At 41.2% G+C, this 71,764-nt stretch overlaps 2 protein-coding genes across 5 annotated transcripts; one reads left to right on the top strand and one right to left on the bottom strand.

Annotated features, from left to right (window-relative positions):
• Window positions 1-20,368: 20,368 nt before the first annotated feature.
• Window positions 20,369-46,957, bottom strand: ECT2 (epithelial cell transforming 2). 4 transcript variants are annotated; one of them, XM_053986633.1, is made up of 25 exons: window positions 46,910-46,957; window positions 44,429-44,586; window positions 43,352-43,434; window positions 43,158-43,250; window positions 42,069-42,251; window positions 41,441-41,530; window positions 40,408-40,515; window positions 39,225-39,298; window positions 38,971-39,101; window positions 38,718-38,833; window positions 38,497-38,559; window positions 37,893-38,115; window positions 36,247-36,383; window positions 35,386-35,505; window positions 34,312-34,380; window positions 33,267-33,377; window positions 32,227-32,323; window positions 31,443-31,524; window positions 30,445-30,523; window positions 30,139-30,258; window positions 28,739-28,877; window positions 27,636-27,790; window positions 25,633-25,740; window positions 24,883-25,026; window positions 20,369-21,720 (listed from the first exon to the last, which is right to left on the bottom strand). In XM_053986633.1, exons 2-25 carry the CDS (start codon window positions 44,556-44,558, stop codon window positions 21,631-21,633), a joined length of 2,745 nt encoding a protein of 914 aa, XP_053842608.1. In that variant the 5' UTR covers window positions 44,559-44,586; window positions 46,910-46,957; the 3' UTR covers window positions 20,369-21,630. The 4 variants fall into 4 exon arrangements, with proteins under 4 accessions (XP_053842608.1, XP_053842609.1, XP_053842610.1 ...); XM_053986634.1 differs by having other exon boundaries at window positions 43,352-43,431; XM_053986635.1 differs by lacking the exon at window positions 43,158-43,250.
• A 4,360-nt stretch (window positions 46,958-51,317) lies between these two features.
• NCEH1 (neutral cholesterol ester hydrolase 1) lies at window positions 51,318-70,325 on the top strand. The gene is made up of 5 exons (XM_053986482.1): window positions 51,318-51,513; window positions 59,934-60,162; window positions 62,044-62,113; window positions 64,036-64,207; window positions 65,593-70,325. Exons 1-5 carry the CDS (start codon window positions 51,376-51,378, stop codon window positions 66,208-66,210), a joined length of 1,227 nt encoding a protein of 408 aa, XP_053842457.1. The 5' UTR covers window positions 51,318-51,375; the 3' UTR covers window positions 66,211-70,325.
• The last annotated feature ends 1,439 nt before the right edge of the window (window positions 70,326-71,764 follow it).

Raw genomic sequence — 71,764 nt, 5'->3', positions numbered from 1 at the left:
CGGGGGAAAGGAGTTTGTTGGATTTTTTGGTGGTTTGTGGTTGTTGTTTTTAAAATCAGCTCTAATTAAGAATGCTACATTGGGTTAAAGATCTCTAACACATTACCAAGGAGGAGGATTAAATCTGGTGATTAGGAATTTCTGTGGTGTGGATTACCACATCACTAAAGCTAGAACCATTTCCAAAAGTTCAGAATTTCTCAGCTCACTCATCACATGACACTGATTGTAGGAGCCTACAAAGAACCTTCACACACATCTAGTTTCAAGGTAGTTATTTGTATTTTTGCTATTGAATTAATTTACATATATTGGAAAGCAAAAAACAGAACATAAAGGAGTTTATACAATCAGCTATAAATGCAAAGCTCTGGAAAGCTGACAGCTATGCTCCCACCAGTGAAGTTTGGCTTTTGCAATAGAAACAGCTGTTGCACCTAATGAAAGCACTCAACAGTTTTCTCTAATGCAGCAGGGTTATAGCAGTGCCTGTTTTCCAAATGGTTAAAGGGTCTGTCAGAATTGCCATTACAAACCATTGTTTTCAGGGTTTTATATTCTAGAGTCAGCCATAAAAAATTCATTCAGGCTGAAATCTGACATCAAAGGGCACAAAGCCTGACACCCTAACACTTTTCCTCTTGTCATAGTGGAGGGTTTATGAAATTAGTTTGGAATTAATCTGAATGATTTTGAATTTACAAGGACTGACAAAGTAGCAATAGATATGTAGCTTCAAGTGTATTGGGTGCTGCACTGCTCATCCAATTCACTGACAGATTTACGTTTTTAAGCCAACTAATTTATCAAATGGGCTAATTATTTTGTGAGCTTAAACACCAAGAAATGAAAGATTACTTCATAATTAGCTGGAAAAAAGAGAACATCAGTGCATGGAAGGTGCTTCTCTCAGTATTCCCAGGCTGTGACTGCAGCCACGAGGAGAGCTAACCTAGGAAAGCCCAGATTACCTTGGAAGAGTAAGAAACATCCTCCCACAGAGCCTTTACACACGTCCTAGGTATTTTTGCTCACAGTCCCCCGGATAAAATTTGACCTTGATACTTTTGCTCAGAGTCCCCTGGATAAAATTTGACCAGCAAATGGGTGAAACAGACACCCTCAAACCTTTCCAGCATTAATGGACTGTGTCACAGCCTACTTCAGGAATACGAACATTCCTAAGACAAATTTACCCACTTCCTTCTTTTCATAGTTGTCAGAAATTCCCAAACTCAACTTGCTTGTGGCCAGACCACTGGGCTCACAGAGGATTTGAAGCAACATACTAAGGCTTAGGACTATTTTTTTGGTTACTGGCTCTGTCCAAAATGTGTTATAAATTGAGCCTTGAGGGTATTTAAATATCACAACTTCAGCATTGCATGAGAATGAACCTCTCTGAAGCTCTCCCTTATGCATGGGAGCCCCATCTAAAGTTGTCAATAGGAAACATTAAGGAAAAGAGAATCAAACCCTCTTTCTAAAAGGGGCTTAAGACAGGTGGAAATGTATTTTTGCTTACTGGATTTTAAAGTGTAAATTCTCTTCTTAATTCAAATTATAGTTGAATTTATTATTTTACCAAGACTTATTTAGCCCAGTGGTTTAAGTGATGATCTCTGATGCATGAGGCTCAGCAGTAATGAACAGGAAAGTCCAAGAGATATTGAGGGAAATTAGGATGATAACTCAGCTCTGTCCCACAAAACTCCAGACACTGAGAATAAAGCAGAGGGGGACACTTCCCAGATAGCCAGATCTGGCTGTTGTTGGTGAGCTTCTTTGGTGACATCTGATGTGCACATCAGTGCTGGGACTGGCAGTAAAGCTTGGCCCTGAATAACACAAGGAATCTTGACTCTGCACGGTCAGTGAAGGACTTTACAGCAGCCACAGGCAGGCAGAGGGGGTTAGAGTATCTCAGCTAAAGAAAACAGCCCCCTCTTTCCTCTACAGAGCCTTTGCCCCTCTGCAGCGTTGTAGGAGAAAAAAAAAAAAAAGAAAGAAGAAGGAGATTACTTTCCTATCTCATAACCATAAATTCATTAATAAAGCCTCACAATATTGTTACAGTGAGAGACATTTCATTAAATAAATAGATACTTTAGAGCCTGCCAAGCAGAAACTTTTGACATCCAAAGAGGGAAGAGCCGTGTAAGTGGAAGTGCCAGGATGGCTCTTCTTTCTCTACCACGATAATAATGCAGCTCTACTTCTCCTCTCCATTTAGCCCCTAGGCTTTTGTAGCAGTTTCACAGGATCCTCTTAACATCATTTGAACAGCCAAAGGAGAGACAGGAGTTGGCAAATAAACACTTTCCTCCACTTCCACATGTGAGACACTTCATAAAACCTTCACAACTGAGTTTACCTCAAGGGCATCACATACTTTGCAATTTAGATAAGTTATTATGCCCATCATTTGCTGAGCTCAGTGGAATGCCTGTTTCATAAATCTGAAAGCAGAGCAAACATGGATGAGTGAATAAAAGAACAGATGTAACTTACATAAGGATAAGAATATAACAAAAGCTGCACTAATATATGTGAATATAAAATGAAGTAAAATTAGCCTAACATATTATACAATATTTTAGCCAAGCATGTAGATTTTGAGCAGTTGACCTCTGCTCACCACATCTCTGCCTTCTGCAACAACACTGTCTGATGAACTGTGCTCTTCCACTGACATTATCTCTTAATTGAAAATCAAACCATGGAAAAGGGCCACAGACTTGCTGGGCTCTCAGTCAGCCAAAGGAGCAAGGAGGGAGATTCATGGGATGTTGATGGGAAGCGGACATGCTGCTGAATAGGATTTGCTGGCTACTCCAGCAGCTTTTGATGGATATGACTTTGTAACACCTGATAAAGTCGTTCAAACCCACACCACAGCCACTGGGAGCTGCACACAGTTTTCAGAAGTCACTGAGTTCTAGTGCACTTTCTTGGCTCAAACTTGGATATTCCTAAATTAATAGAAGGAAAACAGTTCCTGGTTTATTCAATTCTGGGGCTGTGGTGCAGCCAAATGTTTTATGAGTGTGGATTCACTGTGAAAAGGGAAAGCAAAGGGTGGGAAAGGGTAGGAAAATGATGTTTTTTGAAACAGGAGTAGAAGTCTAATGTGCAATGAAGTCAGAAAAGTGCAAATGCAAAAGAAAAACAATGTTAGTGGCACCCATTCAGGTAGACTAGGAGTGAAGGAAACCACGAGCAGAGCAACCAGGTTAAAATGCAAGAATTTTCCTTGGAGTTGACTGAAGAGTGGCTTCATATCAAGATTGCAGGAAACATTGAGACATTCTGGAAAGGATTAACTTAGAATCAGCAACAGCCTCAAGAGAGAAAAAAAAATAACTGTGGCAGAGGTTCTAACCTCATGCTGAGTGAAGTTTTTAGATCAAGCAGAGGGAGTGGGGATAGTACATGAGCAGAAAATGAGATTTGCCCCCCAGAATCTCAGGTGATATAAAAGAATTGTAGGCAACCAAAGAGTCCCATTAATAAATTCAGCCCCAGCACAGGGACAACTAAAGCACGACAGCATTCACAGAATTTTCTGAGTAAGAGAGAGGTAACAGTGGGATTTCAGCTGTTATCAATACTCCTGTTCCCAAAAATCAATGTCTGCCCCAGTGAGTCTCTGGTTCTTTTTGCCTTGCATGCAAGAGAAGAAAAGAGGCCCCAGCAAGATGCCTACATGGTCCTTGGCTACTCTGGAAGAAGCAATTTCATCCTGCCCATTTCCCACCCTCCAGACACCAGTGTCCCACATAAAGCTGAGCTGCTGTGTGGTCAGACACCAAACAGCTCTGCCATGTAAAAACAGCAGCTGTGGCTGCTAACAGGGAACTTAGGAGCACACAAGGTTTTATTCAGGTCTGAAGGAGACATGGGAAGTTTTAAGTTTTCTGCTCCACACCAGAAGGAAATGAAATTTCTGTACATAAAAGCACAGTTTTTTCCCAGCTAAATCAATCAGTCTAATTACACATATCATCTATATTCATAATGCTTGGGCTATGACAGCTCCAACAGAATACTGCCAATGCTGTCAGGAAGGAGTTTTGTGCTGAGAAGGCCTTTGGTCTATTCCACCAAGCTCTAAGGTGTGATAAGTCACTGGAATCATTTTAAATAGCAGCAAATCTGGCAACTAGGCAGTCAGTGTCCTAAAGTTGGAATAATGTAGGTGCTTCTAGCTGCCTGGCAGTTAAATCACAGGCAATTCTGGGCATTGCCAGTCCCAACATAAGGATTTAGGTAAACATTTCCCCAGCCCTTGCTAATGGTGCTGTCAGTTATAAACGGGCAGCGTGCTCACCTGCTGCCCTCGACCACAGAAGGTCTCCAGCCCTATAAACACTTGTTAACAGGAATTGCTACTGCTCTGAGAAATGGTGTGAGTCAACAAGGCTGCTGATAGTAAACACTGTGCTGGACAGGGTGTTCAGGAGAGCTTCTGAAGTACTAAAGGATTGTCTGAGTTCTAAGGTAGTTATTGAGTGTAATTCATTAGCAGGATCAATGTTATTTTTTTTCCTTTCTTCATCAACAAAGACTCTTTCCACCATCTGCTTTTAGCACTGGGGCTTTGGGCTGTGCTAAGGACCTCCAGGCAAACACTGGTTTTCCATGTTTCACTGAGCTCATCCCTGCACAGTGGGAAGGCACACCAGAGCTGTCTGTCAGAATTCCCTCTTTAGAGCAAGGCTGTGCATGCAAACGAGGCGTGGGGAAGTACAGCAATGGAGCATGAGGGACAGCAGATTGATCTTTGGGATCTGCATCTGAGCTATGAACACTTCCAGCAGCAGCTCCAAGGTGAGACCTGGGTGCTCAAACCAAAACAGGGAAGAGGCTTTGCCCTGCCCAGGGCAGCTCAGATCCTGGGCAGAACTCCTCCCTTGGAAAGCAACCATAACAGAACAAATGTGCTTCACTTAGCACACAAACAGTAAATCAGGAGTTTATTTTCCCCCTAGTACTTAGCAACCTCTGTTCTAATTGACTTTAATGGAGGGTATAGATTGGGATTTAATCTTCATTGAAATATCAGTAGCTTTTCTCCAGCTGTTCCTCCACACCCTGTGTAGCCATCCCTACTTACTCAGAGACCCTTCAAGTACTGCTCCTTTGGTTATAGTCACTCCAAGGAGTGCTTTAGCAAGTACCTATGGGAGACAAAGGAAAACACTGAGGGGTGTTTCACGTTTGAGAGCAGCTCATTTGCCTTCTATTACTTAAAGCTCCCAAGCAATAAAAATAGAGCCTGTATGCCAGAAGACCCTTTTTGCCATTACCTGTTATTTATAGCTCCTGCAGACACCTTCAAAAACACCTGTCTCTTCCTTGAGCATGACTCCTCAGAGTTGTGTAGGGATTTGGGAAGTTTGGATGTTCAGGCACCACACCACAGAGGATGCATACACATGCAGCCATGCGAGACACGCTTTAATGATATAACAATTTACAGGGTCTGCTTGCTGCTTATCCAAGTAAATTTTGTTCTAAACGAAGTTATTTCCCTAGAGGAGTTTTTCCTTATTGGATTCTGCCTCTTTCTCATTTTATTTCAAACTCTTTAGCACACTCTAAAACTGATATTATGCATTTGTACTCAAATAAATTCACGTTGGTCTGTTAAAAGTTGTATGTGCTTTCGAGCCAGCTTGTGACGAGAACAGCTCCCTCATTTTTGGATGAAAGCTTCCTTTGGACAGTCAGCAACACAGACATCTGTTCCTTGGAAGGGCCCCTCACAGCAAAGGTTGACAAGTCCTGTGACATCTGTGGCCCATCAGGAGTTGGACAAAAGCAGTGGGATGATGGATGGTCTCACAGCACTCCCCTGTTGCAGTCAGTGCCTGTCACGGGGTTAGGAACCATCTGTGGGATGTCTTATCCCGAGGAATGCCCAGGAAGGGGAAGGATGTACTGGCATTGGGGCATTCCAGGGCACAACCACGTGCACCCAGGAAATTTCAGAAGGGGCTGATAGGGGTGTCACCAGAAATGCAGTGAGTTTTTCAGAAATGGAGAATAAAGTCCCCACCAAGCCCCGCTTTGAAGAGGAGGCTGGTGCAGGTGACCTCCAGAGTCCCTTACAGTGAAATCTTGCCATGATTGTAATTCAGCTGCAGCCAGCAAGTGCTGCCTCCACCTCCCTGCACAGCACAAGCAAATCAATCAGGATGGCATCCAGAGAGCAGGGCTCTGCACTCACAGCAGCCAGGCACTCCCCCTTATCCATCACTGGCCAGCAGGTACAAAAGGGCAGGATCAGAATTATTTTCATATGCTCCAAACAGGGCCTGTGTGATCCTTATCTGTGTATGGATCTATAGGATGTCATTTTCAAGAACACCTGTAGGTTCAAATCAAACCCTAAGCCAAAGGGACACCACATTTTGTCTCACCTGATAAGACCCTCTGCAGTTCATCCCTCCAGCTAATGCTGTGCCTGTTACCCAAAGAGCCCCTTGTTTTCACTGCAGACAGAAACTGCATTAGACATCTACCAAAACCAGAAGTATTTACAGACTCTGCCCAGCCTTAGAGACCCATGGAAAACCATTTCAGTGAAGAATGAGCTGATCAGCTTGGTATCCACACAGAACACAGATCATTTTCTTCTCCCAGCAAACTCAGAACTGAGATTCAGAGCAGACTAATTGACTTACAGTCCATCCAGCTACTTCTGGTGCACTAATTATGCTTTTCACCTTCTCACTCCATCGGAATAGAAACGCCTTGATGTGTGGCACTGAGGAGAGGCAGACACAACCTTGCTCATTCAGCTGATTTTCCCCAAGAATAAAAGAGCAGAAACACCCTTGAGACATGACTCGTCAGTGCTGCAGGTCTGTGCTGATGCCTTGGCAGCACAGCAAAAGCTGTGCCATCGCCGCAGCAGCTTCTGGCTCCAAGGGCACACACAGAGGCCTTGTCCTTCCCATGCTTTCCTCTGGCCTAAAAAAAATAGTGTAATTTCCTTCAGGTGAGCCTGACAAGTTTGCTTTTCTTGTCCTGATTCACGTTTTCACTCAGCCACCATCCTGGAGATCTGTCTCTCCTAATTCCCCTAAGCCTTAGGCCCCGGATACCTCATGGGTGTAAAACTGAAGGCAGAGAGTTGAAAACACCAATACACTTATCTATGCTCTTGCAGACACCCAGATGCTTTAATTCACTTGATTTTTGTTCTGCCCCTCCCCAAATCAACAATTTCCAATGTTGATATCTTCCATGACATATGATTGCTGCAAGAATTTGAAACACAAATGATCTGGGGGCAGTGTAAAATAAATACAATATTAACATAAAGAGCACAAAATAAACCCTGAGGACCTGGTTAATTTTCAGATTTCTGTCCCCAGACCCCTACATTTCTCTGCTTGGCTTGATCCCAAAGCACCTACAGGATGTGCTGTGGAGCAAAGATGTAATTAGCTTAAAAGGCATCTTTTATTTTTATTTCTTTCCTCTTTCCATTTGATCTTCATTCTGTTCATTTCCTTCTCCTGCTCCCTCCAGCTAATCACAGAGGACAGACTAAAGACAGAGAGAAAAATCCAGTGAGAGAAATAGGGTCAGGAGCAGCCTGAAATCAGGAGCTAATGAGGAAGAAATGTGAGGAACTTGAGTAGATGGAGCAGTTGTGCACTGAGGAGCCTCCAGATGGACCACAGCTGCAGACACTGATCCAAAGTAGAAATGCTGTGAGTAACTGGGGTGGGGGAATACTCAGAATATCTTGAAAGAAAGACATCATAGCAGCAGAGGATTAGAAATGGGTGAAGCCCAGTTTGTCTTCAGAAGTTCTCAGGTCACCAGGCACTTGAGGACGAGACCATGAAGCCACAGAAGAGCAGATGGGAAAAGCGTGGTTTTGTACATTCAGGAGAGGATTGAAGGGACTTCACTCTGAGGAAGTCAGGCAGCAAGTTCAGCTACAGAGAGCTGAGCACAGCCCTGCAGATGGGCTGTGATGCCCCTGCCCACCTGCCCAGCACTGCCTGTGGCACATGTGGGCACTCCTGGGGACCAAGGCACGACAGGTGAGCACCATAATCCAAATCCAAATCGTGCAAAGGACTGACCTGGTGTTACTGGTCTCTGTGTGGGCTGGGATTGTGCCCAAAATGAGCCTCATGTGAATCACTGCTAGCACCAGCAGTGAATGCTGTGCTGTGAGCCAAGCCCAGCAGAGCTCTTCACCAGGGGTTCAGTGCTGCTTTGGCCTGAAGGCAGCTGCAGGATTCAGCCATATATCCCTGGGATTCTGTCTCAGCATCAGTCTGCAGCCGGTTATTGCTCTGCTTGGGAATAAATCTTTTCCAAAATCCATTTTCCTTCAGCTGCTGTTCTAACACTCATCATGTTTGGGCTGGCTACAAACGGTGTCCTACCTACTCCCACCCACAGGTATTCTTATTTAAACTTCTACTTGGGAGGGGGGAAGAAAAAAAAAAAGAAAATAAAAGAGTGAAGCTATTGATTCAAGAAATTTGCATTTCCCAGGGAGAGCCCCAAAGGTGCCTCACCACAGCCAGGCAGCAGAGGAGCAGGCACAGGCAGGTTTTAAATCAAGGCAAAAAGGCAGAACATAATGCTTCCAATTTACTTTCTTAAAATGAAATGTGCAAAGTAAAAAGACATGAATTAGCACTAGTGAACGCCACAGCGACCAAAAAGAGATTTTTAAGCCATTCTCCACCGCTCCCCCCACCTTTATCTTGTCAAGAGACTGTATTTTCATTGTGTTCCCCTGGTAATTTAAATCCTGTTCGGGCTCAGCACGCACCGTGTAATTGTGAGTCGGCAAAGGTTTGAATGTCATCACTGCTGTGCAAATAACATCATCAGCTCATCAGCTGTGTCAGTAACATTGCAATTATGTAAGCCACTATTATTTCCACCCCTGATATGCCATATTAGAACTTATTTTGGGGGCTGGAGCTGACAGGTATTCTATCAATATGAAAAGCAGACAACAGCAGCCGAGCTACAGCTCCAGGTAGGAGCATCATTCCCCTGGGACTTTCTGGTGACATTACCAGTGGTGCCAGAGCTCATGGATGGTCCTAAAGGAGCTGCTGTAAAGCCTGTTGCTGTTCTGGTGCCACCATTGCCCTCACCCCACACCCTACCCATCACTAAGGACCTGTTTTTTTCCTCTCACTCTTTGTGCTCACCCAAACGCAGAAACTACCCCCAAAACAGAAGCAGTGACTTTTAACTGCAGAAGAAAGTTAGGTAGATATTTTCATTTGATCTCTTGGAGAAGTCTTGGGGTAACTGTTTGTAAGGTGGCTAAGCCCCTGGACTGCAGCTCAGCACTAAGTGGAAGCACTCAGTCTTTCTGAAGCTTCCCATGTGCTTTTGGCCAGATCAGTGATTTCCTAAGCTTTTATTTTCAGTTTCTTAAAAATGAGGCTGGCATAATAATTCCTTCCTCTAATCCTCCACATGATTACACAGTGAGCACACCCCAGCAAAACCAGCCCCTGAGGCTCCTCAGAGCCCCAACTCTCTGTGCTCCTGTTCCAATGGATCTGTTGGCAACAAGGGAGCAGAAGCCCAGGCACAAGTGGCCAGCAAGCACAACAGCACAACAGAAGCTCTTTTCCTGTAGCAACATGTTTGATGCTGAGCACAGCTGGACCCCTGGAAATGCTCCATGGAGCAGGCAGAACTCTCCCAGAGCCATTCCTGGTGCCCTCAGCAGCCCATGGGGCAGGCGGAGTAGTCCATAAACATTCCTGCTTGCCTTGACCTCTCTCTCACACACTCACAGCCCTCACCAGCACAAAGCACAGCCAGAGCACAGGCACAGCTCCAGCTCGGGCTGAGGAGCCCTTTGGTAACAGCTCAACACATGAATAATCACAATGGGAAACCACGCTCGGATTAATTCCCAGTCAGCTGCTCTGGGTTGTGCCTAAAGAAACAACGCTCCACTGGACGTGTGTCAGGATGATCAATTCAGACTTTTTTTTTTTTCCCCAAGATTATTTCAGCTTCAAATGCAATTGGAAGATTGATTCTTTAGATCCTCACATTATATAGGGTGTGGGTCTAGAGTATAACTCAGTGTGAAGGGAGATGATTCTCATCTTCGCCTTCCAGAAATACTGCATGTTGCCAAAGCTGAAGGAGGGAATGAATAAAGGGAGGGGGAGAGAGAGACAGAAAGTTATGAATGCTTGGTGTTTACAGAATATCTGTACACAGTACTATTATTCCTTTTTTTTTTTTTTGGAAATCACCTCTGCAAGGAAGATGAATACCTGAATATGCTCTTTATTAAGTTAATTACTGTTTTATTTGGGGGGGATACTGAGGTCATTATTCTTTTACTGTATTCTCTAGTGTATTACATTCATGGGAAAACATATTTATTCAGAACTTCATTTTGATTTAATAGAAAAATGTTTCTTGCCACAGCAATGTGGAATACTCATTTTTCTCCATGTGTTGATTTTTGGCATATAAATGCCAGAAGCCTCTGTTCTGTTTCCTTATCAAGAAAAACTTGCCTGAGATTAATTTCCTCATCATCCTTTCCTTTTAAAGTGGCTGTTTTTCAATGCCATTTAAAGGCAGAGTTGTGATAAATTCCTGGTTTCAATGAACAGATTTCAATGAAAGAATCTATTCCACAGCAGTAAAGTCATTGAATCCAAATAGAAAGAGAGAAAAAAATAAAATTATGAAGTTGGGTTCTGCTACAGCAGCCAATTGTATGAGAGGTGCCTCTATGGGTTTTGCTTTCTAATGACAATTAGTTTTGAAATAAACTGATCACAAAAGTTTTTAAGATTTTTTTATAGAGGGAAAGGGACATTCTTCTGACACAACTTCTTTGTAATTACATATTGGACTAATCGAAAACTACTTAAACACAGCAGAAGATAATTTCTTAAGGAACAAAAGGATGAGAACAGCTGAGATAGAAAACATGAATTTGACTCCAAACATGTCCATTTCTGACCCTAACATTTAGCCATAGAGCCAAAGAGAAGATTTATAGATTTTATAGGTATTGGGTAGATAGGCCAACAAAAGTCATCTTTCTACTTAATGATCCTTCCCCTTTCTATAGATTATCTTTAGCAAGACTTTATCCTGTACTTCATTAGTCTGAGCTGTCTGTGAAAGGCTTATTTTAAATTGAGTTAACTTTAAGTTGTATTAATTAAAATTTAAATTGCATTAATTTTTATTAAATTTCAATTGCATTCAATTGTATTGCATTTTAAATTGTAAGTAACACCCAGGCAAAAAATTTCCTGCTGTCAGAATATTCTGCATCCAAAACTATAAACCCCTGCTGGCTTCTCACCCAAGCAGCATGGAAAAGAGGGATCCTCAGCCAGGAACACACCAGAGGTCACCTGAGCAGGTGATGCTTGCCCAGGTGAAGTTCACAGGCTCTGCTAAGGCTGGCAGTGCCTTTCGGTGCACCGTGTTTACTCTGCAAGAAAATAACCTCACCCTTATAAAGCCAGCATTCAGTTCACTGCTTTTTCTTATTCAAGGGTGATTTTAAAACAAAAGCATAGAAAAAAAGGGGGAAAAAATCTAGCCCCTAGCCCTAAGATTTAATTAAAAATCCATGACCTCAAAAGATATTTAGCCATTTAATTCCCATTATCTTTATCACAGCAGTCTAAGGTCTACAAGTCTTTAGCTGCTAAAGACTGCCTTCCTAGGCTCTCAAAAAAAATTTCTGAAAAATAAGAAACACTGGCAAAAGCTTTGATGGTCCTTTGTTCATTGTTAACAGAATAAAGAAATCTTTTTGAGAAAAATCGGAGCTCCTTAAATATGTAGGACAGAGAAAGGAAGAGTTATTGCCCTTTGGAGACGGCATTATTTTGCCATGGAGTTGGTTTTGTCAGATGAAGTTTTATGACACATAGTGGCAATCATCCATCTTTGATGAGCAGACATGCACTAAATCAGAGAGACTGCTCTCCACGGATCACCGAGTCACAGCACACACTTTGGTAAATCATGAGGCTCTTAAATAAATACTCTTAATGTGTTTCAAGCTGGCTTAGAATTCTGTAATATTTAATGAAAATCAGGTATTTTTACCTGGAATGTTGGAAAAAAAAATAAAGTGCACTGAAAGCAGGTGATCCTTGGGAAGAAAAAAGCAGCATTGCCAAGAAAAAACAGTTGTGTCTGCAACGTGACCAAGTGGACCTGAGCACACAGAGAAATGTTCCAGTCTCATGGCAAAGCTTTGTGAGAGACCCAGATCCGAGGCAAGATGTGACATTTCACTTTTCAGATATCAAGTAGGGCGGAAAAGCTGTCTTACACAGCAGATCAATACATCACTTAGAGAGGGAGAGAGAGGCCATAGCCCAAATCAATCTGCAAGGTGTCAGAAACATCTAGGCCGACACCTGGCTACTGTGCCCTTTAGCCCCCAGAGAGCCTCAGACGAAAGCAGTTGTCAGGAGATGAGGTCAGCCAGGAAACAACACAAAGCAAACATGAAAGAAGCCTCTTGTCATGGAGAAGGGCATTGCTGTTTTCAAAAAAATACCCATCTGTAATGCACAGACCCCCAGGCCCCAATGTGCTTAGGATTTTACTCAGGACTATTCAAGTTGTGGAAAAAAAAAAAAAAGGCAATTATTTATTCCATTAATATACTACATTTTGGCTGGACAATGAGGAAGTTGATGGAGGGGGAAGTAGATAAGCTTCCTTTTTAATAAACTGCAGACTGGGTTATAACAATCCTCTGGCCACTTAGCTAGCAATTGCTATGGGGTGAAGACATAAACCACAATCTCTCTCATTCAGGAAATTTTATTACAAGCTGGGCTTGATTCCTCATGCTAATCTTTTTGCTAAGGGCACATTAAAAAGCCTGGCCCGTGGTTTCTGTGGCTATTTTAGTCCCATGCACAAGGACACATCTGAGACCACTCCCCACAAGTTCCACTTTCAGGTCACTTCTCTTTCAAAGACCTGTTCCCACATGAATGATGGGGGCTTGTTTCCCTTCATCACAGATTTTTTTTTGTCACAGAAATGATTTATTTGTTGACAGTCAGGTTCACTGCCCCCAGGCAACTCGATGGCACCCACTCAATGAAAAGCCAAGAACACTATTACCAGTTTTTAGAAAGGGCAGGAAAAGAAAAGGTATAGGTAGTCCTTTCCTCTAAGACTGCCTTGTAACTCTTCCCTGCAAGAGACACAAGCAAAGTGAACTCCTCCAGGTGCTAGGTGTGGTATACTCTTGGGTTACAACACCAATTACAATTGGAGAAGGTAGACCAGGCAGTGCTTGCTCTTAAAAAAGATATTCCGCTGTTTGGGAAGTCTCTCCTGTCAAAGGGGTGTGGTAAAAGCACTTGAAAGATACAAAGTTATGATTCCAAGTGGGTCTACTCCTAAAGTATTGCATGAGACACAACACCAGAGGAGCAAGATGAGGAGAACTCGTGACATCCAATTGTAGGGACTGAACAAGGACATGTAGTAAAGAGATCCACTGGCAGTGGATGAAAGCAGTGCTCTGCTTGTGGCTGAGCTCTGTGGGGTCACTGAGAGGGACTGCACTCAATTTGAAGCACCTCAGGCACAGTGCAAGTATCTCCTTCTGATTCACATCCAAGATAAAGGAAAATATAATGGTTACATCAAGTTTTCCTTCAAATTTGACTCTACAGATTGCAAAGTCTTGAGAAAAAGGACTGGCTAATGGTCCACTCCTGAGGGCCTCTTGGGAGTTAGCACACTAATACTTCAAAACAAAATATCACATAACAGAAAAAGAGTCTGATATAAAGATATCTATAAGCTAGTCATGAGTTTATAGACACAGAAGATATAAGAGGGATATTAGGCACCACACAGTATTTCTAGAACAAAGTCCATGCCTGAAATGAGAAGAACCAGGATACATGGTATTAAACTTACCACCCAGCCAAGGGGCCATACAAATGTAACCTGCTGCTCACTCAGTGGCTAGATGTGATCACACCCCCTCAATCTCAAGAACCAGAACAGCAGCAGGCCACAGTTTTACATTTCTCCATTTGAACTACAATTATTGCCACAAGAGCCAATTTCATGTTGGGCCGTTTCTTGTTCTTGTTGTAATTCATCATGAGAAGACGTGAAATCTGAGATGCCTCAGCAAGGCACAGTCCATGAATATTACAGCACATGGCTCTGACCTTTTCAGTTTGCTTTGTGGTGTGATTGGCCAACTGTTCCTGTCCTCCCCTGTTAACCACCCCATTAACCTGGGACGAAAAGGTGGAATGGACAGACAATTAGCCAGCAGAATGCTAAAAAGGTTAATGCAGGAGCTCACAGCCTTGGCTTTCTTGAGCTTCAATGGGTATTAAGATTCTGCAATTTCTTTCCTCTTTCAAAGTCTGCAGGGAAGAAACAAGAATTCACACAAGATGAACTTTGTTCTCATTTCAGATCATAATCATGTAGCTCCTCTCAGATATCGCACTTGGATGATTCCAGCGTATGCGTGAATAAACCAAGAAGAATGTTTATTTTTACTGCTCTCAATATGGAGAATATTCAATTAAAGTGGTGAACCTTTTCTCTGAAGCTGGCCATTCTTGAGCAAAGGAAAACTGGGGAGAGTATGGCAGAGCAGCTCCAAACCACAGCCTTCTTTCAAAGGTTGCTCTTGCTACGCGAACTACTCAAGCTGTTATTCCAGTGATTTCCTACTCAGAGAGAGCAAATGCTGGGATTTTGACATCCTGTGGGCTGTGAGCTGCAGAAAATTTCATCTCAGTACTCATCAAGACTATGAGGACAGGTAGAGCTCACATATTCAAGCACATGGAGAATGTGAGGCACAGTGGGTCAAGTGAAAATGCCCGTTGAAAGCAACTGCCCCATTTCTCTGGATAGCTACACATTTTAAGATCTCCCAATATCTTTTTTTCTTGAAACATAAAACCATTATGAATGACACAGAGTTACAGGTAAGTATCAGAAACTGTTTTCTGAAGCCTTGTAGTCAAAAGTCCTAATTTCACAATTTCACATGAGCTTCTTTTGCTCGGAAAGGTTCTCTAACCAACACTCCAGTAGTTTGTTTATGACGACCTGGGATAGTTTGTTTTTCAGACACTGCCATATTCTTGTCTTTGTAGAAATGTGTTGCTCCGAGTTACTATTGCTAGCAATGCTACAAAATACTTTAGATGGAAGCAAAGAAAAAAGGACCTTTTTGACACCCTTTGGAAGACCAAATTTTACATTTATTACGGGTAGTGACCGCAATAACACAGAGTCCTTTTTATTACCTTCCACTAATAATATATTCTCTATTTTGCTTAAGGTGAACAATGATATTCAGACAGGAAAAATTACTAACAAGGAAAAGATAAAGCTTTAAATTATAAAAATGACTTGATAGTTTCTCTCTGTAATACATTTTAAGTCCAGAAGGGACCATTAAGATCACCTATATGCCAAGGATTTTTACACTGTGCTTTTTGATATATGGGATCTCAAGTATCATACCATTCCTTTTGACCCTTGTTCTTGAGCACTATCTCTGATGGATTTTTATAAACTGCATATTGAAATATTCACATGCTTAGGGGCCTGCTCACAAACTGAAAGATATTAGAGAAGCATAATTTCTTTTCAGAAGAGCAGTCTTTTTTTTTTTTAAGAAAAAAGTTTTGCTGTATTTCTGTAAAAGGTGAAAGAAAAGTTTGTCAGGCAACAATGTCTTGGATTTTAAAAGACAGGTGGCAATTTTAATGAGTTCTAATTCTATGTCTGGGATAAAACTGAATATTTTTGGGCATTCAGCAAGAGTTATAACAGTTATGCCATTTACAGGCTCTCCATTACTCTACCCATTGCCATTCAGCAGCAGACAGATACCATCATGAGAAGAATTGCCAACCTCAACAGCTGATCTCTACCACAAATTAAAACATATCACAAGTTAGGAGAGTACTGATCTTGTCAAGAATCAGATTAAATTCTGGGTATGTTGAATAGAAAAGGAAAATAAAGAGAAAGGAAATCAATCCATTCCTGCATTTGTTCAACTGTGTGAGTGACGTGGGGAGTCACTGTGGCAGTGAATGAATCGTCCCTCCCTGCAGATAAAGGATTAAAACTCTCTTTGTTCTGTGTGCTCATTTAAGGAGGGCTGAGGTGATCCATAAGGGAATGGGAGTGGCAGGAACCACGGAGTCCTTGTGCTGCTGTCGTGGTTGAACTCAGCCCCACGCAGCCGCTCGCTCTCCCAGGTGGGAGGGAGAGCGAATCAGAAGAGCAAAAGTGTGAAAACTTGTGGGCTGAGATGAAGACAGTTTAGTAAGGGAAGGAAAAGCCATGCACACAAGCAAAGCCAAACAAGGAATTCATTCCCCACTTCCCATGGGCGGGCAGGTGTTCAGCCATCCCCAGGAAAGTTGTAACAGTGACTTTCCATCACACACAACGGTGACTTGGGAAGACAAAAGCCATTGCTCTGAACATTCCCACTTCCTTCTTCTTCCTCAGTTTTATGCTGAGCACGACATCACATAGACTGGAATATCCCTTGGGTCATTGGGGTCAGCTGGCCTGGCTCTGTCCCCTCCCAAATCCTTGTGCCCCCCTCTCGCTGGTGGGGTGAAAGTGAAGAGCAGAAAAGGCCTTGGCTCTGTGGGCTCAGTGTAAGCCCTGCTCAGCCATAACCAAAACATCCCTGAGTTATCCACAGTGCTCCCAGCACAAATCCAAAGCACAGTAACACATCAGCTACTGTGAAAAGAATTAACCCTACCCCAGCCAAAACCAGCACAGCTGCCTTGAACACTTTCTCCCCAAAGCCTCGTTTATTGCAGCATAGCAGCAACTTTACTTTTGAAATATATTTATCAACCACTATTGTTAAATGTGCCCAAAGAACTTTTATTTTCCAAAGGGAGGATAAATAACATCAGCTTTCACATATCAACAAACAAGGAGAGAAAAAGCTTTTTTTGTTAAGACATGGAATGTCACTTTTTGTGGGAGTAATAGCTGGAGGTGCATAAAACCAAATTCTGCCATTTAATTAGTAATCAGCAGTGATCTGTTACTCAGAGTTACTGTAATTCATGAACTGTTAAGGCAAAGCAAAAATGGCAAGTAATTAGACTGCATCCATTAGAGCTTCCCCAGCACACACTTATACAGCCAGGGTTTCAATCGGAGGCAGAAGTGGAAGTGTGAAACTCCTTAATATATTCCACTTTTTAATTAGCAATCAGTGCTGATTTGTCAGCCATACTAACTCTAATGCATGAGCCATTGAAACACAGAAAAAAGGCACACTTTCAAAACCATTTATGCTTATATTTATATTCCCTCCAGGCTGAAACATTGGAGAAACCACTGAAATGCCATCAGAGAGCAGTGCAAAGTGTGTAGGAGTTCACAATCCAGCACAACCACTGCATCACTGATGGTTTGGGTGAAGACACAAGTTGAGTATTTACAAGAGGCAGTTGGCATGTCCATGCACTCACCAATAAACATTAATAAGCATTACCTTTGTTAACGGTACACAACTCAAAATCTCCATGAGCTCAAGTATTACTGTTTATATTCCACTCAACTCCATTTTAAAGACTCCATTAATAAATTGATAGCCTGCTTACCAGGTTGTTACATTTTGGATGGAGAAGGGGGTGAGAGAAGTGTAAAAAGTCCTCCTTTGCCTGATCTTCAGAGCTGCCAAAGAAACCTGAGCAGGAGCAGCAGAACACAGCCTGCTCCTGGGCTTTGGTAGGTGCAAGATTTTACTTCCCCCAAGCCAGGATGGGCTCTACAGCACTCCTGAGACTGAGCAGCAAAACTGGGTACTCCAGCATTAGGCCAAGAGCCTCTTCTTCTTCAGCCCTTAAAGAAATTGAGGAGCTGGGGGGAAGAGGGGGAATGAGGTGTAGACATTCTCCTCTTTTTACCCATGTCAGTATAAATATCAGAAGTTTAATTCCTTAATTTCACTCATATAAAGTACATGCACTAGGCTTCCCTACAGGGGGCAAAAATAAAAGGCTGCTTCATATACATTTGTAAGAACCTTTTGTTTATCTAAATACACAAACACATGCATATTTTTATATATAATAGCTTACTTCAAAAACAGAGGGTAGCTCCCACAATAGTCAGGCTGTTCTTGAAGTCAGTGTCAGTGTATGGATCAGCTGATAAAGGCATCAACACAGCTTAAACTAATTACAATTTGCAGGTAGGGTGGTAATTGCACTTCTAACTGCCTAAATTAAGTATACAAAGGCCTGATTGCATTTGTATAGAGGCTGACAGGATATCCTGTGCCAGCTGAAAATTCTGCCCTCACTAGTGGTAATGTTCTTAACAAAAAATTGCTGTTGTTTGCCTAACATCTGACAAAGTGACATCTATTTCACTACATGTTTAATTAGTTTGTTTTCATGGTGCTCCTGTTTCCATTTCAGCTTTCCTTACTGCTGGGAGCCGGCAGGTTTCTGGCTCTGCACTTAAAACAGGTCCCAAGGCAAAGAATGTGGCACCAGCTTGCCTTCACCCTCAGCCAGCATTTTCAGCTTTCAACAGCTTTTGTGTTTTTAAAGAACATTCTAGCTGCCCCTCTTTGTCTCTGAGGACTGGCTTTCAGGGGCTGTAAACATCCACCTCGCAGAGGAGTTTGCAGCTCCTGCGTTTGAAACAGCAACTACTTCTCTGCAAAGCACAGGTCAAGCTGTCCTGTTGAATCTACCACAAATTTGGAAACCGGTGCTCTCGAGCAGCTGTTAGATGTCCGCCTTTTCCCTTTGAACAAGAACCTATAAAAGATTAACCATGTTAGGCCATTAATGCTTTAATAGTTTGTGAGTGTACATTTATGAATTCTAGGCTCCAACCTCTGTTCCAGACTTTCTCCAGTCTCTTCTTGGGGCTCTTCTAATTTTTTTAAGCAACAAACAAGCCCTTGCTTCCTTAAACATCACACCACCAAACACCCACCTAAAAGAAGACCTTTTTCTTTGGCAGCTGTCCTTCAATTACCAATTTAGAGCACTGGTTAAGAGGATTCTTGTAGCACTGAGAGCAGCTCACTAAGCTGTTTTTGTACAGCCCACAAGAAAAGGTTGTGTTTTAAACAAAGACCATCTTTTGAACTCCTCTTCAGAATTCCAGTTTTTCTGAATGACAAAACTCTGTATGTTGAACATGTGTTGATGCTGTAGCAGAGATGTTAGAAAGAAATGTCCTTTTTATCCCAGTATTTTTTCCTTAAGAGTTGCAGAACAGATCTTATAGTTTTACAGTTCAGAAATCTCAACAGAAAGACTTAGAAAATTATACTGAATTCTACTAAACTGTCCAAATTTGAAGTTTAAAAAATTATTCAGGAGATGTGAATTGTCTGTATCATGGCTGAGGCTAGGTGTTGTACACAACCAGATCCTTAATGCTACTCAGTAAGTCACATCCCATGGGGTGAGATGGTAAAAGTAACATTGTTTACAATTCTGGTTTGGGGAAGCAGTCTCACTTCAGATTTCAAAGAACACCAGCCAAAATACCCTCCAAAATTATGTACTTATTCCAATGATACAAGTACATCTAACACTGGAAATATAAAAAATTCTGAAAAATTTTGTAAAAATTCCTTATTTTGACTTGTTTCTGTTACTCTGGATCACCTTTTTAACTCAGCAAGTTCATTTCCACCTCCCAACCTGTTCTGTCATCTTACTTAAGATTTTGCTGCTGTGTTTCAGCTGTAAAACACACTCCCATTCCCTTCCCACTCCATCGAGAGAAATACTGAGCAGACCATAACATTTGTTAACAGTCCACTTATTTTTTCATAGAAGTAGGAGCAGCTCTTGCTGAAACTTGACATAACAGGCTGAGATAAAGCATCTACAATGTAAGAGTGGATAAAGTCACACCAGAAGCTGGTATAGCCTTCCTCCTTCTCCAGGAGTCAGCAAGTCTGGGCAGAACTGGCTCCTCCATCACAATGTGCAACAACTGAAGAGCAGGACTCAGCACCATGACAGCTTGAGGGTGCTGTAAGTTTGCACACAAGTTATCAGGTTGAAGATGCCCTTGCAAAAATAACAAAAAAAAAAAAACAAACAAAAAACCAGAAACCAAGAACTGTTGTTGGATTTTTAACATAGTATTTATTGAATAGTTTCTCTTCTAGAGCCACTTTATGATAGAAGCATCAGTGCACATTCAGCTCAGATGCTCATTCTGAATGGACAATGAAAAAAAACCCCCACAAACCATGGACTGGACATGTAGATCCAGGGGAGATTCATGAATATATTAAGAAATAGAAAAAAAGATTCAGGCCTATCAAGTGGTATACTTTATTAGGAATAACTACATAGATAATCAGAGTACAGTTGTAGGCTGGAGCCCAACAATGCTTTTTTTTTCCCACATAAAAAAGTAAACTTTCATAAAAGCTTGTTTACCAAAGCCAGAAGCAGTGTTATTTTAAACAGTTTATTTACATTGCTCAGATTGGCAAAAAGAGATATAAAAAACAGTGCAGTCTGACACATTCAAAAGCATCACTAGTTACATATAGATACAAGACAAAACACAGGTGGTTAAAAAGAAACCAGAAGTTGTGAACTCCTGCTAATACCAACAGTTGAACTGTTAATGAAATGCAGAAATTTTACATATTCAGATAGTTTGTGAGAGTATATTGCAGGGTACAAACTGTTCAGAGATGACAGAAGTGAACATAGTTTTAAAGGAAGACATAAATACATGAGAAAGCCTAAAAGCCTTAGGAGTTGTACACTGAAATTTGACACGCCAAAATTGGACCCTGAAGTTCCAATGTCACACCAATAATCCCATGCATTAAATAATGATTTGTTAACCAAGTATGGGGAATGTGTGGGGGTTTGGTTTTTCAACAACCCTACTAAAGAGGAGTGTAATTCTTTTCCTCAGACTTCCACTTCAAAGCAAGACAAAGAATTCAATTGATCATTTTTGATGGTCAAAGCTCCTCATACCACTGTGTATACAGTGAGGCTGCAGGAGATCATAATCACAAAACTCAATTCTATTTAATTATAAATAACTACATTTATAAAATATCTGGAATAAGCAGCTGTACAACAGGTTAACTGTCATACTTGAAAGGTCAGGTACTTCATAATGTATCTCCATTTAAGAAATCCACAATTCAAATATTAGAGTGCTCTGCCAGTAGATGAAGTTAGGCAAGCATAATAGTTATCCAAACTACAGTAAATTATGTGATCATCATCTTCATTTCAAGATCTAACAAACCAGTTTATTGCCTGGAGGGGACAGTTTCCATAGAAGAAAATGTTTCAGTTATGCTGGTAAGGAAATAAATGTGTACAAGGGAATACTGTGTTTCAATGAAGGCCAAGTTACTTATTCCACTGATTGGCTGGTCTGCTTCAACACAACTAAACCCCCTTGTGATTAACTTAGTGTCATCTAACATTTTGCTAATCATTGCTAAGTGCTAATGACTAAGGTACCATTAATGTCAGTCACAGGTCACTGCCCAGCCACCTGCCTGTCAGTCACTCCCACAGAGCAGAGTCTTCCCCACCTGCCTCATATCAAGTGGGTTGTTGATCGGCTTAATGTGTGACTCCTCCTTTCAAAGATCGAGGGAAGGCTGACCAAGGAAGGAGAAGGAACACCCTGTTGGACAAAAAAAAAAAAGTTATTGATCATTTATGAGCCAATCTCAATTGTGTAGCAGTCATTTCTCAACCTTCACATATCATACAAGGAATGTGTGAGTGAAGAAGACCTCGAAGATTGGCAGCTTTTGAAATTAATGATTCAGCATTTCTAGAGTTTGAACAGGAAACTTAACACATTTTTAAAACTGCAGAAGAGAGATTTTTTTTCCTTGTTACCAGCCTTGAGAGATTTGGAATGCAAGAACATGTTTTTGAAGAGTAACCGTTAACAAGTATTAGTATACATCTTGCATCACTTTTTGCCATAACAATCTCCCTCCAAAATGAAGGCAAGATACACTATGATAATCTCTTAGAGAAACAGAGCTCCCCCTCCAATCCTACAACTTTCTGTATTATCGTCAGCTCTGAGCCCCAAATGAGATGCTGAACACATGTCTCCTTGGCTGCAGGAGGCAACAGACATCCCAATGATTTGTCAGAGCTTGCTTTAGCTGTGCCTGGATGGGCACACACTAGGCAAGAAGCTGACTTTTCTGATGCTTGGAGAATAAGCTGCTTCTGAGACTTAATTACTGTGAAACCAACACATCAATATGTAGCACTAAAAGTAAACCTCTTTGGATTAGCTGAGATTTTATATTCTTTTCACATTAGACCTCAAGATACTTGCACAAGCAATCCTCTGTTGCTCTTAAACAGCCAGCCAAGCTTCTCAGCACATCAACAGGTCACGGTAGTTGGGCAGCTTGTGCACCTACATGCTTCGAGAATCTTTTAAATAGGGATATTTTGGGCAACTAAGGGAATACACACTTCACTATGAACAAGCCCTATGCTTGATTATGGCATGTCCTCCATTTGCAGTCATTGGCAATATCTGAAAATTTAACCCTAAACTCCTCTTTATAGATCAGCTCTTATTAGACTCGAGTATTTTATACCAGATAGAGAATAAAAAGCTAAAACCACAGGTAAAATGAGCTGCTCAAGACTTCCTTGCAACCGAGTCATTAAAGTTCTCAGAACTCTGGCCAGTGAGTTACATGGTCATTTGGACATGAAACAGTGAGGAATTCAACTGTACATCAACTATAAAAAAAAACTCCAAAAAATTACATTTAAAAGTTTGTGAAAAGATCAGTTTGCACCCAGAACCACATGTGATTGCTGACTCCAATCCTGTGCATTAGAGGACATTAAAGAAGAACCCAGCACCATTTGAAGCCCCCTTTGTGCATTAGAGCTGTACCACGCTCTCTTAGCTTACAGAACTCAGGACTTCTTGCTCACTTCAGTCAGGATCTGATGCACAGAATTTCCCAGAGTCACGCTGGTTATCATCTCCAGCATCAGCACAAGTGGCAGTAATAACAGGGAAAGCATGTGGTCTCTCCAAGGCATGACCATTTAAGCTCTCCAAGCTGGAAGAAGCTTTTGCTTCTACAGCATTTGAAAGATGAGTATTTGGAGAGCCAGGACACAGCACAGGTCGAGGCTTGGAACTTTGAGAGCTCCAATCAACAGAACTGGAGCGATGGACATTAACAGCACATTTGGCAGATCCACTCAGGCTGCACGTGGAAGAGGAACGAGCAATCTACAATTAGGAAGGGTTTAAGAGTTAGTTCAAATAAGGAAAAAAAAGAACAAGCATCCAAGCTTTATTGATATTTTTATGCTATGTTTTTTTTTTCTGCACCAAAAAAACTCCTATATGAGCATAGGCCAAGATTTAATTTAAATAAAACAATATGTCTGAATAACAGCTTTGACTCTTAATGGACTCAGGTTTCCTGCAGTTTTAGTTTCCTATCAACAACTGCATGGTATTCCAACTTGAGGGGCTGGAATCCAAACCTCTTTTCCCCTCAACTTTATAATTGAGCCAAAAAGGTTTTATGCAAGTTCAGTGGTGTGTGGCATTGGTTAAAAAAACACAACACATGATCTGCTGCCAAACTTATTTACATAAACTTATTTCAGTTTATTACCACAAGTGCAAGAGGTCTGGGAAGAATGTGAAACATGGTTTTGCAAGTTTAAGATTTTGTGGAAAACAAGTATTTTTGTCTGAGGTAGATATGCACAAAAAGTACATGACTTGCAAGTTCATGAGAAATGAGATACAGTGCTGTATCAAAATGAAGACAATTAGAATGCAAAAACAATTGTTGCCATAATCATAACAAAAGGAAAGAATCTCTCTACAGAAAACTAGGCTATATGCCCATTGGTAGATTTTAAAAAATTTCCTCTAAAGCAAAGGAGTCTGCTGCGATACTTCCTCCCTTACTGCTTCATATTTTTCTCATGTGGGAGAGCAAGGCTATATCTTTATGTTGTACAATTTAATGGCCACTCAAACATACTGAATTACCTCAATATTGAAGTACTGACACATCAGTCAGTAATAGAAAGATGAACAGGACTCTCTTTTCTTGGCCTTCTGTCCCATACACTACAGACTAGAAAGTAGGTGTTTACTCATCAAATTTACTCAAACACTATAATAAAAAGCAAAGATGATGAAAAGATTCCTCCAAATCTAGTCTGCTTTACTAGACTGTATTAGGAAATTGAGTTTGGCCTAATGGAGCAGGAGAAAGCTGTAACAGGCAGCCAGGCATAGCAGAAGAGTTGAAATTGAATTGAAACACTATTTTATTTTACCCAATTTTCTTAAACATTTACAAGGAGATAATTCCCCTGCTGTTTAGAAACTTGCAGGCTGCAGCATCTATGTTTCTCTACCTTTCCTTCCCAGTTTGTTTCACAGGATGTCTGTCATCTCACTACTTTGACTTAAACATTCACCATACTAACCAAAAGCATGAACCAATATAAGACTTGTGCTGAAACTTTCTCACTCTCTCAGAAGATGAATCATATTGCATCCCAAGCAAAAGAGATTGGTGGGGTTTTTCTACTTAAATGTGTAAGGTAACTCCCAGTTTCTAGTGCATCAAGATTTTTCTGCATTTTCAACAAGGAAGGCTTCTTATTAAACAGGTCTTGAAAATAATATCCCTATAAATGCAGTTAAAAATATTTTTTCCCCACTGTGATGTTGGAATTGCTAAAGTGAGAGCAGCAGCAGACATGAAAGGAGTGTGATGTCGAGAAGGTGCCTTCCTTGGCGGCACAGCTCACTCACCGCGAGGGAGGAGGAGCTGGTCAGGCGGCTGCCGATGTAACTCTCGTTCGAGCTGGGGCTCCGCCCTTCCGTGGCACTGTGAGACATCAGAGCCCTGCGGAGAGCTCGCTTGGGTGTTTTGGAGAAAGAAAAGGCTCTTGTGACCTGAGGAGTTTGACAAGTGGTTAAACACTGACTAAAACCAAGCTGTAATAACTGCTACTATACAGGCTACCATTCTGAAAATCTCTAGGATGTGTATCAAGTGTTGGTGGTTGGATCACAACCAGCCAAACACCCCCACCTAAAGTGATCTGACTCTTAAAGGCTTCCCATAATCCTTGCTCTTCTAATTCTGTCCAAATATGAGGACAACACAGAAGGGAGAGAGGAGGGCAGAGATTCAGAGAGAAGCCAAAGCAACGTCTGGTCACCAAGGCTTCCCCACATCCCTCAGTCCTGCAGAGTCAGGCCCCCTCTCCTTTAAGTTGCTTCTCAATTTTCCATTGTATTTAAAAGACTCAAAGTATTAAACAGCATAAGTTCCATAACAGACTCAAAAACGACTACATAATACTTCTGACTGTAATACTTAAGACTATATATACAGATATTCCAAAACCTTGAACACCCCTCACCTTCTTTCTTTAAGGAGATTATATTTAAGAGCTTTAGTTCCGATTAAGTTTTTCCTCTCACTACTGTAAATACTACAAACCACCTGAAAGAGGAATCCCAGCACAATTCTCTGCATAAAAAGCACTATCTTACCTTTTTTGATGTTTTCTTTATTGCCCTGGATGCTCTGCTTAAAGTACTGTCCATATCTTTAGTATTTACTTCAACTGAATCAGGATCAGCAACATAAATGAGATTTTCCTGTAGACAAGAATAGTCTTAATAATGGTCAAATATCAGCACTTGCCAAAATATCATTTTCTAGTCCATTAGGTCAGATTTAGAGGGTTTAATTGCCACATTCCATATTTAACTCTTTATACAGTCCAGCAGCTATGTGTTTTCAAGCCATTTCGTTAGATCAACAGCTGGTGCAATCAGTTTGAAACCACTTCATCAGTAGTTTCACATTCAGTTTGTCTGATTCACTTTCAAGTCCAGGGCTGACCAAATTAAAGGCAGTAGCTCTCTGAAGCATCCCCAGGGAGCTTCCAAGATAAACATTCCATTATTCCACTGACACATCTAGCACATTTCTGAAGTGAAATCTTGAGAGCTCCAGCTGTCAAGCGTTAAGACTAAAGACTTTCAGCTTAAGTGCAATACATGTTGCAGAATAGCCACGAGTTTTGAGGTTTTTTCATGCCTCATTCTTAAACTCCAGCATGTGCAAAGCAATCTCTGGCTATCTACTTACAAAACCTGAGGTACAGAGGGAGCATACATGGGAGTGGGAAGTTGCTGGCATGATTTTTTTTTTTTTGCTGTTTGTTGTCTGCATTTTGAGAAAACACATTTTACATTTAAAAAAAAAATCTCAGCAGCTTTATGGCCATTCCTAGGGCCTCAGGAAGAGTAGCCAAAGCCTTTGCTGCCACCAGGTGGCAAAGTCAATGTTATCTCCATTCACATGATGCTCTAGAAGTCTATAACCAGGCAAAAGCGCTTAAATTGAAGCTGAACTGGACATTTAAATAAGCAAGAAAGAATTATTATATAGTTGGTACAGAAATTATAACTAATGGGATTCAGCAAAGTAGGTTACAATTTGTCAGCATATGATTGAGTGTCTTGGGGCAAGAGAGAATGATGCATTTATTACACAAAGGTTTAATTCCTATTAAAAACCCAAGTTATACATTACACAAAATAATGAAGATAGACAACACACAGACTAAAGAAAGTTAACACTTCCACATCAGCACTTTTCATACTCACTAAAAGGGAAGGGAAACCACAAAGCCCAAGTCTCTTATTCCTAAGACCCCAGACCACAAGACAGACAAAATAAAACTAAGATGCTGTTTTCATTACTTAATGTCCTCTCCTGTAACAAGCATGCCTTTAAAAATCACAACCAAATATTGTTCTGTAAGAATACACTGCAGAGCATAAAGCATTTCTAGTTTACACCAAATGGCTTCAGCTATATGTACTGCACATATTTTCAGCAAATTGAGATGACTGATATGCATAGACTTTTACATAATTAAAACATCAGCTGAAAGCCTCTTGCTTTAATTGGAGAGGATCTACTCCTCAAATTAGTGGTTTTCTGACTACAGAAAGCTCACACACTGCATTTCTAGAAATGTGACAAGGCCAGTGCCTCCTTTATTTCACAGGTTTTCTTACTTCCTTGTTTTAAGGTTGTAGATTTTTGTCTATGGGAGGAAGATGCTTCATGTCTCTTGCATTATGGTGCAGATAAAGTGTAGAGCAAAGAACTCAAACTAACAGAGTTAATCCAACACAAATGATCAACAACACTGGGATTTGTAAATTCAAAGATAGCTGTGAAAGAAGCAAGCTGAATACAATTCTTGTTAGAATTACAGTGCAGAGTTGAATCATACCCTTTCACCATCACAAATTAATTATAAATAATTTTTGATTTTTAAGCACTTAGCTTCTGCACAAACTAACTTCCAGGCTGTTTCCTTTTCTACCTTTTAACACTCACAGGCATGTTAGCACAAATGTTTTCTGCTCTACTTTACCTCAAGCATGTCCTCTATTAACTTCTTTAGCTTCAGGTGCTTGAAGCAAAAAAGAGGGAAATGTCTCAATCAGCAGCACGGTTGCAGAGTACTTACTGCATCTGCTTTACAAATTGTGTTGGCCACGTGCCGACACAGCATCTTCAGCCAGTCCTCCTTGCAAGGGTCTTCAGTTGTCATCTGGAAACTGAGCAGCTTGTTGTTGAGTTCTGTAGGTGGCCTCACAACTAAGGCAAAAGCTTTCTGGCAATCTACATTTTGTTAAAAAAAAAAGCAAGAAGTTAATAAAAAGAATAATTATTTTTTTCATTTAATTCAGGAGAAAAACTTCAGAAAGGTCTGAAGTTTTGAGCTCCAGCTCTGTCTGCCAGGAGCTGGAGCTACAGACAGCATGTTTTGGTGCAATGATTTTATCTTTATTAACACAGTATCTCTTGTATCACTTGCAAGAGCAGAGTTCTGTCCACAGCCATCATCAAGAGGCTGCAATCAGCTGTTCAGGCAATAGCTGAACAACCAAATAATCTGCAGAGCAGTCAGCCTCACCTACCCTCTTGGCCATTTCTCTTCTTAATTGGGTTTCTATGTTCAGGTGCTTCAGAGTACATAAAGCAGAACACATGATGTGCATATCATCACTTACAGAGAAACACCAAAACTTGACAGGATAGAAATCTGGAAACTGGTGTGACTAGATTCTTTATAAGTCACTATCAAGGCTGGAGCAGTATGGCAAAGCAGATAGAGATTAAGTCATCTTTTAAGATGCACAGCTCCTCCTGAGCATTATTATCACCAGTTAGAAGAAAATTTGGTTTCACACCAACAGCACTTTTCTCCAGCCAGTCTAATGCTCTGGGCTGAAGTTTGAGGTTTGGTTTTTATTTTGTAAATCCAGAGCTGTCGAGTGTTTAACTCTGTTTATTTCACACTGCCAATTGGTTGGCTTATGCTAATGCCATCTAGTAGTTCTGCCAAATTCAGCATCCTGCAGCAATTCTCAAAAAGCCAAAAGAGCATCAGTACAAGGAATTCTCAAGCTCATACAGAGATTCAAACAGAAGCTTTTACTAAAATCACATACCTAACATACCCTACATTAAATACACCTTAGCATTCCATCTCAACAGCAGAGCTTCCTCCTTCACACTCTGAAACACATTTTAATTAACTACCACAGCACTTCAAAACACACAGACCTTCTGTCTCCCTGATGTCCAAGACTTTCTTGATCTGAGAGAGAGGCATGAGAACAACATGCTTGAGAGATGCAGGAGGCCTTGTGTGGCCATGGGGACTCCTGAAAGCTCCAATGACTTTATGCCGTTTCCTTGCAATCTGCAGTTAAATAGAATAGAAAGGGTCAGTTGGAAGCTCTCTTGCCGTTGTTTCCTTTCCTTCCTATATTTTTTACCTTTTACTGTCCAGGAAGGCACAGAAAATCTTGCTACTCTACCACATAAATCTTAAAGGAATTCACTTATCTCACTATTCACTGCCTACAGCCCAAATGGGCCAGCAATATTTGTTACTTGGCATCAAAACACTCAGCTGAAAAATACAGTAATGTTTTTAAAAATACCTGAAGAGAAAGTAATTTTACATTACAGATCTCAATTCTACCCTGCATAACAAATAAGGGTCCTTTGAAATCCACCACAATATAATATAGATTTAAACAGAAAAGACAACATCTATATGCATGAACCAACTTAAGGTGTGGTGTGTTATGTCCTAGAAATATCCCTGCCATTGCTTATGCATGCAGCCATTGAGCAGGCTTTGCATAAAAACATGTAAGGTACTTGTGTGTTAAAGTAATGGATCTTGCTGTTTGTCTCTTGTCCAAGAGACAAGCCAAGAAGCTTTTTTTTTTCCTTTTCTTCCTTTACAAGAAGTGATGAAACTGAGTCAATAGGGAGAGTTCATCACGAGTCACAAGAACAGGCTTTTGTCTCTAAGCGCTGCTTAGGACAGCACTAATTTTGAATTATTTTAGAGTTGGTCTTCTATGAAGACAATGTTCTTCACTGCTGCAGACAGCAACAAGTACTTTATGAAAGTGTCCTTTATAAATTCAGTTTTCCACATTAGTCTCCAAAACCCAGTTAGATTATTCTTCCCCTCTAGTTCTTCCTAACAAATTTTTAGTTTAAGGTATTTATTACAACTTTGGTTTTTTGGTAGCCTAAGAACAAGGGTCTTAGGCTTGGGTCTACCAAGGCCCACTATTCACTCCCATTATATACAACTAAACTTTAAAAGGACAAACAACCTGATAAGCCAAAGACTCCAGCACTTTTTCATCCACTGGTGCTACTCAAAGTGCTATTCAGATAAACATTTTTTTAACATATTAAGCTGCTTTTATGTTTTTACTCTGGCTGCAAGACATTAAAGGCTACATTAACACCTCTCAGCCATGAGAGGATTATACAGTAGTTAATGGAAAAGAAACATCAGCATGTGTTGACCTACCAGCAATCTGTGACTTAGAATGCTGCCTCAAAAGGTCTTAAATTTTACTTATTTATATTCGTGTGTAGTGTCAAGCCTTTTACAATTCAGTTCATGAGATGCACTGGTATAGTCACCTTACCTCTAGGCAATCATTGAACAGAAAGAGCGTGACCTGCTCTCCCCTGTCACAGAGGTCATCCCCAAGTGCTACAGTTTCCAGACGCTGCACCAAGCTGCGGTGGGAGGACAGGAGATTGGCCTAAATGACAAAAGCAAAAAGCTCATTAAGCATTTAGTTCAAGGGCTGGATTACTGCTTGCTTACAGCTTAACACTGGCAATCTGTTTAAACCAGCACCATTGCATTGTAGCCTCACACATTTTTGCAAAGGGAACAAAGTACTGCAGTCATTTAACAGATCTGCAACTTTGGAGAAATTACTTACTGGACATCCATCCACTTCATAGACAACGTCAAAGAACTGCCTTTGTGCCTCTGTTTTTCTTTTGTCTTCATTAATGTGTCTAAGGAAAGCATATTATATTAATTTCAATACCAAGCAACAGTAAATGGATGCACTGCATTTAAGACATACAAAAATAATAAAGCTAAACATTCAGGGAGCTAATTTACACAGCAGCATTTGCCACATTTGCCTGAAGAAATAACCAAATACCTCATGAAATCACATAGGAAACTTCAGCTCTAGACTATTCTTGTCACGTTACCAGCACTTGACACACCAATCAGTTAAAACAGAATTCCCCTCCCCTGCCCTGCAAGATTTTGAACCAGAGACAACTCAGTTCTTTACAGCCTGCATTTTGTCTCCCCCAAATCAGGACTGCAGTTCAACAAGCAGCAGATCCGAGAATAATTACAATTTAAAAGTTGTTGTTAAAACTGGACAAACATTTATCCAATTAATGCAGGAGTTCTTGTTGCTGGAGACATACGCTACACTTCAAAAGAGGTGAGACTTACAATCTAAACAACTTCAGCTTTCAGCTAATTAACTCATGGAACAGTGCCAAGAAGAGCTAATACAGGACCAGAAGAAAAACTTATCTCCCACCAAAAGTCTGTCCTTTCAGTAGATATAATGCATAGAAGTAAGATTTAAAGACAAAAATCCAGCTCTTCCATTCCAGAGAGAAGACAGAAATAAGAGTTGAAACAGAATAGAGGAGTGGGGACAGCCCTGCTGAAGCAGGGAGTCAGCAGAGGTTCAGGTACAAGTGCTGGGGAACATCACAGACTCCTTCAGAGCTCTGGCACAGAACTCCAAAGTGACAATAGCAGCCAAAAGGAGGCTGAAGAACACCTACAGTTATGTTTACTTACTGTTCCTTGTGGCAACATAACACTGACAATTTAGGAGGAACAGAGGGATCTAACTGCAGTATGTTTAACAGTATGTTCCATAGAATCAACATGACTTACGTCATCACCTCCTTTAATGATTCAATGGCTCTCTCTAGAGTTATTTTATCTGGGTTCTCTTCTGCTGTATGTTTCTTAATATCTACAATTAAACAAAATAAATAAATAAAAACTCTATACATATTACAAGTGCCTGAAAAGAAACATGAAAAACTCAAATTTAAACTGAGTTAAGATAAGCTGACTGAAGACATCAGATCTAACCTGGAGTCCAAGTACCACTGATTAAGTGGGGAACTAGGCTGAACTGAAGCTGTCCAGACATCTCATTAAGAAAAAAAAACACATACAATACAGAAACCAAACCCTTAAACTATTAAAAAAAATTAAATTGAAGTGCAGAGACAAGCACAGAAGTTTTTTTCCACCTGAAGCAAAGAATGATGTGGATTTTTTATTATCTTTAACAAAAGCATTATTATAGCAAGTGGTTGATACCAGGTGGAACACATGAAACTGTGAGCCTTGTCAATATGAATTGCTCTCTAGTTTATGTTAGTTTCATTTGAATCTCAATTATATTCTTGTTTGAAGAGACAGAATTGTCAGTGCAAACTGTTCCTCTATCTGTATTCTGCATACAAATGTATGAACAAGTGGAATTTAGACAGAATTTATGCTTTCTTCAGTAGTGGGTCTCACTGACTGCCAGGAATTATGGTTAACTCACATAATCAGACTTGTTTTAGATGAGAAAAGCTGTTTCTAATGATGACAAAAGGTAGACATCTTGTGGGTTTAACACCTTCATAGACAAACTAATAGAATTACATCACTAGGTTACCATTTAGTAGTAGGGCAACACTGGGCAGCCTTTGAACAGGACGGATAAGGAGCTCAGCAAGGCTTTGGCGGCCACATTCAGGTTTAGCTTGATTTATCTGGGGAAAAGGAAATAACGCTTACTTTTTTTTTTTTACATACATACACAAGAAAAGCACAAGATCAGAGAAAAATTCCCTTCCTTGAAATCAGCATTGCTATACAAGTGTGAGAATTGTTTACCACAGTCATTAACAGAGCATGTTAAAAAGCACATTATATTCAAAAGTATACAGTGATTTATATTCTCAGAATGTCTAGTTTTAAAGGGTCTATATCAACCCTTCAGCTCTTGTTCCAGCGACTAATGTGGAGTGGGACTGGGGATGGCCTGTTCTCTTATTTGTTCCCCATCTTTTAGATATTAATACTGGATGTAATTCCTAGTCCCTCAGAAAACAGGAGCTGAAACTGCCAGTGTTTGACAGTTGATTATTTAGATTATAGGAGTTAAAGCTACACTGCACTATTAACAGTACACACACATCTGAAGAGATCAAGAGTCTTAAGCCTCATATTCAGATAACATTCTTTGAGGATCATCTTCCTGTTAGATCTCCACTGTTAGGCTCCTATTCATTAGTCACAAGAACGCTGAGAAATTCTGCCTCCCTGGAGCTTCACAGCTGCCCAAGGAAAGTTAAAAGCTGTTTCAGAAACACAAGTCTCACAGGGAGGGGACCAGTCAAAGTAGCAGCTCCAGTTATCTTTTCAGAAAAGAGAAGACATGTATTTGGGTGGAACTTTTTTCCAGCAACAAATGCATATAATCATACCACCTTGAAAGCTGTTTAACAGCGGAGGAACTCAGACTTTTGCTGAAAGAGTCTTATGATGAGCTTGAGGGATTGAAGTTCAAATCCTTCCTATTTCTGTCTCACTAAGAGATGTTCACATTCCTTCAAGCTTTCAAAATTTCACATTCTTTCATCTACTGCATTCAGGAGAACATGGTAACAGTCCCCATGTTCTACTCATAGACTTATTTCTGCAGACATTTACCTTTAGGAAGGCATGAAACCTTGGCTTCTGCTTTTCACATCTTGTAATCGTCTCCTTGCTCATTTCAAAGAAATTCACAAACGGAGGGTATGTTTTCAACAAGTCTTTTGACTGAAAGAAACAACTGTTAGGGCTCTGCTTTACATATGATGTATCCTTGTACATATGTTCATATGCCCTGAGCCATACAAAGCTGCTCAAAGGCACATTGCAATAAAGAATAATAAAAAATGTGTTGCAAACCCATACATGTTCTCAGAACAAGTTAAGACATTTTTGCATGCCAGATGCCCCAGCTTGATGCTGCTGATTAAACGCAGACTGCTCTCACCAGCATCAAGCAAACATGTGACAATATTTGCAGCTTAGAAGCTGCTGAGCAGCTCGAGTGGGAGGCAGGTTCTCACCTAGCAAGAGGCTTTTGGTGAGAATTTTGGAAATTTCAGACGGGTATTTTCACCAGTTACTGCAGTCACCTTTTAAACCACCAGAAGCAATACCTTAGACCAAAAACTTTTTGAATGACAAGCACTGTTTGTCTCAAAATCATCAGATCAACAAAATCACAAGATACCTAGCAGCCTATTTATGTTAGAATACTCTGCAGTCCCAGACTTAGCCTTCCTGTTCTACACAGGACTCCTTATTCACTTACATGTTTCATGTCTTGAAGGAAGAACATAAGTTTATGAAAAGTTATTTTCTTAATTCTTTACTATTGATCAGAGGCAGCAGATGGCTAAGGGCCTGGGAAGTGGCTTTTAATGTCTGAGTAAAAAGTGTGTCTGTAGCATTGCTAATTACAGTTCTCAAACTGTAGCTATTTGTAGTTTTAATCCTTCATACCTGTGAACAGACATACACACTAAAACTTGACATGTATTGTATCACCTAACTCAACTGAAAAGGCTAAATAAACAAGACAATGATACAAGTTGGAGCTCTTTCTCAGCAGTGCTTTGCTTGTGTTTCCTAGCTCCTAGAAGTGGATTGTTCATAAGGCAAGATAATAGTTGTAAGCATAAAGAAAGAAACAGGAACTTACATATTTGAGAATGATATCACCAATACTTTTGCTTTCAGTCCAATTTATCATAAGATCTTCCAGGTCTTCCTAGAATACATGCAGGGATGAGGGGAGAAAACAAGCTGAGCATAAAGTGCATAAAGCTATTAAACGGGATCACTATTTTGCCAAACACACATCATTAGCTGTGTTTTCATGCTGACAAAACAGGCAATCCTAAAAGCTGTGCAATTTCACATTCAGCCCCTCCAGTCTACTGAGGGCTGAAAACAAGAGCTCTCTGGCTTACTGAATATGTATATATAGCTGTAAATCAATGCAAGTACACCTGGCAGCATGTCAGGACTAGCCAGCTCTGCAGCAAGGTGACACTGCTGCATCCAACACAATACACAACACATCCCAAAGGAATACTGAGAAAGGATACACAGAAGACAGTTGAACCAATTCTAATTAAGACTGCACAACTTACCTAGGACTTAAGTCTATAAGACAGGATTGAAATAGAACTAGGATAGATTCCACTTACTTGCTATACCAGGGTGTCAAGGAAAGTGAGACCAAGCCTGTAAGCCTATATGAGCTTGATAAGGATTAAGCTCAATCACCAGCAGATAATAAGAGGGACAGGAGGGCACAGCACAGTTCAGGATTCACCTTAAGTGAAAAGATTTATCACTAATATTGGTTTGTTGCTGCCACTGCTCATATCTTTATAGCACCAAAGATGAAGGAAAACACAACAACAAAACATCAAAGCAACTCTCTGCTGCAGGTGACTCCGGTTTGACACACGGACACACAGCTCTATTTTCATCTGTCTCAGTGGGCACACATCAATAGCTGGTGTGATTAACTAGACTGCACCCCACTGGCTGGAAAAAAACAACAAAACCTGTACAAATAAATCAAGTTGCAAGTACTCTGCAAGTCTCTCTATTGTAAAAGCCTACAGTGAAATGCTGCCAGAGATAGGCCGATGTCACTACTTGAAAGAGTATATATCTATCCAGTAGAAGCAATTGAAAACATGCAGAAAAGATTCAAAGTTGCTATGAAAGCTTCCCCTGCAGGGGAGAAAGTGCAGCTTGCCTTGATTTTAGTGTGCACATCAAGAATATCTGGAATGCTGCCAAATATGGTCTTGATCTCTTCCTGTGCAAGGATTGGTCCCCCAAGTTGTCCTTCCTTCTCCAATGGAACTTGAAACAACTGACAAATTAAGAGGGGAAAAAAGTTAATTTATGCCCTCCCAAATGCCAACATTGTGTCAGATATAGTTATGAAAGCAACAGTGTTTTCCTTCTAGATCATAACTTCCTCCAGTCACAATCTTGAGATGTCTCCATTCAACAAGGGTAGGTTTTGGAGAGTGGTTTGAAGATACAAACACTTGGTTTGATACATCTCTACAGCATAACACCCTCTCATCTCTTTCTACTCACACACATCTTGGCTCATTCTTTAAGTAGATAATGAGCTGCAATAGAAATAAACTTTCAAGAAATTAAGCTCTTCCTGTAAGTTGTTTGCTATTCTGCTCTTCTTGGAATAATTTAAAAAAAAAAAAGATTTTTCCCTCTGCCATCTCTTTCTAGTCACTAATATCTAAAATATTAGTCAAGAAGATCCTATTTTCCTGACACTTCCAATTTCCATATATATTGAAACAGCACCACAGATCCCAGATTAGAAATTGTATTTTCTAACCTGTAACTGAGTATTTTTATATGTCAGTAAAATTACATGAGACTGTTTATATTGTCATCTTCCTATGAAGCCTTGATGCACCCAAGCCCTCAAAAGCCTGCAGATCACAGACTGAAAATACTAATTAATATAAACATTGGATATCTTATGACAATTGACCTGGACTGGCTTTAAAACCACCTGAATAATTGTTGTCATAATTGTTGTAATAATAATAATGTCATTGTTGTAATAATTTATTACCTGAATAATTGTTGTCAGAATATCAACATAGTTACTTTCTGTCTGATACAATTCCTTTGCAACCTGCCACCTTGCAGACTGCTTGAGAGGAAGAGGAGTTGAGTTTTTGGAAGGTCTTGCACAGGATTTTGGTGTTTCTGATGAAGAGATATTACCAAAAGAAAATAAGAGCTTTATTACAATGGAGTCCCAAAAAAAGCTCACTCTCAAAGACAAGAGAAAAAACTTCAGAATTTTTAAGTGAAGATAAGTTTGGGGTTTTTTTAAAGGTTGTATTCTATTCTATCAGGGCTCTTTCCAGAAAATGGCTCACTATTATAGCCTACTTAGAGAACAATAGTAATATACTATTCCTCAAAATTAGACTGAAAGTAATAAGCCATTTATGGGCAGGTCAATGACTTGACCATTTTATTAGTTCCTTATTTAGCAGGAAGCAAGGATTAGGTGCTGAACATTACTTATTTATACTCTAGTACAAAAGTGCTTTTCTACTTCCACTTTGCCATGTAAACAATTAGCTCTCAGCTGCCTAGCATCCTTGCATTAAGTGTACAGCTCAAAACCATTTACTAAAATCAGCCCTAGCACACAACACTTATATTTCATCCCGTAAGGGGAAGGGGAAAGGCTCAAGAAAGCAATTGCTCTTAAAGCTAAAGCCAAGGTGGACCTGGAACAGTTCAAGAGTTTTAAATATTTGCTCATGTATTGGATCTCAGAGACCTATACTGTCTTTTTTTATATCAAAGCTCATTATTGCCATAGTTAACAATGAAATAAGTACCTTACCAGTTGTTTCAAAAATAGCACGTTTTGAGACTGACTGCTGCTGTTGGATTAGAAGAAAATTTGCTACCAGGGGTAACAAGAGCACTAGCATCACCTAAGAAGGCTGATCTTTCCTGAATTCCTTCTGAATTATCACTTACAGGTTGTGCCTCATTGGGAGCTCTTATGTGATTGGAGTTTGCCTTTTTAAGGCAGTAGCAGCTCCAGATACCTCCTCTATATGATGGAACCAGATCTTTTAAAAACACTTGGGGTATCAGCTTTTAACTAACCCAAAATTTTGCAGTTCCTCTCTTCACAAGAGCCACGTGCAGAGATATATAAAACTCTGTCCATTCACTCAAAACCAATTGATGATTTATATTCTTGTGAAGTTTTAGACATAAGAGTTTCCTGGAAAAAACAGTGTTGCCTCAACAAAACATTTCAAAGAGCCAGGAGGGGGCCCTGCATGAATTTTCCCTTTAACTCCTCTAGAAAAGAATTTTTGTCCTCTTTCTTCCAAGTATCCTATGGAGAGTATTTTAGATGATTTACTGTTGACTATGCTGCTAATTTGCTACAGACTTCCAGCAGAGCATTTGAAGCATTTTGGAGTAACACTCAACTGTACTCCCTATTTATCGTCTCTGTATCTATTACTTCAGATATGAACACACTTCCTGTGATCACAAGAGGCAGCTTGGCCTCTGTCTGAACTCTTCACTCCAATTTTTTCCTCCCCACTTTGAAAAGTGGAATTACATTGCAAGTCTGTAGCAGAACCTGCAAGATTTCCCTACCACCACCATTTCCACTTGCATGCGAGAGCTGTTAAACACCAAGTGTGGCTGAATGGAAGGTTTTAGCTCTACCTCCATTGGCAGTGCTTGACTCTGGAGTGTTGGAAATATCCAGCAAGGAGCCAATAGAGAGGGAATGTTCAGCTGAGGGCCGTTTCCGAGGAGGGAACGGGGACATGTCTGTTTCCCTGGTCAGCTGGGCCAGAGTCTCTTTCAAGCGGCGCCGTTTGCGGTTGCTGTTGGGAGTGCTCAGGGAAAGCAGCGACACCGACTTCTTGAAGTCGGGACTCTCCGACTGCAGGGAAAGAAAACTTCATTCAGGGGGTTTATCCTCAGTGTCCAGTTCAACTCAGTGCAGAGATTAGTTAATCACAGAGATCAACACACAAGACAGAAGGAAACTTCTTAGAGAAGCCAAGGCAAAACGGGTGAAGCTTTTTACCCCCTCTTTTTAAAATAGAAACCACAGTGGTGTTTTGTTTGACTAAAAGTAAAACTTTTGGGAAGCAGAAAAAAAGTTTCTATTCCAAATTACTATTCTATGCATAAAGTTTATAATGGATTATCTGGAACTTAAATGTTGCTTTAAAATATCTGATCTCTGGCCCCACATACAGTATGTAGCATGCTAATGTTACCACCAAAATATGCTGTGCATTGTGTGTGTTCAACATACCTTCTCAAATAAATACATGGACTCTCCAGCTCTGGCATCCATTTGAATGCTTCCCCAAAACCACTAAAGGAAAAAATGAACACAAACTTTATAAACACATTAAAGAGATTCACCCAAAGTTAAAAATATTCAAAATAATCTATAATAGTTACATAGTTGGCATGGAAGATTTTTTTCAGAATAAAATTAGCAGCATTCTCTAAAGAATTTTCAGCACTAACCTCTTGCTTTACAACATAAAGTTTTTTCAAAGGTTCAAATGGAAGATCTTTTACTGTACTTTCTTCAACCACCAAGTGTGTACACCTTTCATCACCAACTGGTAAATAGTGTCCTCCTAGATAAAAAAAATAAAAGGCAAATAAGCAGGAAAGAATATCCTTGTTAGAAATCAGTATCTCACTTAACAGGTCTGTGGCACCTGTCATTATAAACTCCATCCCATTCTTCCCACAGGTTTTCATAAACAATCACCTTGCATTTCTGTCATTTCTTCCATGTTAGCTTTCTCATCATCAGAGAATCCCAGGAAACTTAACATGCAATCCTGAAAGGGAGGAACCTTGAACTGGTTTCTAAAATCATCATCAGCTGCACAGAAATCACTGAAAGAAAGAAGATGCACAAAAAAGTCACTTAAGTGACTTATGTCAGTATTTAAGCAGAAGCTCGCAACATTTGAGGTGAACAGCATGCAAGATGAAGGCTGAATGAAAATAAACACCTACATTTCATTCCTTTTCTCCCATGCCTTATAAATCCACTCAGCTTTCACGATAGGAATGCCAAGACTTACAGCAATCTACAAAACAGGAAAAGTGTAAGTTGTACCAAATATTTCCATTTAAATCTTTCCCACGTCAAGAAAAATTCGTAACCTTCCTTTTACTTTTCAAGACAGATACTGCAAAAAGTGAATATATTCCTTCAAAAGTCATATCCAACTGCAGCTTCCCAGAGTTAGAATGTATGAATTCAGTAACTAGGAGATCAGATCAATAGCTATTTTGACATTTCCTCAAAAGTGCACCATTTTGTTAGTTTGACATCCCTTCATCACTCACAAAAACACAAAATCACATCTCCGTTCCAGTGGAATAGGGGATCTTTTTTCTGCTTTTGATACTTTGTATGAAGAAAAACACCCCATCCTGCTTTTATCAAAGAGAAAGCAACTATTTGAAAGGTAACTGCCATAACTGCTTGAGAGATTGTACAGTGTTCCTACATTTTCTCCTTTGAGTCAGTAGAAAGGAGTGTTTGAACAGAAAGTAGAACTTCTCTTCCAACTGCAAGATTATAAAGACAAACAGGGCAAAAAAATGCAACACCCTACCAACAATTCAAACAAGGGAGAGTCAAGGGGCATAGACATTGCTACGTCATATTAAACAGCACAAAAACCTATAATCTGTTATTTACTTCTAGACTGAACACAAATGTCCCAAATGATTCCCTTTTAGAATCAGAAAAAAAAGCACACTCGGGTCTATTTATGCATAAAGGAATATTTGAATCCTCACCCACAACAAGTTAAAAATAATTTTTTAAATGATATGCACCAATTAAGGACTAAAGTTTTTTACAAGTTACCTCAAAGTTTATTGTTTGGACAGGCAAAAGCAGGCATTTGTTCATCATTGTCTTTACTACTGATAGCATCAATACTTAACCATTTTGAATCTTGTTATTTACTATACTTGTCTATTTCAAATGTATGTTATTTAGCTCTCCCACAGAGACAAAAACATGCCAAAGCTCAACACCAGACAGAGATGAATTAGCCATTACAAGTTATTGCTGTTAGTACAGGAGAAAACAGCAGCTTCTGAGCTGAAGTATAAAGAACAAAGAGTCTACAAAAGCCAAATTCCAAAGGTTTCTATGAAACACCAACTCAAGCTTACATACTCTGAATTTGTCTCCATGTGTTGAGTTTGCCACCAGATGAGTAACTTTTGAGCTAAAGTCCCTTCGAATAATTCCACCCATATGATGAACCAAGGTCACAAGCTTAACCTGAAAAATGAAGATGAAAAATTTTCAGTATCTTTTGAAGAGCGAGTTCAGTACAAAAAGTGGTTTACAAAGCAAGTTACAGAAGGTTACATTAAATGTCTAGAAATAGAAATACTCTGATCTATTCTTAAAACAACTTGTTCACATTGACAGAAGATGTAGCTTATACATCAAAAAAGCTATTATGATTTATTTTTATTTCAACATTTAGTATGGCCTTGCTGTGTAGCCTGAAGACTATCCAAGCCACCAGTACCCTCATGATCATCATACACAATGCCTTCCTTTTCCCACATGTTAGATTTGACATTTTCCTTGCTGATACAGACAATTCTAGATCAAACCTAACTAACCCAAATACCAGGCAAAGACTTTTGGTTTGGATTTGGTTTTTTTCAGATGAAGATATGGAGCCATATTGTTGATTCCCAGGTGTCCAGTAGGGAAATTAGATGGCAGCTACCTACTGAAATGAAAAAGCAAAGTCCTAGAGTATCAAACAAAGAGTAAAGTCCTGATAGCACAATATCATGACAAGATAACATGCCTGTGAATGCTCTGAACAGAGCTACAAAGATTTACTTGCCCATTCTACCACCTGTACAAAAAAAGAGGACACTACTGGGTAAACATTATCTGAAGCCTCAACTTACAAACCTTTAAGCCCTATTGAATTAGAGCAGTTTAATGTCACTCAACAAAAAATGACCAAAAATGACACAGATAAAATTACTTTAACTAAGTTTTGTTCCCATCCTCAAATATCACTGCCTCTAGACTTGCAAAAAAACCAAAAGAACAAACAATTTATTCTCCCCATACAAGCCTGAGCCATGGTTAAACCCTATGGGTGATGGAACAGAAGAGTATCTTGAAAATATACTTAACATGGTTTTACCAATCCAAAGAAGAATAAATTACTTACTAATTCATCTTTCTTTCTGAATCCTGTAAAGCACAGTACCAAGTTCAACATACTTGCACAATACAGTGGACGGCAGGAGAAAGGTAAAGGCTGAAGACAAGAAGAAAGCTCATGAGTCAACAGCATACTGCACTCATTAAAGTTTTCACATTACCTTTAATACATTACTGTTATTTCTAGAATTAAAAATGCATCAGACACTAGTCCAGGTCTGTGTATTCAGTTATGCCTTAGCTCCAGGCCTGCTGATGAAGTAACTAGAGCATCCCCGAGTTCTACAGGTAGCACTCCATCCTTTTATTTCCTCCCCAGTCCATCTGCTCTACATTACAACTTTTGGAAATATAAAGTGATTACTGCAGAATCATTTCTATGCTGCCTTTCCTAACAGCACAATCCCAACTGGTGATCAACAACTCCCACAACTACAGCAGCAGTCGTAGACCTATCACTGTCCGCCTGCACCCTCTCACTATGTGCAATATTCTAACACAGCATTAGAAACTTGCTTTTCTTAAAATTCTCTTGCTAGGAATGTTTATAACTGATTGGAAGAGCGAGAGAGATTTTACTCCTAGAACTCATACAGCAGGGAACTACTCATCTGACTGCAGCAGGAAGCACACACCTCTCCTTTCTGCGCACAGCGCAGCACGACTGGCGGCCCGATGACTCGGCAATCTGCCTTGCAGAGGTTGCTAAAGATGGGAGCTTGGAAGTCAGACACAACGAAGATCGTCTCAAATTCTGGGGAATCAGAATCTCCAAGCTCTTCTATCGAGTCTGTCTTTATGTAGGGCATTTTAATTTCCTTGAGGCACAGGGGTGAAAGGGAAAGCATTACTCAGGCAACACACTTGCACCAGTGTAAAATTCAACTGATGTTTATTTTGGATCATTAGAAAAACGTGATTCATATTTCAGAAACAGAGTTAGGATTCGTGAAAACTGAATGCAATGCACTCTAGCATAAGAATAGCTATGAACTGCTGGATGCTTTAAGACTAAATGTCAAAGTAATTCCTGCTTTTGAAGAATCAGAATTCTGGTTGCTTAAGCAGTTTATATATCAGATCACACTGATAATGTAGCACTGGAAGGAGCTAGATAGAAAAAACACCCTAAGCTCAAAAGATAAATGAAATTTCAGACTGTCAGAACAGCTTAGGGTACTGTGGGATGCTACTAAAAAGTAGCATCCAGTTTGCAACAGCAAGCTCCACCCTGCACAACACCTACAGAACAAAATAGGTTTTGTTCATTGCTTGGTATTTTTAAGGGGTTAAAAAAATTTGTCCATTCCATTTTCAAACACTAGTTCCAAACTTTATCTCTTATGTCTTTCACATCAAGAAATGGAAACGCATTTCTTGCACTTAAGTTTGAATGCAGCTTTCAGTTGAAAGAGAAATCCATTGACAATTACAAAGCCAGTTCATAGCACAAACTTATGTGTGACTGAACACAAGCATGCAGTTGGATGTCCCCATCAATACTGTGATGCCCCTGTTAGAAAACACCACTAGATAAGAGCTACAAGTATTACTCCATATTTGTAAAAAGTGCTAATTTTGATTAGCTGTGACACCATCAGAATCATTAGCATATATTACGACCATTATGCCCAATTAATCCAAATTAAAGTGTGTGCAGGTTTCAGTCCCAGTGAAGTGTAACATGCTGCATGCAATTACATGTGCTGAATTGCATGACATACCATATGAATAATACTTTTTATTAGTTTTTCTTCTGATTTATCAGGGCTACTTTCCTTTATCTTTATAACAGGTACTTCCATTATCTTAATGGTCTGTGGAAGAGGAGAACTTTAGTACAGAAGCAAATTGGTTACTACAAGTCTGAAGGTGTAACATGTCCTTCCAGTGACTGTTTGATCTCAGGCTCACATACCTCCAAGGCTTCCAGAAGCTCCTCACGTTTCCCTGCTTCCTGAACCAAAACCACTCTTGTTTCTATTTGAGGCATTTCTTCTGCTTAGAGAGAAGCAAGGATAATATTTGTATTTTAGCAGAAAAGTCTATGTCATGTCTGAATCAAGCAATAATGTATAGAAGAATACAGGCAGACAGTAGCCTTTCAAGATTCCTTATCAGGAGCAATCCTGAAAATAAATGTTACTTCAAGAAGAATGTCCTTTACTTAAGGCATATCAAATTGACTTAGAGCCCAAACTTTCAAGTGTGAAGTGAAACAAGAATCTGCAATTCATGACCAGTCAAAGCAAGAATACAAATCAAGGGGTAGGAAGGAGGAAAGACAACAAGCAAATGAAAAGTCAAAAAAAATATAGGCTTAATGCTTCTAGCAAAATTAGATACCAAGATCTGCCGGAAAATAGACAGCTGGTATCTTTTCTAGTTTCAATGTTCCTGGCTGACAAGGTTCACTACTTTCTTGGTAACTGAGCAGTTACCAGGAATATCAGAACTGAAATTAGATGCCTTGTTCTTTTTTTCCATGTGTTAATAAGCCTTCAAAATATTAGGAGGAAGAACAAGCATTGCCTCCACATCATTTACATCAACAGACCACCAGCAGATTTTGGCTACTACCTTGGAGGAAAACATTGGTGATTGTTCTTTAATTTCAAGATTTGTTCTTGAATTAATTTTGTGCTTAAGACTATTAATCTCTTCACCTGTCTACCTTATACCTATTTATCTGTCCACACAGAGCAGCTGCTGTTTCCAAACACTGGTGTCAAAATGTCACCTGGAGTGATTTATTCCACAGAAAAGACATCAAATGGAACTGACAGCTTTCTGTATAACAGCCAGAATAGTCATTCAATTTGGGCTGTAACACCAAACTTTCTTAATGAAAGGATCCCAGATGAACACCCTTTTCCCTACTCTATGCTCATTCTGGAGTTCAAAGTACTTTTGGTTTTTCAAAACTACTAAATACCAACAAAGTAATCAGTCATTGCAAAATCAAGCAGTCTTAAAATAAACTTCCCCCCATTACCTTCAACATCCAGAACAGTTGCACGGAATACATTCTCTTTGGAAGTTTCTATAATTTTTGAATCAAGAACAGAAGAATCAGCCAAGAGGCTTCTCCCAGTTTCAGACACCAGAGTACTGCTGTCAGCCATGATTATGCTTTGTTTCTTTCTTCAACAGCTGGAAGGTGGAGGGGCCAAGCTCAGTTACAGGTGCAAAAAGTTGATTCATAAGAGTCCCATGACCAAGGCTGTCAGAAGTGACTTCAGAAAACAAAACACTTAGGCTCTTACTGAACTCCCACTCACACTGATAGAGCATCAAGAGGAACACAACTGATAGAAAGGACTGACAACAAAGCTGTTACAGAAATGGTTCTGTAATTCATCTGCACAGAGGGAACTTCACCTCTGAGCACAGGCAAGCACGAACTGAAGTGCTCATTTTAAAAACCTTAACCACAAAGCACCAAACTAAAAGCACTTGTTTCTTTCAGTGACAAACTATTATAAGCTACAATTGAGACTAAAATTTGCATTGTTGATCTGAAACATTAGCAGAAGAATTAGGCTAAGCATAACATCTTGCTAAAATCTGATTTTTCAGGTGAACTGGCTAGAAATAAGCACCTAGAGAGTAGAGCCAGGACTATTTACTCTTAGAAAAATTAAAAAAGCTTGAGTCTTTGCAAAGTTGATATGTACATATATGTCTAGCTGTATGGTCTGGTCTACTGTCCTGCATTAACTATGATAGAGTAGGAGAAGCCTTTCATCATCAGATAAAGAGGCCTTCTCTCTCCTCTCAAACAGAATGGATCTGTGCTCTCCCTGCCCATCAGACTTGTCACCTACTGGAAAGGCAGAATCCTTGACCCTCTCATTTTCTGGGAGCGACCTACCCAAATCCTGCAGCACAAAGATTGTTCTCAGACACCTGCCCATTGTCTGTCACACACGAGGCAGGCAGGGTGCAGTTCCTGTGATTCATCACACACCCAGATTGCAATGTTTGCACAGTGAGATCAGGAGTTACCCAGAGCAGCAACTACAGCTGAGCTGCTGTCGACAATAACCCTTTGCAGCACTTGAACTGAAATTGTTCTTGTGACTGTAAGTGCCCTCTTAAAACAGCAGCTACTCAAATACTGTAGTGCAGCATTGTCTGAAAGAGGACTCTTGAGGCAGTAAAACCCCTAGAGAACAGCACGTACTATTTTTCAAATTGTGTAATGACCATCCCATTACACAGCAAAGTCAAGACAAAAAGCAATGGGCACCTTGGCATACCAGCAATACAGAAAAGACTTTATCTTCCAGAGATCACATCTGGGACTCGTGGAAAGGATTCAAATCTTCATAACACACAAGTTCCTAATACAGTGATGAGCAATATTCACCTTACAAATCAACACTACAAATCTATCATAATTCTAGATGTATTGAGCTACCAGACTTGCCACTTAATTTCAATTTCCAGGTCACAGGCAGCTGTGCATGTCCCTGAAGCTGAGTTTCCTAGACCTAAGTCCCAGTCACCCACCTAATTTTTCTCAGAGCAAGAGGAGAGAAGAGTCTTTGGGGAATCACCTGGCCAGAATGTTACAATGTCACCACCAGGAACGGTTCTACAGTTACCAATAGTAACAGTAGTAAAGTATAATCTTGGCAGATTCAAACCACATTGTTAATAATGATTACCACAAGGACAATTACAATGTAAATTAAGAAGAAAACAAGCCCTCCAGTTAGAGGCACAACTAAACTTAAATCCTAGAGATTATATCCTAGAAGTCGGAGACATCAGTACAGTTATTATTATACCAAGTAAAATGTACATGAACTCACAAAGAACTTCATTTTGAAGAAGCCCAGACTTTGGTCTGGGTATTGATTTTCTTTATGGATTTTTCTAATTTATTTATTTCTGAGATGCCATCTTGGGTGTGTTTAAAAATATTTCTTGTTTTAACAACAGCAATATTTGCCACTAAACTTACAGACTGAAAGTGGCAGGATACAGAGGAAAACAAACAGCACACACAGACGTGAACATAAAGAGCAAAAGTCAGAACGTCATCGCTACAGGCAGAGCTAATGCCCCCACAGCATCACACTCAGAAATTACCTCCCAATAATTTGTGGAAAGCCTGAAGGACACAAACCACCCAGAAACCAAAACATGTTTGTTAAAGCAAGGAAAGGAGAGTAAACACCCTCCACGCTTCCCATGTCCCTCCCGAGGAACCACCCAGGAAGATCCCCGAGCCCTCTGCAGGGAGGTGGCCGGGGATGGGACGGGACAGGACAGGACGGGACAGGGCGAGGGACCGCCGCCGCCTCTCGCCTCACGAGCCAGCAGGTGCGGCCGGGCCCGGGGCTCCGCCCTGCCCAATGACATGGCCGGCGGCCTGAGGAGCCCAGGGGCAGCGCCGGGGCCCGGAGGCCCCACAGATGCCCGACACACCGGCCCCGGTGCCCCCCCGGCCCCGGTGCCCCCTCACCGCCGGTGCCGCTCGCCGCCATCCGCCATCAGCGGCCGCCGCCAATTCAAAAAGCGAGCCGCCGCACTCACACCGCCGCCCATTGGCTGCCGGCCCCGCCGCCCCTCTGTAAGCCGCCCCCTCATTCGCCACAGCCGCGAGATGTCCCGCCCACTTGCCCTTACTTTTCGGCAGCCCTGCGCCCTTGTCCCTCTCCGATTGGTCGCCGCACCTGCCACTCAAGCGGAGCGAGCCCCCATTGGCTGTGAGATGTTTCCTGGGCAGACGCACAGCGCTTGTTGCGGTACGGAGCGCAGGTTGCTGAGCGGCCGGGGTGGGGACGAACTCTGCGATGATTGGCTGCCGGGAAGGGCACGCTCTGCGCTGATTGGCTGCCGCAGGGTTTGAACGCTCGCAACGGCCGCGCCCAGAGACCCGGATGGAGCGGGCGGGGCGGGAGTGGCGCTGCCCTCACGGCCCCCTCACGGCCCCCTCACGGCCCCGTGTCCAGCCGGCCTCCACTCCAACCCAGGGCACCAGGAGAAAGTCGCTGTGGTCACCGCAAAAACATTAATGTTGCTAATTAGTGAAAAAAGGATATCGGTGTGCCTCTCCTGCACTGAGTTTCAGAATAATCAGTTCGTAGGAAACAGGAGCTGCCGGGAAAATACGACTGGTCAAGGTGAAAATCAACCAGCTGAGTCCACGGCAGCAGCCCCGAAATAAATCAATTATGCCAAATGCTTAAGCCGTCCTTTTGTTTTTAATTTTCCCCAATACTAAAGCTTACTGGTAGAGAAAGGAATTCTAAGGAGTTCAGCATCCTGGAACCTGATTTAGCACAATGTTTCACTGCAAATGTAAACTCCCAGTGTAAAAACGATGAGAGATACATTTTCTATTTCTAGAATGTTCTATTATCTGCCAAATTGAATTCTTAGATAGTCCAAATTTTTTTTTTTATACAACATTTTTTTCCAGTTCAGGCTTTTTCATGACTGATCCAACAAATGTAAAAGCCCATTGACTTTTTATGATTTGGAAGAAAAGACAAAATAGGAAAAAACATAGAAAATGCTAACAGGTGTTGTTTATGTGGATATAGATTTGCTGATGAGGTATACAGAAATTAGGACTATATTCCTGAGGAAAAGATTTCAGAATAACAGCCTGGAAAACAAGGAGGTCATTTCAATGTTGACACTTGTGTCAGATTATTACACAATTACACAAGCCCTACCATGGCTTTATTTTACATTGACTGATTTCAATGACAACTTACAGTCAAAATCCACCCTTAGCTGAGGTCCTTTTATCACCTCCAAGTACCCACCTGGGCCATCATTTTGCAGTTCCAGGCCAGGCCAACTTTCACTGGATTTTCCACTGCACACTCTTTAAAAAGTCCTTTTCAGCCCAGTTTCCCCCACACCTGGAACCAGGGGCCAGGCTTCTCCTAGGTTTGCGACAAGCTCTGCCGTACAGGTGTCAATATTACTTGTTTCTGGAAAAGATATTGGTGACTGCACATTAATTTTCACTTAATGTCAAGATCTTCAAAAGAATAAATAAAGTCTGTATAAAATGTTGTGCTTGCAAAGACAGGAGAACCATATTTATTTGCACAGCGGATTAAGAGGTAATAAGATCCATCACTTCTCAGTTAAAGGTTTAAAAAATAATATAATCAATACCCAAATACATAAATAAATAAATAGAGGTACAGTACATAAATAGAGAGTCCCTGTGCAATTGGGAGTTACTTGTTTAGCCATTTTTACAATATACTTGAAAATCCAGAATTACAAACTAATAAAGCAGTTTGGTTATTCTGGTGAACCTGGGGTCCCAGGAACAGAACATAGACAAATTTTAGGTATTAATCACTTAAGAAACATGGCTAAGTTGTTGGGCTTTTTTAACCAAGTGCATTTATCCTCACTAAAGATTAGTACAGGACTGATGACAAAATAATTACTATTCTTCATATGTCTGACATTTAAACATCAAAGTGCTTTTCTTATAAAAGGCTCTGAAATAGAAACACCCATTATTTTGTGTTCTGTAAAATGTAACATGCAGCTGAAACCTGCCCTTCCTTCCAGTTAAGTAGGCATCAGTAACCCAAGAGAATAACATTTATTTTATAGTTAAATACTTTCTTCAAGCAGTGACACCCACAGGGAGAAAGTTTCAGGAGATTAAATCATTAAATAAATCCTGACACGCCGTCTGCCTGAGAGCAGGGATCTCATACCTGTGGCAAAAAAACAAGGAGGCCACACTGGAAAAGCTGATGGAACCCCAGGAGGCCCAAGGAGACCTTGGTGCCCTGTGTTGTCCCAGGAATTTGGGGTCCAGCACCTCTTCCTTGGCTTCAGGGTGTGAGTTTATAGGTAAACTGCCAGCCCCATGATGTCTTGCAAGCATCCTGGGGGTTCACTTCTCTCTTTTACATTTTTTTAAACAAAGGGGTTTTTAAACCACAGTGGTTTGTTGTTGGTTTGGGTTTGTTTTTGTTTTTTTTTTTTTTCTTTCAATCAACTGACTTATTTTTAAGCACCTAGAAGACAACAGATTCCTCAAAGAGCCATTGATTCGATTTAGCCAGAGCAGCAGTTTTCAAAATATGAGGAAGGGGAGAGATTAAGCACCAGATGTATGTAGGGGGTCAGTGGGAGCATGAGAAACCTCAGAAAAAATCCCATCCAACCTTTTTATCCCTACTTTGAGGAGATAAATAGCTGAGAGAAGAGTGAGGCTCAGTTTTGCTGAAGGTTTGGGAACAATGAGTTTTGTTGGAAGAGATTATTACACCAATTATTACACTCAGGATGCTGAGTGTGGGTTTTAAGGGAAGGAGCTTGGGAAAGCAAAGGAACGGGGTACGCAAAGCAAGGGAGGCAGAGGAGCAGGGCACAAGGTGAAGGAGAAGGTGTGAGCACAAAATAATACAGAAAGGCACAACTTCGTATAAAAATCTGGAGACCTCAGGGACTTACCCTGTGCTGCTTCCTTGGCAAAGCTTGTTTCTTCCCTTCTCTAGTCTACCCAAATGGACTGTGAAAACCACAGAAAACCCATCTGCTGTTCTTACTAAAAAAGGTTAGAGATGCTTGAGGGCCTGACTTTCTCGCTCATTCCAGAAACATTCTTCTGTAACCTTTAGAATCAGTGAGGTGGTACTTCAGCTCCAGGAAAGCTTGACTAAAAGATGACCTTTTAGTTTGTAGAAACATATTTTTCTTATATTACGTTTTCATGTCAACCTTTAAAGGAAAGTTGTGCTTTCCAGGACTCTATTTATATTTCTATGTGAATTTTTAGTATTATGAATTAATTTTTAATTATTGTCAGTGTTAAGTTTGGTGCTCATTCTTTTTTTTTTTTTCCTGCACTGGATTAATAATGTACGTGAATCTGGCTATTTAAATAAATATTTTAATTTGCTGACGATAGGACTGTGACTAAGTAATGACTTGTGTAAAGGCTGAACTCTTTAGTGTTTGATTTAAAAAATCTATTTAAATTCTTTTTCCTGTCTTAGGTACAAGAAATATTCCTGTGTTAAACCAAAATTTGTTACTGACCCATGGGAAAAAAATGAAAACCACAATAAATTCCCAGTCCAAAACAAAATTACACTTACCTTACCTTAAACAAACAATCTTTACGTACCTTAAACAAATAATCTTTCTGTTCTCTGCTGGCAGAGCTGCCACCACGCACGTGTGCTGCTGCTAAAACCCTAAATATGAAAGTCAAGGCCAGCTCTGACAGGGCTTGGAGCAACTTGGTCTAGTGGAAGGTGTCCCTGTCCATGGCAGGGAGTTTGGAATGAGATGGTCTTTAAGGTCTTTGCAACACAAACCATTCTACGACCATGAAACTGGTGGGGTTTGCTTGTGGGTCGGGCTGGCTGCTGCCAGGTCAGCCCCCCACAGAACCACTCAGAGGTGGGCAAAGCGTTTGGGTGTGGGTACAGGCGTCAGGTGTAGGCACAGGGTGCCAGCAGTGGGTACGGGGTGTCAGCAGTGGGTACGGGGTGTCAGCAGTGGGTATGGGGTGCCAGCAGTGGGTATGGGGTGCCAGCAGTGGGTACGGGGTGTCAGCAGTGGGTACGGGGTGCCAGCAGGCAGCACTGCAGATGTGAATGCCTTTGTTGGCCGAGAGCGCGATGGAGCAGCTCCGTCTTCCCACGCCTCGTGTGCCTGCACAGCCCCTTCCCCCGGGGGCACGCGCCCGGCCCGGGCAGCCTCGGGCGGGTGCGGTGCCCCGGGGTGGCGGTCGCCGAGCATGCCCGGCCGCGGGGCGGGCGGGCCCGGGTGGGGCGGCGCCGGGCGGGCTGTGGGCTCGGCTCGGGCCGGGCACACGGCCGGCGGCCCTGGAGGAAGCGCCGGGACTTCCTCCGGGGGAGGCCGGCCCGGGGGCGGTGCGCGCCCCGCGGGGAGCGCGGCGAGGCGGCCGCACACGGCGCGGAGGAGGCGATGCGGGCCGCCTGGGTGCTGCTGCCGGCGCTGGCCGCCCTGTCCGCCTACTATGTGTACCTGCCGCTGCCCGGCGCCGTGTCCGACCCCTGGAAGCTGATGCTGCTGGATGCCACCTTCCGGGCGGTGCAGCAGACGGTAAGGCGGCTCTGGGGAGGCGGGCGGACAACCCCCGCACCGGTACCGGAGGCGGTCGGAAGCGCGATAACGGTGCCGGCCCGGGGCATCCGCGCAGCGGGAGCGGCCGCCTCACAGCCCGGCCCCCCGGAGCTGCCTTGTGGCTGGAGCCGAGCGGGGAGTGCCCGGCTCGGTGACATCGCGAGTGCGGCGGGCCGGAGCTGCGGCCGGTCCCTCATGCAGGAGGAGAAGCGGGCTCGTGTCCCTGTGTAAGGCGCTGGCTCCGCGGCGACAGCCCCGGGTGTCGCCCGTGTCCGTCCGTCCGCTCGGAACCGCCGGCTGCCAGCGCTGCCCGGGGCTCCCGGCACAGCCTCACCGCGCGCGGCTCGGTCTGGTGTGCGACTTGCCGGCTCTTGGTCAGGAAAAAAGAATTGGTGGGTTTTAATCTGGTCCCTGTGCCTTAGGGAAAGAAGACATAAAAAGCTTTTTCAAATATTAAACTGTCTTGATTTGGAGTCTTATTACTAAATAGAACTCTCTGCTAGCTTTTTGCCACAAAGCAGTTGTCACTTGATGATTTCTCCCTTATTTTCTGCCAGTGTTTTTATGCTGACATGAAAGAGAACAGAGATGGCAAAATTTCTGATAATGGCTTTAGCTGTGAAGGTTGTTTTCTTCTCACCGTATCCAGTCTTTCACAAGGACTGATCAGTCACGGATAGGACTGATGTAAGGCACCGGCGTATGTGAAAATTGAAAGTTGTTTTGATTTTAATTTCAGTTTACTGAATTGTTTTGGAATGTGCAAAAGCTTGTACTTTGAGCAGATGATGACCCCTTCAAAAAGGGATTAAATGAGTTAGTGGACAGAGGGCTCATAAATTGACTAGGTGGGAATTACCTGCTACGTTCTTAATGCAGTAATGGTGGGTAGTGGGTAGAGGACAGTGGATCACACACAGTGACCAAACTTGTATGTTCTGCCTGAATAGCTTCTCTGGTTGTCACCTTTGGAGGCAGAGGCTGGGATTAAATGGATCACTTATCCAATCCCCTGGGACATCTTAAGGTCCAGTTGTATAGCTGAATCAAAGCATGCCTCTAGGATGAAATGATAAAACCTGTTCACTGTACAGATAAAACCTGGTCACTTGTATGTCCTCCTGTATGGTAGGAAAATTATGCAATACAATGGCTTAAATTCTGCAGTAAAATCTATGGCCTGAGATTCACTTGCTTCATGTTTTTAACTCAAGTGACTGAACTGCAGGTGCTCAGCTTGCCCAAATTCATTGGTAAGTAGGGACAGAAGGGCCGTGGTGCCTACACAGCATGCTGCCTGCAAAACACAGTGTCATGGTTTGTCCAGGAACACCTGAATCAAGGCCAGAACCCCTGGCTCAAGGAGACCTAACTTTAGAAAATGCTATGACTGTGGCTATATATATGTACATTGCTGCTGCCTCAGCTACACAGCCAGTTTGTTTATGTGATATGTTGGGTTGTAGATGGATTCTGGTGCCTCTAGCTTGGAGGCTGAGGAATATCTCTTTTGAGATATTCTAGAGGTCATAATCCCAGGAGGAGCTGGCAGGACAAAGCCTGGTGGGTGCCAGCTGGAGCAGGCTGGTGGCAGGGCTGAGGTGCCCACATCTGCCCCACTCTCTGGGACAGGGAAGACTTTGTTGGGGGAGAGTGGTCATTTCTTAGTTGTTTACATCTCTGGCCTTAGAAATAAAAACTTCAATAGTGAGAAAAACTACTAAGCAAGTAACAGTTTCTGTAACATCTCTTGCAAACCAAAGGGACAAGTGAGTTTTACCCAGAAGCATGAAGGAGGTGAGTTGTTAGAGGTACCCCAGTCACACAACAGGTGAGCCTTGGGTCATTGGTTTCTGGAGAGAAAGAGAAGGTGCTTTCCAAGTGTTCAGAAGTCTTTTTAACACTGAGGCAGCACAGTTGGGAATAAATGGCTGTCATTAGGAAGGAACTCTTGTGAATCAAAGGTAGGATTGTAAAAGTTAAGCTTGTGCATTTACTTTGTTAGGCAGCTTTTATTTGTGTATATATAAATATATATATATATATGAAATAAAGTGTATGTCCTTTTCTAGAGGTCAGCTTCCTCTTTCTTTGTCTATCAGCTATTTCAAGGCCAAATGGTTTAACATTTCTCTCAGTGAGACTGTTGAACTTTCACCCACTTCTGAATGTATTTCAACTTGCTGATTATTACTTTGCTTTATAGGTCTGATAGCCAACAGAAATACCTTTCTAATTTTAAAATCTCTGAAATGTATTTTTTCCCCACAAACTTCACATGCTTCAAATAAATTAATTGTCTTTTGCTTATTTTGAAATTGATTTGTCAAGACTCTGATGATTGTGACCATTTCTTGTTAGGGATAATGTGTTTGTTTGCTCAGTGCATTAATAATCACTGTGAATAAAACACAGTAGGGCTGTCACTGGCTTCCTGTGTAGTAATGATAAGGTTTTTACATTTGCATGTAGAGTTTTGTCCCAGGTAGCTATAAATTTTTTTACAAGCTTGGGACTGAGTCAGTGTCCTGGCTCAGTGTGAGCCTCCAACAAACGTTCCAAGTATAATCAGGTGGTGTGTAATGTTTATAGGGCAGTTTCTTTAAGTAGGTTTCAAAACATACTACAAAAGGGAACTGATACTGCTAAAATATCAGTTTAAGTCTTGAACTGGGGGGAACAGAGGTAGGAAGAGCTGGAGTGCTTCTCTGAGGTCACAAAAATTCCACTGAAGGAGCTGAAAACTGAGATGACTTTTCAGAGCCTTGTTCCTGTGCCCTCTCTAATGCCCTGTGCTGCTCTGGAAAGAAAACAGAGAAACTGAGACTTTAATGATATTAATGAATTGATGTGAAAATGCTTACCTAAGAAAGGGTAATTTGCCCATCACGTGTCTCAAAATGGGGCATGGTAACATTTTTACATAAAACTAATACAACACAATTTGAGATTAGCAATTAAAAACTTGTATACATACATATACATATATATATACACAGGTACATCGGAACTCAGCTTCAATGAAATTTGGGAAGCCACATAAAGTTAATTACGGGATTGAGCCATAGATTTAACCATAGTAACTTTTTCAGTTGATGTCTATTTTGAAGTGTCTAGAGCAACATTTCATAATTCTGCTGTAACAGCAGTATTGATAACAAGCATTTTTCACTTCTTCCTCTAACCACTCTCCCTTAGAGGAGGAAAGAGAGCAGCACATGTTTATTCAAGTCCTTTGAAATAAGTTATTTTTGAACACCTCTGTCAAGACACTTGCTATTCTGGTGCATAGCAAGGAAGGAGGGATTTTTTTGGAATTGGGACAACTGTTAGCAAAGGTTTGGAAGGGTAGACGGGTTGGCATAGAGGCCATCAGATAGATGTGTATGGAAGAAGGCAGGCAGATGTACATGGCAGGAAACTTCTCATCAGCCAAGTGTTTCCTTCGTGCTTCTTCTCCACTCACTACTGGAATAAAATCACCTATGGGATATCAACATTCAGGAGTAAAGAAAATAGTGTTAGTTCTTTCTAACATTTTTATTTCTCTCTACCCACATATTTCAGAGTGTGTGACTTCTGGACAGATGTAAGTCATAGTTGTAGGCAGTGAAGTAAGTTGTTGATGTGTTTGGATGCAAGAACAGTCTTAGAATTGATGTACAGTAAAACAGGTTTCTAGTTATGGCAGGTGGGTCTCACAGCACTGGCACCTGAGCAGAAACTAAACCACGCTGTAAGTCCTGCTAGCAGGAACAGGTAGCTTGTGCTGCTGTAATAGCAGATCATCATGGTTGAATAGGTACATGCACAAAACCTTACACTACAACATAATCTAGATTTTGCTTCTAATTAATAAACTGAAAAAAACAGTCTTCCTGGTTTCTTTTTAGTTCTAAAGGAATTTCATAAAACTAAGAGCACTTGTCTTTGAAAACTATCTTATCTAATGTTACTAAAAAGACATGTTCTTTATTGGGTAAAAAGACACTTGCATTGAGAAATCTTTTTGTAAAATCACCCTTAAACAGGGTAAATTTCCCAAGATGCACACAAAATAGTATGTTCCACATGCAGATATATGTGGAAATAATGCTGTTTATTTTTCACTAATCTGTTACTGACTACAGACATTGTGTTGGCATTTTGGCCTCTAATGTTTAGAGAAGTGTCCTTTTCAAATCAATGCCAGAACTGACTATAGTGTCTGTGTCTTTTAAGGTAGGAAGTTGGGGTTTAGACAGTTCAGCCTTGCAGTTCCAGCATCATTACTCAGTTGAGTCATGAGTGAGATTGGCTGGGTCCCAAGTAGTGCTGGATGTAAAAAGAGCCTTAGCTGTTTGCCCAGTTCCTGATCCCCCCAAAGCCTGAAAGGTCCATGCAGGACCTTGGCTCTGCCCGGCTGGGAGGGCACTGGAGGCAGCAGCTGGTGGCTCTGGAGGGTGTTGCCTTTGTGCGCTGCGAGCGTGACCTGACCTGTCGCAATAATTCCTGGCTAAAGGGCAGAGCCAGGCTTAGCCCAGGAAGTCGTCTGAGGACAAAGAGTCCCAATGTGCTGAGCAGCGTTAGAGGTTACTGGACATCTGCAACAAAAACTTTTGGGTTACTTTTTTGCAATAGAGAACACATGATGAGAATGGAATTCAAGTCCTTGAGGGATGTGAGTTTCCTAATGAAATTATCAGCTGAAGAGCCAATAGAAGAATCCATATAATTTAGGGACAGATATGGGTGGTTAAAGGTGAAGCAATGGTGCCTCACTGGTGCAGTACTTTGTTCATTCTGCCCTGATTCCTTTCTTATTTTACTGAAAAATTTCTCCTACATCAATTAAATCTTTCAGTACCTGGCACCCCATATCAAGGAGTTTACCAGAAGGAAAGTGTCGGTCTTGAACAGTTCAGTCCCTTGGGAGTGCTTGCATAGTCCTTACCTTAAAATTTCAGTCACGGGAATGTCCTGGCAAAAGAAAAGGAGATTTTGCTGTAGTGGAAAAACTTGCAGCTGTGACCCAGAGCGAGCAATGTGCTATGCCTGTAGCTGGCACAGCAGTTCTGGGCCAGTTGCCCACAGGCTTTTCATTTTTATACTATCTCCTCTTTCTTTGCTGTAGTCTCTTTACTTCCCCCTTTTCCCTATGCTTTCTCTTCCTTTCTGCTAGCTTTTAGTATTACAGCACTGTCTGTCCCTTTTCACCAGAGAACCTCTCCCTCTCCCCCTCTCCCTCCCCCTCTCCCTCTCCCTCTCCCTCTCCCTCTCCCTCTCCCTCTCCCTCTCCTCGTCCACACATACACATAATCCCCAAATATATTGAAGTGTTACATTTGATAACTTGCAGCAGCCCTGCAGGTTGTAACTGGAAGGGTGGTAAAAACCACAGCTACCAGCAAAGATCAAACCCATTCTTGCTCACATGAGATGAGCAATTCCAGTTTTATCCCAGATTCAAGCTGCTGCCCAAAGGGCTGGTGCCATCCTTTCTCCTGCTCCTCTTTCCTGCCTTGGAGTATCAGTAAGGTGGTGACATGACTGAAGTTTAGTGTTTCTCTGGCTCTGCTGGGTTTGTATTTAACTGGTGCAGCAAGATCATGCTCTGAGGCTTCCAGGGGCACCACAAGAAAGGTGCCAGGGATGAACAGGCATCAGCATGGGCAGGGCTGTCCTTTGAGTAGCAAGGCACCCCTAGAGGAGAGTTGGCCAACCACATCTTCTGCCAGGAGTATTAGGACAGACTGCTAAGATATGATAGATGGGTTTTTTTTTTTAATATTTAGAGAGAGGAAAAGACAAAATTTATTTGTGAGAACTTTGGACAGGACTGGCTCTTTGCCAGCAAAAAGTGCAATCCTGATGCCTTGTAAATAACAAGCCAATAGGCTGATTAGGCAGCTTGACTAACAAAGAATCTATCTGATAAATACTTGGCAAAAAACTGCCCATGCCTGATAAATAATTAGGACTGCTGCCTTTGCTGATGTAGAAAGCATCTTTCCCAGGTTTATGGATTCTTGGAAAGAGTGGTCTGTTCTAGGAGAAATGGGCATGAAAGAGCATGGTAGGCTGCAGATGGCCAGGGTGCTCTGTGGTTTGAAGAACAGGGCAAAACAGTTCTTGGTAAATACCACTAACTAGCCTTGAAAACAAAACATTCCTGATTCCAGGGAACATGTGGTAATCTTGTCTACAGAGAATGCAAACTAAAGTGGGAGAAAACAATAACGAGATGTCTATTGCAGCACAGTCAGGCTAAATAAAATCTACAAAAACATTCTTTTCATGAGCAGTATTTCTAAGACTGCTTCCCAGTGGGTACCTCCCCTGGGAACTTCCATAGGCCACAGAGAGGATCAGACCTTCATGTGGTTACAGCAGTGGCAGCCAAACAATTTGTGTGCCAGATTATTAATAGATGCATTGCTCTTCAGATTTCAAACTAGTCCTGGGGTTTCCTGTGGGAAATTTAAGTAATGGTGGGAGAAAAACATGGGCTGAAACTCAGAGATACAAATAGCCTTGTGAATTCAGCATTTCTTCCTGCCAGGTGGATATTTGTGTTTCTTCTCCCAGAGAAAAGACTTGTAGTATGAAGAAATTATATCCCATCCAAAAAACAGCAAACATTTTAAAATTTGGATTCCTACCAAGCCATCTCAGCAGGGTGATGTTACCACAAGTTAAAGCAAGAAAAGAAAGTAATTTTTTTAAATTCTTGTTTTGGAAATGGATTCCTCTCCCAGGTCACATAACAGCCCATTGTATTTGGTGTAGATTTTGGTTTTTTTTTTTAAATATCACACTTGTCTTTTCTTCTAAAGCAGTCTGCAGTGGGAGCTGTGTAGGGCCTTTCCTGTACAGAACCTGGATGAAAGCAAATACTTCCATATTTTTAACATTCAAACTAATTAGGACTGAGAAAAAAAATACATACAAGAGATTGTGTCTGTAAGATCTTCTTTGGAAGAGAGGATGCTGAGTGCTTCAAAGCTTGCTTTTATTCTGGAGGGGGGGTCTGTGCAGATTTTGTACAGATTAAACTGGGAACTATCTGTTCTTCAGCAGGTGAATGTGCTTAGACCAGTAGCTGGGTGACCCTGCTCACTCTGTGTGAGCATCTTGAATTCTTTGTCGCAGGTTACACTGCACTAGTGGGACTGGCAGAATTCACACTGCAAAGTGGGTGTGTGTAGAAAAGCCCTATACAACAGGACACCTCTTGTTCCAAGTATTTGGTACCTGAACATAAAATAAAAAATTCCAGCTGACAGTTTTCCTAGTGGTAGTGTTCCTACAGGTATATGTTAAATATATGCCTTAATTTTACCTCCCAACTCCATTGCCTTGCCTGAGAATGTTTTACAAAAGGCCTTGCTGGTTATCCAGTTTCTGAGCTAAAGGGGAAAGAGCTCCACTACTTTTCCTTTTAAATGGTCAGTCTGGACACTGTAGTCCCTGTGGTCCTTTGGCTGCCCTTTTGCCACCCCTGGTGCACCATCCAGGGCATGGGAACAGGTATGCACTACAAATAGTGAGCAGGTCATGTGTGGGGGGCAGGTCATGACCATCTCAAAGTGGAGGAGTGCCTTGAATCCCAGTAGCATTTACTGAGAGAAACAGGTTTCTAATCAAGTCAAGAGCAAAGTTTTAAAAATAAACATGAAAATTAAAGTCCTGGATAGCTAAAGGGGATAAAATCTGTCTCCTTCTACCATAAGGAGACAAAAGGATCAGATCATTCTTTAATTTCATAGTGTTTTAATCACATAAAAAAGTAACACACTTGAGTCTCTGGGGTTGGAAAAAAGTGTCATTAACCTGCTGTTGTTCTTGACTAGTGTTTCAGATCCTTCCCAGTTCAGCAGATAAACACAGGACAAGCCAAAAACACCATTATATTCCTTTAAGACTATTCCTGTTTCCGAATTTCTTTGCAGTCCTTGGGAACTTTTCTTAATTTGGAAGTAGAAAGACTTAGGCTTTGCAGTGGAACGAGAGAAATAATCTGCATTTTTGAAACTTTTCCACCAAAAAACATCGCCTGTGTAGTATTGCCCTCTGCTGGCACCAGTCTGAGGAGCTTCATAAGTCCCCTAGTGGAACATGAGGGTTGTCCCCTTCCAAGGCATCTTTTACAGGATCCGAGTGCTCGTCCATGGTTGTGATCCACGAAGTGCTCATGGCTTAATTTTATTTTTCCACAGAAAATCTTCTATGGGCAGCATTTTGTTTTAATAGAGCTTTAAGAACATTAGAGGTTCGTGATAAAATTTCATTTTCCATTGAATATTGTAAGAATCACATAGGACCTGCCCTTTGAAGGCAGTTGTATTGCACATCAATGTGGTAGAGTATGATACGCTCTGAAGTAACAGAAATTTCTTTTCTTCTTTTCCCCCCACTAGTGTCACCTGATTCACTATCTGAGACTCAGCCATCACTTGACAGTTCTGAATTATTTGATTTGCACCTTTGACAAGCTGAAGTCTGTCACCTCTGAAGACATTAAAATCACGGATGCTGTTTTTGATGGCGTGGAAGTGAGAGTGTTTGAACCTCCTGCCAAGGGAGATGAAAGCCTCAAGCGCAGCATTGTTTACATCCACGGAGGGGGCTGGGCCTTGGCAAGTGCAAGTAGGTGTCTGCCAGTAATTAAAACGAATTCCAGTCTGCTTTTCTCCTAGCAGGAAAAGCCAAACGCTTTTTTTCCTGCCAGGAATGGCAGTTTTGCTAAGATGTACCTGAATTCAGTAGTGACTGTCTCCACTCTGGTGGATCAAGTCTAAGGAGAGAGGGAGAAAAATATCATGAACACACAGCAGAAGTGCATATCTTGTATGCATCTGTGCTGTAAAAGGACCAAAAGGTTAATTTTGTTACATCCTGGGAGGAAAAAATAGCTTATTGATTAAATTTCTGTGATGCCTGGGTGGGCTGCTTGGGCCAGTCCCTCACTTTCTGAGGTAATTTGCAAAAGTCAGTTCTTGCTGATCAGGTTCCAGTGGCTACATATGAGAAAATTATGTGGGTTTGCCCCATTTTCAGAGAATAATTAGCAGAAGACTGAGCTGATCTACACTGCATGCAACAGCCTTGCTAATGTTTGGTTCTTAAATAACAGCTACCTGGGAATACACACTGCTGAGCACAGGCAGGAGGAGTGTGAGGGAAACAGCTAGAGGTTCGTTCCTCTTTGGGTTGTTCCTTAGGGACTACAACCACCACTAGCATAATCACCTGGAAATTTAATGCTGTTTACTCCATTCACTTGGAAACCACAAACACGATCAGGGGAAGTGAGGTACAGCTATAGGCAGTGATAAGGTAACCACTGATTCCTTCCACACTGTACAGGAGGAAAACAGCCTTGGGACAGAAAGGGCTTGTGGCTCCTGTGGCTGCTCTGAGATCCAGATCCAAGAAGAGTCTTTTCCCTTTTCCTTCCCCATTGTTCCCATGCCTTCCTGAAGTCCATACAGCCCTGATTCTACAGCTTCCTCTACAGCAAAAGAGCATCAGTGGATTTTTACAAAATGATACAAAACACAGACTGTACTGATTGCATTTGGACTCTGGATGTACAAGTCATTTAGACCATGATTTAAGTGAGATTTAGGTTCCTAAATAACTTTCAAATGTGGCCTTCACATGCCTTTGGAAATTCCAGTCTCCTTGTCCTGTAGCAGTTAAACATTTTACTCCTCTTCCTACAGAGGAATTATGCTTTGAGATGGGTTTTCTTAGACCTGCCTAAAGGATATTTGTTAACCTCCTGCCTGCATCATTTGTTCTGTAATAGTTTGCATATGACTCTTGTTGTGCAAAAGTTTATATTACATTGCTGCACTTTGTCAGGGTGATTATAGCTTGGCTTTGTCAGATGTATCCCTGAGTCCAAGGTGCAGAAGTTAATGACACAATCGATACAATTAAATATTCATTTCTAAGACTGGATACTTTAGAAAACGTTTCATGTTCTAGTATATTTTATAGTACTGGGAACCAACAATTAGGTAACTGGAAAGGAACAAAATTAAAGATAATCAGTCCTCTGATAAATAGGATAGCTGTGATTAATCCTCCCTTAAATGAGTAGCTCAGCTGACATTAATAGGGCAACTCATTTGAGTTAAAGCAGTGCATGCTATAATAAAATGAACCACAGGCAGTGACTCATACAGCAGTAACCCTCTCTGGATGTAAATGCCCCCAAACCACTGGGTGCCTTAGATTTTGGCCAGCTGAGAAAATTGTGATAGGTGTGTGAAATGACTTGTCTGAAGTCACCAAGAAGCAGATGAGGAAAGGCATTAGACTGCAGGATTCTGAAATTCTGATGAATTATGTTGCTTCTGCTGTAGTATGGATTTGGCACTTGAGCAGTTGTGGGCTGATCTCATTTATCACTTACTTTGCTTATATCTGTGTGATTGCTGTATGTTTTCTGAGAAGGCTTAATGACAGTTTTGTGACTATTGAATCACATGTCCCTAACACCATGTCCTTCCCTACCAGGAACAAGCCTTTACAACAATCTCTGCAGAATCATGGCTGAATCTCTGAACGCTGTTGTTGTCTCTGTTGAGTGAGTAATCTAAAACTGATCAAGTAGTTTTAAGGTATTAGAAATATGTAACATAGTTCTTTTAGCTTCTCCTTTGCTAGTGGCTTCTCTATAAGGCTGTAACTTGGACAGTAATTTTCTCTACTAGCCTGATACCTTTATCCTTTTAAAATGAAAACAAATTGGAGTGGTATCAGAAATTCATTTGGTTTTCTAATTATTTTATAATACACTGTGAGGTCTGGCAGTTTCCTGCTGCTCTTGCAATCTCCCACTGTTCAGTCCTCTCTTTTAAGCCTTGTGCTTCCCTCAGAAGACTGCCAGACAGCAGAGAAGCAGGGCTGCTTTTTTAACATTTTGAACAATTCCAAGGCAAACAAACCTCTTGATTAGCTAAATACATTAACTAGACAACTCCAACTTGATTGGTACTGTTCCCATCTTTATTGTCAACTTCAATATTTTCTTTTTTAAACCCAAACACTTGATAAAATTACTCAAGTTTCCCACCTGCAGTTCATTACATACCAAGCTTTGGGATCTAATTGCAACTTAATTATATGGAGTTGATGTTACTCATTTAATGCTTATTATAGTGTACTTTAAAGGGTTGCAGGGGGGGTTGGTTTATTCTTTTTTACTGTTTTGATTTTTATTATTAGAAAAAAGGAAAACTACAAAAGCAGCTGTTGGTTATTCCAGACAAGCAGCAGTCACAATATTGAAAAGTTCCTTATTATTCCTTTTCTGATTTATGCTGGTATCATTCTGTCTATTGCTCTGAGTTACTATTACCTCTTCTCCTTACTCATTACATCTTTCAATCAAGGGGTGTGCATTCAATTAGGCAAGTCTAATTGGATTCCTCATTGGTCTAATTGCACATCTCACTTTCACAATCTATGCAGAGTTTACTGTTACGCTGTTTTGCAAGGAGCTCCCAAAGGACACTCTCAGATTCCTGTATGTACAAGATAAAGATTGCTTTCTGACAGCAGGTCACAACTGGAGTTTGAAAGTTGTAATCTTAAGTTAAAAATTTATTCTGCATATGAAACTTCTCTAGCTTACAAAGATGTTTTGAGTCAGAGAACTGAATTTTGGTTGGCTAGGCTATACTGAGAAAGTATAAAATCTGTAGTTTGAAAAGCTGAAAACTTTGCTTTGTACCATAAGGCCCAGTAACAACTCTTGGATGTCAAATTGTTCAGTAAATACAAGCAGATGTCTCCTGCACTATTATTTAGAAGCTGAGAAAGCTTAATGTCTGGGATTCAGCTGCTGGCTCTTTCTGGCAGACTGTTTGTTCTCTCTGTGCCTCCATCCCCCACCTGCCCAATGGGTGTATTTCTGCTCCTCTCCTTGATAAAGGAAAGGAATTATTGTATTCTGTTGCATTAGAGAAAATCAGCATTACTGAATTTCTTGGCTATTGTTCATTTCATGGCACAGAGGGATAGCAAGGTTTATTCTCTCCTGACATCAGTAAAAATTTGGGAAGCAGAAGTGCTTAGGTGTTTGGCTCAGCCAAACACGAGCGTGTTGGGTGTGTATGATTTACTCACCCTTGTACTTGTTAAGGTGGGAATTTGGATCAAAACCAGGCAGGGTATAAAAACTCCCTTGCCAAGGGTGTGAATGAAATGATGAAAATCCTCCACTGGGAAATTCTAGGAAAGTGCTGCACCGTTTTATACTATCTTGGTATTATTCATGTCTAGTAGGCTCATTTTAATTTTTCCAAATTAAAACATTAATTATAAGATTAAGTCTTACATACATATTACACACCTCCTACTTCTTCTGCACTATTTATCCTAATGAAATACTTACTTCCAGTAAGAGCTATCTGATATCACCTGTAAATCCTAAAGGAGAGCTACAATAACACCAGTACAATAAAGCAGAGGTAGGAATTGTTTCTCATCCCTTTCCTTTTGCAGGTACAGGCTGGTGCCCGAGGTGTGCTTCCCCGAGCAGTACTACGATGCTCTTCGTGCAACAAAGCATTTCCTGCAGCCTGATGTCTTAGCTGAGTATTCAGTGGACCCCAGTCGAATTGCAATCTCTGGGGACAGTGCAGGAGGGAATTTGGCAGCTGCTGTGTGCCAGCAGGTAACATCCACTGAGTGTTCTGTATTGCACTACAGCAGTCCAGCCCAGAGAGGCTGGCAGGGTCTTTGTGCTGCACCATCACAAGGTGATGTGCCACGCCTGAAAACAGAATGGTAGAAAGCCAGAGTCTGCTCATTTTTCTTCTGTAAAGTGATTCAGTCACTATATGAATCTTGTGATGTGTTCTTACAGTCACAAGTTGTTATGGACCAGAGTTCAAGAGCAAGTAGCGAAATTACTTTTTTGTTACCTATTTTGCTGGTGAACTTCTTTTTCCAAGTAGGCATAATTTCTTAATATGGTTGCCTATTTTTAGATAATTGTCTCTGGAAATATGCTTTTATTTCTTTCAAATACAAACGAAGGACAAAATATACAGTAAATGGTGCTTAATTCTTCTGTTAAATTGTCCTCCTGTAGCATTTTGCAATTTTAAGGACATTTCTTTTGTGTACCTGCAGTTTAAATGTAATCTGAATTTGATCTAGTAAAGAGTTTAAAGGAGACTGGAGGCAAGTAATATTTTTCATGGTTGAATGAAATGTTATTATTACTAACTTATTCCTATTTCCATAACCATTAGTGATAAGAAAGCAGATACCATGTCCAGACAACTAATTATCATGACAACCTTGCAATATTGAATTAGGGTGGAAAAATTAATAAGAGACGATTACAAAAAAAGCATCAGTATTGAGGACTGATAAACATGATAGTACCACATTTTCAAAAGAGCATTCCTAATTCAATTCCCTGATGCATAATTGTTTTTAAACCAGATGAGACACGATAGGGCACTGGATATGTTGTGTAGGAGATGAAACAAAAGAGTTTGCTGACTCTTTCAGTAAGGCAGTCGGGAGCACCAAATTTGTAATTGAGAGACTCGAATCAAATACAGGTCAAGTCAGACACAGGGAGGTGCACAGGTGAGCCTTTGCTAGAAGAAATTGTGGATGCCAGCTATCTGCACTGGCTGAAAAAAAACCAATTAGATCAATTAATGGAAGAAAAATCCATGGAAAGCTCTTAAAAGCAAGAGTAGCTCCTTTGATTCAGGAAATCCTGCTGTTGCCACTTGTTCAGCTGGACACTGTGTTAGAGAAATGCCACTTTACATGTTTTTTGTCTTCTTACTCCCTTCAATGAACTGATGTCAGTGATTTCTGTTGGGAACGGGATGCTGGATCTGCCTGAATGGCCACCTTATGAGAGGAGAAAAAGATCAGGCTGCTAATACTTCAGGCAAAACAGCCACATTACCTGTATAAGAGCAGAATTCACTCTAAAACTGTGCAATGAACGTTTGTTTTTCTAAAGTTCCACATTGATGTATGTATTTATCTTCTTCATAATCTTAATGCTGTCCTGTGTTTTTCGCACAGCTTAGCAAAGATGAGGATTTGACTGTCAGACCGAAACTGCAGGCCTTGATTTATCCAGTCCTCCAGGCGTTTGACTTCAACACACCTTCCTACCAGCAGAACATGAACATGCCCGTGCTCCCTCGCTACGTCATGATCAACTACTGGATCGACTACATCAACGGCAACTACGACTTGGCTCACGAGCTGCTCATCAACAACCACACCGCGCTCAACGTGGGCCGGGCTCTCTCCTTCCGCGCGCGCCTCAACTGGACGTCCCTTCTGCCTCCCTCCTTCAAGAAGAACTACAAGCCCGTGGTGCAGACCACGGGTACAGCAGCCATCGTGGAGCGGCTGCCGGCGCTGCTGGACGTGCGGGCGGTGCCGCTGCTGGCGGACGACGCGACGCTGGCGCGGCAGCCGCGCACCTACGTGCTGACCTGCGAGAACGATGTGCTGCGCGACGACGGCGCCATGTACGCCACGCGCCTGGAGCGCGCCGGCGTGCCCGTCACCCTCGACCACTTCCACGACTGCTTCCACGGCTGCATGATCTTCACCGTGTGGCCCACGGATTTCTCGGCCGGCGTGCAGACCAGGAACAGCTACATCAAGTGGCTGGATGAGAACCTGTGAAGGGAGGGCCCCGCCGGAAGGCGCAGGGTGGGGGGGTGGCTGCAGTGTCTGTTCTGGCGGAAGAGCAAACAACCCAAAAGTGCACTTTTCTGAATTCTGACTTCACTGTTCAGCTGCAGACCACTAACTGCGGCATTTTCTAGCTCTGTTGGCGTTGCCCATAAGGAATTTTGAGAAGTATTTTTTTTCAAACCAATCTTTTTCCACTTTCTCCCAGATGTCTATTGCCAAACATATACATGTGTTGAGCAGGGAGATCAGGATTCCTGCAGGATTCTTACCTGGCTGCAACTTTAAAGCTTTGACTCTTAATTAGGTACAAAGGCCCTGGCTTTGAAGTGATGTGAGATAAATCCTAACATCTACGCCTACTTCTAAATATGTAAAAAACATCATCTTGTTTTACAGCAGTGTTGAGCATCTGATGTCACAGTGAGAAGCTTGGGCAGCAGGGCCATGAATTTGAATGACAAGCATGGGTTTAGGTTTTGGCTTTTTGCCATAGACAAACAGCTCATTTAAATTTTTAAAAATATTTTTTGAAAAAGCTCTTCTAGACAGTTAAAACAATGCTAGATGCATCTCTTAGCCAAGCCTGTTATTTGGCTTTGGAATTTGGTCTTTACCACCTTTTAATAAATGTATTTTTAAAAGGTAAAGGACTAAATATATTTTCAATTAAAAGTATGATAGCATACACACAAATAGGTAAGATAAAATAGCATGTGTAGTAGCAGAATCCAGGTTTCCTGTGTGAGTGACCTTCAAAGCTGACTACTTATTTGGCTAAAGAATGTGACTTCACCTGTGTTTAAAGCTTCAGTTGTACGACCTCCGTACAGAAAATACTGACCTTACTACAAATAGTCTGCTGTGTGGTTTGCACTAATGTTTGTAATTAATAGTAGAAGTTTTTGTTCATTGACTTTTCTTTTATGTTTGTAGTTTTTATTGTATTTCCTGCTTCATGAAAGGAGGAAAGCAAGCGAATACAAGTGGGCTCCATTCTATACAAAAGATTTAATTCTGAGCTTTGCAGCTGAGCTTTGTCTGCCTTGTAGATTGCTCTAGGTAAGGTGATCTCACTACTGGGCAGCAAATCTGTGCAGTTTGAGCCAGTCTGTAAAGTTCAGACAGGCAGGACAGGGGAGAGAAACCACTTTGTGACTGTCTGTTGCCCAGGCTGCTCACAGCTTGCAGAAGTGAAGGTGGTGTCAAAAGCCTGTAGGCACAGAGGACAGAGTGGGAGATTAAATTCATCCTCAGCTCTACCACAGACTTCCTGTGGGTCCCAGGAGAGCAAGGTCATCTCCTTACACCCCACTTCTGCAAGGGAGGCAGAAATTTCCTACCTCACAATGGAGCTGTGAAGCTGAATTCTCAGGCATGGGCGAAGCACACGGATATGAATGTGACTGCAGGCACTCAGCAGCTCCCATGGCTTTTGACTTTGCATCCTTTTCCAAGAGCTGGCTCAGAGCTGCCTGTCCCACATCAGGGATGCTGCTGGGCTTGGGTCCTGCTGAGCAGTTTGCTCCCCTCTGTCCTGGTTCCTGTCAGGAACACTAAGGTGAAGCTTCTGGACCCTTGGAGATCATAACAAAGGCAATTTCATTAAATCATTCCTTATAGCAGGATTCTGAAACGTTCTTCAAAAAAAACCCATCAGGTTCTGGTAGATCAAACTGCCTTCTGACATTTAAAATACATACAGAGCCGTTCCCTTTCACTGGGATTTAAATTAAATAGGAGAATGGCTTTGCTGAATCACTGCTTCCTGGAAACACCAGGTTGTTAATGTGGTTGTGTGTATTAAGAAAAACCATTAACGAGACAAGGCCTGGATGTCAGCTCAGTCATGCAGGCCAAAACTCATTCCCAGCATAGTTCACAGGGAGATCACAAGGCAAAGCTTTTTCAACAGTGGCCCAGATTCTTCTCCCATTTAGCATTTCCAAAGACTTGGTGGAATTAGAGCAACCAGGTGACAATCTGAATCAGAATAAATTTTGATCAAGAAACCAAATTAACACTGCAGAGGAATTCAAACTTTTTGTCTGGATTTAAACCCTTTCCTCCTTTTCCCCATAAACACAACTTCATAGACTGTATGCTTTAAACAGACAGCAACCAAAGTCCTATCCATTCAAAAGACAAGTTACTAATCTGCCCCAGAGTCCTTTGCCTTTAGATGGAGACAGCTACATTTACCTGACCTTAAACTATGACTAAAACAGTAAAAAAAAATCATTATACTGAGTTACAACAGGCTTCTTCTTGTATTTCCTGCTTAAAGAGTAAACCCATGTCAGAAAAGATAGAATTTATATCTACTCACTGTCATTAGTATAATATACTATGATTATATATCATAGTAAAACTGTGGTACTGGAAGAAAATGGTTAATATTCCTAAAAATCTTATAATAATTCGTTTTCCTGAGAGCTTTCTGCAAAACTTTAGCTCAGCATTTGTTTATAGCTAAGTTATAAATACCTGTTAACGAATCTAAAATATAATTGCTGCTGGTTTTTTTTTAACTGAAATGAAAGGGAGAGCTGGAATATATATATACACATATATACATATATTCATGGAGTCAGTTGTAAATTTCCTTCATGCACTGAAGAAGCACACTGAAGTCTTGGCACAAGAAATAAGTTTATAACTGGAGTGAACGTGTTTACAAAGCCGTCAGCAGCCTGGTGCGATGGCCGAGATCTCAGCACCACGTGGATGTGATGCACACTATTAACTACTTCTCTCAAAGCATCTGGACTACTTTGACCTTGCAGCCATGTGGTTTAATACCTGAGAGCTGCAGAGATACCTGAGGCATCCTACAACATGGAAAAAAAGAGGTCTGAGTTCCAGCTCTGAAAAGACATGACACTGATCAAATTCAGTGTAAAGCTTGAACTGAGTGTGAGTCCCAGCCCAGCTTTCCTCCTCCTGTGCTTTGGTCTCCTTTGCACACAGTCCCCATGCCCCAGATTGAAAGTTTAGGATTGTTTCCAGCTGTGTTGCTACAAGCTCCTAGGAACTGACTCAAGGTTACAGAAAGCAGATGCTTGGAAGCAAGGGATTAAGATTAATCCATGTTACACCACCTGGACTTGTTCCTGTGTTTTCGTATATCCCCAAGGGTTTCCTTGAGTGCATCTTGCACCTTGGTTATTTCACAAGGCAGTTTAGGGCACGATGTAGGATCAGAGCAAGTGTGTGTAGCAATATTTTGCCTGTGCATGGTAGAGTCTTTTCAGAGAAGACTTTCAATGAATTTGTTTTCTTATCATGATCTTGGCTTTTGTAGGTAGCTTTAGCTTTTCTTCCCTTTCTGCAATTAGACTCTATCCCTGTACTGCAAAAATATCTTGTTCCTGACGGCTATTGAAACATTCAGATGACAGCTTTAAAAAAAAAAGGCAAAATCAACTTGCATAACAGAATCTATAGTCATTCTTATCCTGCTTTCATAGACCTGAGAACTATATTAGTGAGTCCCCAGTATTTTGGCTAATATTTGCAGGAATAGATGGAGATTTTGTCTCTCTAGCTGAGGACCTCTTAAAGGATGGGTGTTCAACATTTCTGGAAGCCCAGACCTCTTTCAAGAGGTTTTATGATGCATAAAAATCACAAGTAAGTTGAATTTTCTTACCTTCATCTAAGTTATTTCAGAACTGCATTCCCAGTCAAAGCAGAAAGGCCATTGTGAGTTTTAACACTTGAAAACTAAATAGAAATACTTCATCTTTAAAACATTATTTTGTAGTATTTGGGCCTCTATGTTTTTTAATCTCTTATCAAACTGTAGTAGAAACTTTTAAAAATAAAAATATTGGAAGCAGGTAAACTTGAGTTAAACCTTTTAAGCTGCTATGATCTGTAACATGATACTGTTAAAATCTAAAACCAGCTGGTTTAATGTTCTCTTATTTATGATGTTCAAAAGCCCAACATACAACATACTTGATGTGAATGCATTCAATACCTTATGCATGAGGTTTTTGCTTTTTGTCCCAGAGCAGGGGAAAGATTTGTAAGATCTCATTACCAAGTGTAATTTGAGATGTGCTATCAAAATGAAGAACAAATAAATAAAGTGAAATATACCTGTGACTTATTTTATTTTTCCCAGGACCACTGGTTTTGTATTTCTGAGCATTTCCAGTCTGATTTTTGATTGTTTTCAAGGCAGGAGACTTCTGTATGTCCGTGGGCTGTGAGGGTCATCTCCTTGTACTTCATTTCTGCCAAATGATTAATGGTAACCACATCTGCTGGTGCTGAAGAGTGGACAAACCTGCACTGCTGCTGTTGTTCTTCTTCAAGATAAACAGCAGAACTCACATTCTCCATTCTGATGTATAAACACATTTTTATGTGTCTATAGGTTATGTGTATGTTTGAAATTTGGTTTAGCCAGCAAAAGTTCAGGTTCCTTTTTTATTCCTGTTTGCCTTCCTTTCACATTCTTTTTTTCTGACCTGCAACCCATTTTCTGCCCATGTTCTCTCATTTATGGATCATAGCAGCATTACTTTTGAAATATCCTGATGTGGGGGGGTTTCCCATTTTGTCCAGCGGGCTCCTGTGCCTTTCACGGAATACAAAGCTTTTCTCCTGCTGGGAAAAAAAAAAAAAATGGTGGGGAAAAAAATGCTTCAAAGGACATACAACCCTATTTTTAAAGCCAGCAAGAGTCATACTCCTGCTTGCATGAAATTGAATGCATGAAATTGAATGCATTAAAAACAGTCAGGACCACATAAAACATTTTTTCCCAGCAATGTTTTCTCAGATGTCATAAAACATCTGACTGTGCAGGGCTTGGCAAGGCGGGGCAGTGCCTCCCTCAGCTGAGTGAGGCTGTGACCACATCCCCTGCCTGGCTGGTGCTGGGGCTGCCTGTCCCTGTGCCCTATTTCCACCTCCCACCCTCAGCTGGAGCAGCAGCGAGTGCCCCATGGGGCTGTGCCTGACCCAGCTGTGCCTGCCACAGCTGGATCCCAAAATCCTCTTCCTGCATCCCACCTGCCTGGGTTCTGCTCCCTGCCTCACACTTAGAAAACTCTTAGGAGCTGGGCCATATTTTATTTTGTTCCTCCTCAGGGGAGACACATGTTTTCTCCTTGCTCTTAATTCCAGTTTTTCTGTCACTAAGCCAATGGCATTTAACTTCTTTTATAAATGTCATCTAAACAGCTGGCAGCACATCATTAATGTGAGATGAAATTCACGCCTAATGTAAATCTAATATTTTTTCCAAATTATTTTCCACAGCATTTTAAAGTGTTTATCAACTATTCAGCAGGAACACATGCAAAATAAACCAAGAAAAGAATGTGCAATGGCTCCTTAAAGGCTGTTTTTACAGACACAATATTTTAAATATCTTTTTCTTTTGTAAAATGTAGAGAACACTGAATACTTACATTACAACAACTATTCATTTCTGAAGCAGAATCTCAAAGCCCAACACTTCCCATCATAAGAACTCTAGGGGTATAAGAGAGGCAAAATCTGTCAAAGGAGAGAATAAATTTTATAT

The sequence above is a fragment of the Vidua macroura genome, chromosome 10 (assembly GCF_024509145.1).
Source record: "Vidua macroura isolate BioBank_ID:100142 chromosome 10, ASM2450914v1, whole genome shotgun sequence".
Lineage (NCBI taxonomy): Eukaryota > Metazoa > Chordata > Aves > Passeriformes > Viduidae > Vidua > Vidua macroura.
The sequence above is the reverse complement of the archived record's forward strand: the minus strand, read 5'-3'. Positions and strand labels throughout refer to the sequence as shown.

Bases quoted from the DNA above. Each gene is read 5' to 3' on its own strand.
- NCEH1 (XM_053986482.1), top strand. From the start codon at position 51,376: ATGCGGGCCGCCTGGGTGCTGCTGCCGGCGCTGGCCGCCCTGTCCGCC. The intron at 51,514-59,933 runs GTAAGGCGGCTC...TCCCCCCACTAG, and splicing joins TCCGGGCGGTGCAGCAGACG to TGTCACCTGATTCACTATCT. The intron at 64,208-65,592 runs GTAACATCCACT...TTTTTCGCACAG, and splicing joins CAGCTGCTGTGTGCCAGCAG to CTTAGCAAAGATGAGGATTT.
- ECT2 (XM_053986633.1), bottom strand. From the start codon at position 44,558: ATGGCTGACAGCAGTACTCTGGTGTCTGAAACTGGGAGAAGCCTCTTG. The intron at 40,516-41,440 runs GTAAGTAATTTA...TTCATTTTTCAG, and splicing joins TCAGAAAGAAAGATGAATTA to GTTAAGCTTGTGACCTTGGT. The intron at 39,299-40,407 runs GTATGTAAGCTT...CCTGTTTTGTAG, and splicing joins CACATGGAGACAAATTCAGA to ATTGCTGTAAGTCTTGGCAT.